The sequence below is a fragment of the Hetaerina americana genome, unplaced genomic scaffold (genome assembly GCF_022747635.1).
Source record: "Hetaerina americana unplaced genomic scaffold, ioHetAmer1.1.p SCAF_12, whole genome shotgun sequence".
NCBI classification, from domain to species: Eukaryota; Metazoa; Arthropoda; class Insecta; order Odonata; family Calopterygidae; genus Hetaerina; species Hetaerina americana.
Genome location: NW_027286292.1, coordinates 15,811,336 through 15,883,424, shown reverse-complemented (window position 1 = coordinate 15,883,424; position 72,089 = coordinate 15,811,336). Strand labels below are relative to the sequence as shown.

The window sequence follows — 72,089 nt, the reverse complement described above, 5'->3', positions numbered from 1 at the left end:
ATGCTTGATTTGAGGGATAGGTAGTAGAGAAGTGAATGCCATTACTTGTGTGGTGTTATTCGACATCAAAGAATCGAGCAAGTATTCTGAGATCATATCTAGTTTTAAGAGGTTGCTCTTTCAAAATGCAGCTCAAGGATGTTCTGAAAACAGACCATGGTCAGAATGACCAAAATAGTTTGTGATTTCATTATCCACCTGATGCCATTATCAACAAAAGAAAAGTGTTTATCTTAAACAAAATGCAATAGTTGCTTCGAGCATGCACAAAAAGGAATCTGCTGCTTATAATGGAGACATCCAAAGGCCTGATCTCCTCCATTTACCAATTTCATCGAAGTTACTAAGTTAATTGGAGCATATTGGTTTTATTGCTCTTGTTGAAATTATCTATCTAAACCATCACTGCATATTTTGATACCCAATTCGAAACAAATTATTTTCTAAATTGGAAAAAATGTTCAACAATAAGTCATTTCATAGTTAATACTGAATTATTAAAATAAATTGATGATTATTATTGAAAATATAACATTCGTGAAAATGGCCATCCACCCAATGTGAGAACTCATTTAGTCAAACAAATAACAATATGTTTGCAATTTTATTCTGGTAGATCTGTAGTCATATATACATTGGAACCTTGCTAATGAGCATAATTTGATCCAGAATTTTACTCATAATGCAAAACTCTAATTATACAAAACAATTTTTCTCATATAAATTAATGTAAAATACAAAAATGCATTCCATGCCGAAAAATAAATTATATGCATGGTATTCAAAGAGGAGTATGTACAATTGTTAAGGATCATTTTCTTCTTTCATTGAAGATACCAACCAACCTGGAATGAGAATTTGATTTGCAGAAAACAAATCACATTTACCCTGTTTTCCTGGACTATACACTCCATTGAATGCTAGTTGTAAATTAAGTCTGAATGGTAAACATGTAGCAGTTTAATTTTCAAATCGCTGCTTGCATTAACACAAAATAGCAGAGCGAAGAGGTCTTGTCTGGGCAATGAATTCTCTTCTAGGGGAGATTCACTTTGGCATCTCTTTCCAGTAGAGACCCATTCCACAACAATTAAAAATGTTGCGGCGGGTAACCCTCAGAATCTACGATCTTCTTGAAGTTCCCAATGAAGTTATATGCTGCCTTTGAGCCAGAACTTGCAGCTTCAGTAGTCCTCACAACACTGTATATGGAAGTTTTCTTTAACTTCTCTAATCACCCACTGCTTCCCTTAAATTCGTCTTCAGATGTAGATGATCCTAGCATCTTCTTCATGAGGTTGGCCATAAGTACTTTTGCCTTTCCACAAATGATTTTATAACCAACAATGTTGCATTTCAATTGCTTTTCATTTATCCGTATGTAAATCAACCTTTCAAAATCACTGATAATACAACTGTTGTGTAGATATTCTTGTCACTCCCTTTAAGGATTTACCTCCTTAACCTTGTTCTTGAGTAAAGTGAAAATTGCTGATGTAGACAGATTGTATGTGTGCTAGATCAGCCAAGTTCACATCATTTCATTGACTTTCATCATTTCTATACTTTTCATTCCCATAGTTATTTTTATTTTCCCATGGCTTTTCAGGATTTTCTCAGATCACATTTTTGCAAGGTTTAACAATGTTTGCACATAAAAATCACAAATAATTTGTCTGAACACAAATTTGGAAAAATTTGCAATCACAAGCGACACTTCAATGCTAGCCGAACAAGTGCTAAACCTACACTGATGCAGCAGGCACAGAATCTGGGGTTTCCCCTTTCCTTGTCACCTGGTATCTTAAACATCGCTTGCTAAGCAAGCCATTTTTTACAAATTTTTTGTTCCTTATGTAAGGGTCCACAGTAGGTTAATTAGATTTTGTACTGTACATTCAAACAGAAATTTCAAACAAAAATAGCCACAGGAGAACTGTACTGCCGGAAAAATCATCATTCCTTCTTACAGTATTCAACTTAAGAAAAGCGCAGGTACTTCTTCATTGAGAACATCTTCCAGTTAATTTATTGTAATTCAAGATAACTGTAAAGAGAAGACTCAATGTATTCTGGTACATGAAAAATACTGTGGAGATTATTCCGCATATGCTCGTCATGATGGAGATTTAAATATAAATATTAAGAACATGATAATTCAAATGATAGAAAGTTTTCACGGAACATGTTTTACAAGGGAAGCAAAAGCCTGGTTATTTGTGGAATAATATCCTCCTCCACCACACATACCTAAAATTCCCTTGAAATCTAGTATTTATTGCAAAAAATACCTCACAAAATACACACCTAGCCTAATTTTGTTGGCACACAAGTGGATGATAAATAGCCCCTTCTTCAATGAGGAAATCATAGAGCTTGCGAGTTTTGTTTACATCAATCTTTATCAAAGCACGGGCTTGAAGAAGCCGAAGACCATCTTCTTTAATACATGCTGCAACTAAAATGTTCTTAAATTCTATGAAACTATCAGGCACAAAACGTGCAACTGAGCACAATTCACGTTCTTTTGCACTAAGTTTATCACACCCAGGAAGCTTGGATATATTGAGAGGAGGAGCAGGACGCCTTGGCTGGTTGACCAAACGTGGAAACTTACCTGCTCTGCCATCACATGCATTTTTCCAACTGGAAAATGGGTTAAGCAAATATTTCCTTCTTTCCTTTAAAAATTCTTCTTGGCGGTGACAGTACCTCTTGTACACAGATGACATATGATAGTTTGTTACACCATTCCTACGTAGCTCGTAGAGCTCATTTAGACTTGCTCTGAGATCTGCTTCCAACTTCAGGCCCTCTAATAACTTGTCCATCTCCTGTCCACTTAAAAACTGAGTAAACTTGGTCAGAGTCTTCACCAGTTGGGAACTAACTCCAAGACATGATGAAAATTGCCTGTCTCCACCACGATTACCCCACTGAAGATTTGAATCATCATAGCGACGCAACCATAAAACATTTTTTTGGGGGTGGATGAGGCCATGCTCTCTGATAGTTTCATGGCGACGTTTTCTTTCAATCAGGTGTTTATTGTAGTTATCCACAACTGCAAAAATCAATTCACTCCCCAGTCTCCTTTCTTCATCACTCCATCCCTGAACTGGTTCATATATGAAAGCCGGATCTAGGCTGGAAAGTATGTGTTCTGCATCATTATCATAATCTGTCTGAAAGTCTCCCCGAGCAGCATTATAACCAGAGAAAGCACCATGAAGAATGGATGTTGATGTGAATCTAGGAGGATCATGTAAATTAGCACGATGTGCAATATATGCTGGATTAATCCTAAAGTGGTGATCATTTTGATATGCTCGCAGATAATGCTCCTTGATTTCCTTTGCACTGTGCATTGAGTCCATAGATTTTGAGACATTAACCCAATCATTTGGGCCATGATGAACAAGGGCATCCAAGAGATTTAGCTCTTCAGCAGCTGTCCACCCTACTTCCAACACTGGCATGTCAACTCTCATCATGATGGTTTCATGATTATTATGATGGCATCGAAATTCAACACCCTTTGCAATGCAGTGCTGACATAATATAGTATTTTCTGGGCAATTTATACAATAGCTGTACACATCCTGTAAATGTCCCAAACAATAACAGCATAAAACCCTGGGTAGATTATTATCAGCCATCTTTCCAAGGGATGGATATAACCTGAAAAAATAATTTCAATGAACAATTCCTCATCTAATTCAACCAAACGTAAAACTTCTAACATTAAATTACATAGAAATACAAACAGTAAAGTGGGAGCTAAAAATTACATTATATAATGATTTCTCATAAATAAGGATGGCTGTTTGGAAAATAAATGCAAGGTTCTAAACTTTTGAGCATATTCTTAAAATTTGGAAAATAATAAATTTTAGTCACATGCATGAAGTGAATGAAAATTGCATTTTATAAAATTCATTAAAACATCTTTCATTCAAATCAATTTCAAATTAGTGCTTGGAAATAATATGAATTAACCACGGTGTTCAGCCTGAAAGCTTGATAGGTGAGGGAAGAACTCAACTGGTACTAAGTGCAATGATGTGAGAAATTCACACACCAGGGTAGGTGGGCCAGTTCCTTTCTCTGAATCGCCTAAGGTTTCCCAAGAAGATTAGGTATCTGAAAAATTACAGAACTTAATTGAAGTTAGGGGTTCCTAAAGGCATGCTCAGGGTTCAATTTATTTTAAATAAACATTATTTTTCTGGTTGTTGAAAAATTACCATTTTACTAGTTAAGATACCACACTAGAAAGTGTCACTCTAAGCTATCTTCCTTAACACAATAGCTAATTTACCACAATAGGTCAATAAGCTGTTTTTAGGGTAAAATGGAAAGCATATTAAACTTGGGGCATGAATGGGAATTTTATGACAATACCTAAAAAGTGATGACAAAAGGTGGTACCAATATAACGACAAAATTACCTAAAATTTCCAGTTTTGACCTAAACACTCCCTGAATACCTAGGACCACGGTCATTGATGCAGCTTTAAACACAATAGTACCTGCCCCACCATTGCCTTAACAGCATTGAAATGGCACGGAAAATATCACAGTAAAAACATGAGATAAGTGTATGATGGGAAATGGGCCCAGCATTGGGATCAGGATACCACTGAAAAATATCTGCCGCCTCCGGGATTTGAACCCAGGCCCTCTCGGTGGGAAGCCTGTACATTAGCCACCGCACCATCCTGATCCCTTTATGCAGTTGCTTTGGAAATTTTCTGCAAGTTACAAGTTATTAAGTTTCCATTGTGGCTGACGTGTTGGATTGGTTTATTATCCATGGATCACATAAGGTTAACAGGTCAACACCCTGTTGATTGATAATAATAAATAAGTTAAAATATAGAAAAAAATTAAAAGAGTATAGATTTAAAAAACATGGAACTCAATTTTGTACAAATAAGGGCATGAGAAAAAGCTTAATGTAGAGTCCTATCAAATGTGGACTTTTCAAATTAATATTTTATGAAATGTCTAAGTCCTATGGATATTGTGGAAGGAAATGAGACATTGCAAAGTCAGGATTCTAATGAAGCCAACATGAAATAGATCTACATTATATTGCATCATCACTAAAAAACAAGAGTTACTACACACACTACTTGTACAACTTCCTAAGAAATATACGTCACTTTTTAGAATTATTGCCAATGAGAAACCAGACAGCAAAAATTGTTCCTGCCGTAAGAATTCTTCAGCTACCATATGGATGAAACAAGACATAGTGGACAATATCCAAAACATCTCCAAAACACAGCTTTACAGCTGAATCATATGGCACAGTCATTCAGGTGACATCACGATCATCACCAAAATTACATTGATTGTATAGTTTTAGATTCATAAGCAGCAGGGAAATCTTTTATTGCTGTGTCAAACCTAATTCAAGGCCCCCCCTTGCAACAAAATATCTACCAGACAAAAACAAAACAAGTCCTCATTACACTCGAGGAACAATTAGTAAACTTAAAATACAATAGATCATAAAATCCATCATTACTATACATCATTAGGTAATCTACCATTTAAGGTAGGTTTTAGATGGACACAGACTGGAAAACAATGCAATTCTTTGCCCATCCTAACAAAACACAACCTAATACCTGACATTAGAATAAACCCTTCCTCAATTCTACATAATTCCTTCTTCACTTCATACCACCCAGCATTCCTATCATTTTCCTAGCCCTTCTCTACAAGGCAAACATTCTGCCCTCTATCAGCCTTCCAGTGTCTAAAGTTTCAATTAATATAAACCAACCACTTTGTATCTACTGCAGACAACCTCTTAAAATGTATCCCTGACCACCTCTTTGACCCTTACAGATCCAAGTTCATCCACAAATCTGACAGTATAAATTCAGACCTGGATCCCATTGTCTCCCCGTCTTCCAATTGTCCTCAATAATTTAACCTTCTTCCTCCTCATCTAACTCCTATTTCTCCTCCCTTCCATTTGATTTCCCTGCAATCTATTAGGTAGCCATTCAGTAGACATTCTATACCTGATGAAGATGGCCTTCCAGTGTCTTGAGATGCATTGCATCTCCCTCTTTTCCTTCTCTCCTTTCCATCTGATTCTTCATTTAATACCTTTTGTCCCTCAATAGCAACCATCAATGTCCACCCCACCACATTCCTACCTTGGAGACCACCAGAGATATCTGATGCTGCTCTGACACAATGCAACATCCAGCTGGTTCAGCAGGTGTCAATTATCGAAGGATTCTTCAGCAAGTAATTCAGCTCCACGAATTATTTTCCTCTTAAATCCTCACCCATCCCTCATCCTATCCCTCTTCTTCCCCACTTCACTATCATTGGCCATTGAAAACCTTCCAAGAAATAAAGAATCAGATATTAAATCATTCCTTTTGCATTGGCAACTAGAAGAGGTTATCATGAAAATACCACAAGTATTTGAATAGCAGAAAAATTTACCTCTTGAAAGGCTCTCTAAGGATTTAAAAATGTTAACAACCTTTATCAAGGAAGAAGGATTAACTAAGATGGAAGAGTTTCTTCTAAAAAGAAAGAGAAATTTGATATGACAACTGTGAACATCTAAAACATTTGGCAATGGGTAACAAAAGAATACAAGATGCTTGTTTATACCACAAGAGAGCTCTAAGAAGCAGGGGCTCAATAATGACAACATGATGGATAACAGACAATCAATTACGTGAATACTACATACTGAAGATGAGGATGCAAAGGTTAAGTAACTTTTCCAAAGGGAGTAGCAGTAGGAAGAAGCCTGTTGCACTTAACCTGTAAGACTAGACAAGATTAACTCGAGTGGGAATTTTGAGAGAATATCATAGGAAAACATCACCAAACTGGACATTTAGACTGTAAAACATACACTCGGATACTAGCAAGTAATTACAAAACTAGGTATTCAGTAGTAAAAAAATATGAATAAAAATCTGGAAGCATTCTGCGACTCCAACTTTGAAAAACATAATAAGTTTCAAACTTGACTTTGTGGAATTCCTTCATGATGAGGGTAGAGAAAGAAACTTTGCACTTCCACATCAGATTTATTACTTCACACAACCATGGTTTCAATGCTGCACATCATCATCAGGTGACATACATGAAACCTTTTTCAACTTATATAGCCAGGCTCCAAAGGGGGGAGGAAGGTGGGGGAAGTTAGGGAGAGGAGGTAAGTTGAGTTCTGGCACGGCAACCTATTAGGGGACTAGGGAAGACCACAATGGTTTGACCATCATTAAGGGACGGTTGATGGTCTTCACTGCCTTGGTGGGGGGTGGGGAAAGATTTTGGAGTCTTTATGGAAATTAAGGAGGGGGGAATGGGAGAGGTATATTATTTATTTGTTTTCTGTCCAATGTAGATTCTACTATGCTATATACCATACATCTACACCTGACTAGCACCGATGGTGGAGAATTCCATTTCTTGGCCACATTTCTCTCAAGATACAACAAATGCTCTCCAAGAACAAAATCAAGACAGTATTTTACAACACACACACTTTAAAAAACATAATGGGTTCACCCAAAGACAAAATTGACATAATTCAACTTAGCAGGGTATATGAACTGAATTGCACAGAATGAAATGCCATCTATACGGGACAGACAAGGAGGACATTTGATATTAGGATTAAAGAACGCCATTCAGGCTTCACAAAGAAAGGCAACAGATCTCAATTTGCCAAACACCTCTTGGAAAAGAATCATACCAGTAACTTCACACCAGACATTCTTCACACAGAAAAGAGGGATGCAGGTTGAATGCTTTGGAGGAGCTAGAAATTTGGCAATCCCTTCAATCTGACAGATTTGAGGGGGTCAACGAAACAATATACCTCTCCCATTCCCCTCCTAAAATTCCTAAAAGACTCCAATATCTCTCCGCACCAACCCCACCCAGGCAATGATACCATGGAACGTACCTTAATGAAGGTCAAGCTATGGCAAAAAAAACACCTCCCCCTCCCCTAGATCCCTTATAGGTTTCTGCGCCAGTACTCAATTTACCCCCTCTCCCTTACTCCCCATACCTTCCTCCCCTCTTGGAGCCAGGCTATATAAGTTGAAACAGTTTTCCGATGTCACCTGATGATGATGCAGCATCGAAACCATGGCTGTGTGAAGTAATATATCTTTATATGGAAGTTCAGAGTTTTTTTCTCTACCCTCATCCAACTTTGAAGACGCTACATGAGATACAAAAAGTACTATGAATTATGCAATGATATTTGCTGGAGCTTCAACTTTATGATGTTCTCACAACCATAGAACAGTTGCTTCATCCTCCACAGAGGCAGAATGGCTGCAGTTGAGTGTTAAAAGAGATTCAGTTTCCAAGCCATGATTGTGAAATTGATTGGTGAAAAAGTACTAGTAATTCTAGAAATGGATAAAATAAGTGCACTTCAGATGTTAATTCATGCCAAATGACCAAAAGAGTTAAGACATTAAGTTATACTATCATTCCTTGATTGAGCAATATAGACGGGCTTGCTTTCTTTTGAAATATTGCCCCTCTGAAGAGCAGCTGGATATATTCACTAGTCTACAAAATTTAAGAGGATAAGAGACAGAACCAGAAATGAAATGAATTATGCTATTCAATTATATTGTGTGATCGTGGTAGTTAAGTATTATTGTCGTCGAAAAAGGTGCTAAGTTTTTGCATTTACAGAGCGTAGGATATTTTTATTTTTAAATCTTAATGGGATAAATTATCATACCCCAAATTTGGCAATAACATTTTTATTATTTTCGGTTAGTAGTTTTGCCCGAGTCTTTTACTATGCTTTTGTGATGGAAATATATTAAAATTTACATGCAATTAATTTTGAAGTGTGGTTTACGAATGTGGACCATTTTATTCCTAATTATTGACATCAAAACATCTAAAAAGTTCTCTCCACCACTATTAATATTATTTTATTTCTATTTCACTTTTTTCATCCTCTCCAAATCTCAAAACCCTCCAATCTATCATTATCCACTTGTCTCGATGAACAAGTTGCTGATCAGCACAAAACTGCATTTCATATCAATATTTTAACAAATATTTTTTTACTTTAGTTCCTAGTTATAACCACCTCGTTTTAGGATCTTCTTTAATAATAATGCTTATTATAAGTAATATACTGGTTATGGTAGGTTTAGGATGGACACAAATACCAAATACATATATTGTCTCTACTAACAAAACACAATCCAACACCCTACTCTACAACAAGCCCCTCTTCATCTCCGAATACTTCCTTCCTCCCTTCATTCAATCCAACATTCCTATCATATTCCTCCTCCTTCCTCATTTGCCTAATATTCTCCCCTCAATCATAGTCATCAACATCCCACTGCCATTCATTATGCTTTTCATCCATTTTTCCTGCCTCCTTATGATTTCTCACAACAATCCTATCTCCTCCGTCACCATGCCTAGCACTTTCTCATTTGTTTTTTTTCTGTCCACATTACCTTCTCCACAGTCGCATTTAAAAAGCCTCCAAACTAGGACTTGTACCCTGGTTCAATTACCATGTTTCCATGTCATGTGTAACTACGAGCAAAGTTTGAAAGAGAAGTTTCTCAACATCTCAACTCAGCATCACTGCCATCAATTCTCTCCTCTTGTGTGAAAGCTTCATTACCTGGCACAATTCTTCTCCTAACATCCCTGCTACTTGGACCATTTCGGTCCAAAATACTTACTAGTTAAGTAAACTGTTCCACCTCCTCTCATTTTGCCCTTTTATTTTAATGTTTAGCTTAGGATTTTTCTTTCCAGAGAATCGCATAACTTTTGTTTATTTATATCTATTCTCATCCCATATCTATCACATTGAATTTTCAAATCACTAAGCAATGCTTGAAACCCATGGGACAGCTGGCAAACTAAAGCTTGGCCATTAGAGAACCTGTTTTTATGAATTCCCCGCCGACTTTCCTTTCATCTTCAGTTCTTCCCATGCCTCTTTAATCATTTCTTCCATATATACCGTAAACAGCGCGGTGATAATGGACAATCCTACCCAAATCTTATTCCTTACACTGCCCATTCTGACGCTCCATCCCCCACTTCCACCTGACATGTACAATTTGTAGATTATCCTCCCATCACGCTAATCAATTCCTATTTTCTGCAATATATTTGCTAGTTTTTCCTAATTCACTCTGTCAAATACCTTTTTGAAATAAAAATAATTTTTGTCCAAGGGCCAGATAGTACAAAAATGCAATTCCACTAGTTTCTTTACTACTTGGTAATTTTTTACCTGAATCCTAAATTTGAGAACTTATAAGTATGCTAATTATAACCTCCAAATTTGAGGATTAACTGATCCTTCATATTTTTTTGCTCATTACTGACTTAATTTCCTTATACTGATTCCATCCCAATCCTATCACTCTGGTCCAATTATGTACCTTTCAATGACTGCAATCCCATGGCTGACTGGTCAACTAGAGCTTAATCATCCGTAAATCTAACTCTTTCAATAAGTTCCCCAACTGCTTTAATTCCTATTTACCTTTCATATACTTTCCTTACCATTTCCTTGGCATATATGTTGAAAAGCGCCATTGATCATGCTCATCCTGTACTGTCTTTTACCCCATGCCTATCACAGCCTCACCTGATTCTCCATATGTTACTTGCACTTGTGCAGTCCAAGAAATCTATCGATTTTAGATTAGTGGCCTATTCCCCCAGCAATATACTCATTGCACCCAACTTAATCTGTCAAATGCCTTAATCAAGAAGAAACTAATACACTAAGGTAAGGAAACTTTGTACAATAAACATTAGTTTGATTAAGTAGAGTGAACTTCCATCTTGATGTAGACAGAAGTAAAAATACTAAGCCAATATTTCACAATTTAAGAAGTCAATGTTTCAACATCATTATCCAGTGTATCATATTTTCGAACACATAGCCTAACAATAAAAATATAGAGAGGATAAATACGGAGGAAAGGATGAACAGGGAGCAGGGAGACAATTGTTACAAGGTAGGTGCTAGCAGGGGGTGATGCAATCAACACAGGAGTAGTAATCAATAAGGTGTATAGTGCTCAACTTGTAGGAATTGTGAGAGCTGCATGGTACCCATAGATGGAGGGTGGTTACAATATGAAATGGGCAGGGGAGGGGATACCCTTCCCTACCTACAATACCTCTCTTATATTTCTAAATTCCATCCATCCTGCCCAAAAATAACCCATGTCTGTCTTGTACCTCCGCCCATCTCTCACTTAACCCACCCACCGTCTCCACACATCATTTTACCTTCATATTACCTACAACCTGAGCATTATGCAACCGCCATTACCTACTAAATAACCTCTCCCCCTCCTGTCTTCCTTTTATCACCACCATTTAAAACCTACCTTGTTACTGTTTTCTCCTAACAACCCCTGGCTCTGCATCTCCTCTCCATACTTCCCCAATATTTTCATTTCGGCTACTTGCTAGAAATGACCACACTGGATGATGACGTTGAGGCTTAGAAATGAAAGTGGTAATAAAAAATGTTCCTGTCAACATTTAGATATAATAGTACTTAAATCAGGTTACATCTAAGAACAAAATTTTCTGATAACCCTAATTCTAATTTAACATTTGCATAAATGACTTCATTATTACCTTGTACTCAGATGTACCCACCCTTTTCTAAATCCAACCGATTCTCCCCTAGGTCATTAGCTCGTCTCCATCCTATTGTTTAAGATCGTAAGTATTTGTGCCGTGAGAAGTCATCCTTGTTTTTCTACAGCCTTAACATACATCTGCCTTTCTCTTTTAGAGAATGGTTGCTAATACTGGGATGTAATGGAAGGAGCTCCTTCTATTTCATTCTGTGTGTAACTTTAACAGTTCTTATCACAACACTCCGCCAGAGTTTTCACGCCCCATTCTTTCTCTCCTTGATTTATCATTCAACTAATAGTAGTTTCTTCACTTCACTAAATTCTACAGTTATTTTTTCCGCTAAACATATTATTCACTAATATTTTTTAAAATAATTTTTAAAATATTTATTTGGCGTGCGATTTACATACCGTGAGCACAAAGATCCAGTTGACAGTTAAAATTATATGTAAATCAATCTCCGTCTAAGATAACACAAGGAATTATAATGTTGCATTTTTGAAAAATATCTTTAGCTTGCATGTGCACTAGCCTGTTTTGTAGGCTCAACCAATATGAAGATATAACCCCTAGGCCTATCTCACATTCAAACCGGTAATACCCTTCACCGATTCAAATCTGAGTTCGTACTGATAAGGCATTAGCGGGCATACTTTTCTCCACCTAAATAACGACAGCCTCTTTAAATTAGATTGAACACTCAACTCGTTAAAATCCCACACAGTAGTACTGACATCTATGTTGCTGAGAATAAGGAATTAACAGATGATGTTCGAATATAAATATTTTAACAGATTTAAATCGATTAGAAAATAGTTTTACAAAAATTTTGTGAATATGCTGAGGTTTTTGACCACTTAATAACTCATTCAATTTGTTAGGTTTCATCAAAATATTCCATATTTTTCATTTTATTAAGTAACTTCGGCGATTTTAAGACTATTTTCGTATTTATTTTCTTCAAACGGAATCTATCTACTCGAGGATATCGGTTATTTTAGATTTTGCTATTATATATTAATTTGGTACTGTTTTAAATAATTCAGTTACGTCTTAAGGCGAAAATGTAATTTGCGTAGAACCCTTGGATGAGCGACGCAAGGTTTTGCCGGACATCTTAAATCTATTTACATTTATTATTTTTCTTTTTAATGTTGTGATGAGCGCCATAAGTAGAAAAGTGTTAACTGCATCTGAAGATTTACCTGCCTTCAGGGCGCTGCGCTAAAACATAGGAAATAAAGTGAAAATGCATTTCACCTTCACATATGTGCGTACACACATGGAATAAGGGATTTTGTGGCATAAGAAACCTTTTGAAAAAATGCGCGAGATAATGATTTCATTTCAGGATAATATTACGGTGAAATTGTAATGAAAGATATAAATTTATATTAAATTTCTATAAATGAGAAAGAATACTGGAGAGAAACGTCGAAGATTTGGTAAATTACAATCAAGATTATTATTATTATTTTCACTGTGAGGCATATCTTTCTCCAAAAACTGTTTTAATTATGCAGAAGAAATAACACATTATTATAAGTGTTTGGCATAAGACAAATATTACTTTTTATTTATAGCAGTAGGCAAAACGTAAATGAGGTAGTTCCTATTTTTGCTCTCGGTTTAATAATGTAACCTTATGAAATGTCAACAAAAGTTCATAAATAAATGGTAATTACTTGATTCAATTCTTGATATTTCACTTAAATAGTTCATTTACTGATAGCTATTTCACCCTCCTGTATAGTGCACCTTTCTTAGTTAACCTTGTGACTACAAACTTTCCATATCCTCATAGTTATTTTTCCATCATGCTACATTTTCTCTGTTAGTTTTTACCTCAGCTGATTGCATAAATCTTGGTGCTTTTTTCTCATATTTTATTGAGAATAGAGATAAATATGATATTTTAATATGATTAATGACTAATTAATTGAGTTAAATACATTTTAAGCTAGACACTTGATTATTTTGAGGCATATTTAACCATTTCAGAGAATAAAGAGGTATGGAAACAATCTCTATAGGAGGTTATTTAAACTACTCATTTATGAGAATGCTGATGATTCCAAGTAGTTGGTCTGGAATTATTGGTATGATACAAGGTCTGTAAATGTAAAATGAACATACCTACAGCATGAAACAATGGAAATATGAAATAGCCAAGGCAATAAGCTGAGGCAAGTTTATGGCTTTGCCTATTTCATTTTTCCAATACAAGTACTGTTCAAAAAAAGATGAGACTGTTATAATAAATACTTGATTTTGTTAGTTTACCCTTTAATCACACCTATCATTTTCTAAACACAACCTTTGGCTGCCAATACAATACTCCCAACGATTTTTCAAGATTTGAATGCTACCTGGAGTGCTTCTTTTCGGGTACAATTAATGTACAATTTCGTTGGATGAGTTCAATAGTTTCAAATCAGCGTCCTTTCAAGGTGGATTTGAACTCAGAAAATTGGAAAAAGTCTCCTGGAGCACGATTCAGAGATTAGGGTGACTGAGGGATTAATAGTGCACTATTTATGGCCAAAAACTGGGTAACAAATCAATGATGTATGCACCAGTGGATTGTCGTGATCGAAAAATCAAGATTTGTATTTCCACATTTGTGGTCTCTTCTGACCAAAATCTCTGTCAAAAGGGTAAAACATGATCATACACTAATGTCAACTTCATTGGAGATCTCCCTCGCTGTTAATCTATGGTTTGCATGCATTAAATCATTCACAATGTCGACATTGATGGTTGTCCACTTCTTGGATCTTCATCAATCGAGGTTTGCCCTAGACTGAAAGCAATTTTGCCAATGAAAACTCTGTGCTTGACTCATGGATTCATTGCTGAATGCCTCTTGAATCACTTCATCAGTTTCAGTTGTACTTTTCTTGAGGTTAAAAAGAAATTCAATGCACATGTGATGCTACTTTAATACCTTCATTCTAACCCACACAAGAATTTGCACAGCAAGCGTATGCAAGCTCAGACAAGAGTCGCTTTTGTGTGGAGACAAGGCAAGATAGGGCCACAAGGAAGGCAGTGTTTTACCTCTGAAAGATGCCATTATAAGGCATCACCTCACTAATTTTGATCTCTCCCGCAGTTCATGCATAGAGATACCCATATTTTTTTGCAAAGACCTTGTATGCAGTAAAGTGAATACTTGATTTAGCTTTTGGGTGCATGGTGAAATCTAAATAATTCTATCTATGGTAATTTTCAAGTTCATGAGCAAAGGAAAAGCAGAGGTCCAATAAATTTTGTTAGGCAAGGAATGCATTTCTCAGACTTGATGTGAGTTTCCAAAACACACTATTGGCATAACATAGCCAAAATATAATATTTTAGAGGTCATCATCATGGCTCATTTATTCATGAAAATATCTCCTACTACTCGTTAAGTATTCCCAATTGGACTGAAACCATGAGGATGGATGGGGTTGCATGTGGTGATGAGTCCTAGATCTGTGCCATCAGGAGCAACGATATACATTCCTGGGAGGATCACCCATGCAAGAATAATGGAAGGGTAGATGCTAGCTATGCTAATCATAATGGATATTACATAAACATCAGTGATTTACCCCAATTTCAGATTATACAATCCTCACACATTTATTCAAATAACTAGAGAAAAGGGAACACTATGCAGAAATTGTATGCATTAGTCACCATGTAGTTCCTTATTAAAAGTATATTGGCAATTGATATATAGATATACTGTATATGAATCCTCGATATAGATAAAGGTTTCCGCACCTGATTAGGGTATTTTTCATATCCCAGTTCAGACTGAATATAGATTTTGAAAGAAATTTTCTTTTTGCTTTTGATAATTTCATTTTTGTAAAAGAATTTTGTATAATTACATGGAACATAAAAAACTAGACAAATGACCAAAGATTTCATTGTAACATCTTTTAATATGGGGTGACTCAGTAAAATAGGATGTATTTCTTCGATTTACCACTACAGGAAAGGTTTTTACAGAATATACAGTGTGATTCACAAAGAGAGTGTATAACTTAAGGATGTGGCAGGGAATGTGAATTTAAGCATCATTTGTCTTACGAAAATATAGCCTTAGTTAAGGACCCATGGCAATGCAAACATTCCATTAAGAAAATCCTGCAGTTTATATGAACACACTTAATTGTAATGGGATCAATTAATTGAACTGAGTAGGCCTTTTTTAAAAAGGTTCACTAAAAACATATCTTTGTAAATGCCTTGCATTGTTAGTTGACAGATGAAAAGTTACAAGATGTCACCAAACATCACTGAAAAATTTTTACTGTAAAAGGTTTTTTTAGCATTGCATAAATTCAAGAGATAAAAACAGTAATTCAAAGCAAATTAAATTTTATATTTAATTGGGTAAAATAATTATCTTTGTTTTAGGCCAAGATTGTCAGTTTCATGATTGCCTGAGAATTCAACACTGCGATATAATATCAATTATTGATATTCAATAATTAATGAGGGAATTACATACAAAATCTAAATATAAAGGAACTTTACCAAATAAAGTTCCCATCATTTATCGCTTAAGCTTCAATTGAGTTGGAAGTTTGACTAGCTTTTCCAACATCATTAGTGATTGTAAATCACCAGGAAAATGGCACACAAAAATAATGTAAGGGCACAATATATCACACCACTAAAATAACACCTTGGTCCCCAAAACACAGATGATAGTAGCGGCCGTCTCTCTCTCCTGCACGTACAACCTCGTAACTGATTTATAAGTGGGCCGCCATCCGCTCTTAATGAACACGGAGATTTGCTAGTTGGCGCGGGGAACGTCCGGGCGTCCGACAGCAGCGGCGGCGGCCCCCCCGTCTCGGCCGGCGACCGCGGCAGCGACCCTAGGCTCTCTTTGAATGGTTATTAACTCCCGGTAAATTTGGTGTGGCAATCCTCCGCCGATGGCCCTGGGAGCTTGGTGGGTGAGTTGAGCGCCAACGGGGAGGCGGGTGAGTTGAGCACCAGCGGGGAGGCGGGTGAGTTGAGCACCAGCGGGGAGGCGGGTGAGTTGAGCGCCAACGGGGAAGCGGGTGAGTTGAGCACCAGCGGGGAGGCGCGTGAGTTGAGCACCAGCGGGGAGGCGGGTGAGTTGAGCGCCAACGGGGAAGCGGGTGAGTTGAGCGCCAGCGGGGAGGCGGGTTTGGAGGCTGCCCCGGCGGCCGCCGCGACGGCGCCGAGGGCGTGGCAATGGACGGCAGGTGGGCTGAGTGGCCGGGATCCCGGCAGCTTCGGGGGCGGGCTCATCGCTTTGTTCGGCGACCCTTGGCCCTTGATTCCCTGGTTGATGGACTGGCAGGAAGCGGCGAGGGCCACGCAATCGAGGGTTGGTGGGGTGAGCGGCTGGGAGCCTTACAGCTTCGGAGGTAGGCTCTTCGCTTCGGCCGGCAACCCTAAGCCCTTGCTGTCCAGGTTGATGGCCTGGCAAGAGGGCGAGGAGCTCCCCGCGTCCGAGGCTACGCATTTTCTCGCCGGCAGCCACGGGAGTTTTTTCCAGCAGCCTGGGGGTTTGGTCGGGAGGAGGCCGACTGAATAGCGAATGTTCGCTCCACCTGCGGGAGGGAAGGGGTTTGACAATTAAGAAGGATTTTGATGATTTACACACAGTATCTGTAATGTAGTCTCTACTAGCATTCCACTCTCTAGAATTGGTAATCATTTGGGTATTCATGCAATTATTCATTGTATTTTGGTAGCATTCATTCACTGATAAGTTGCTTGAAGGATTTTATATAGCAATTTCTAAATATTCTCCATGAAAAAGTGATCAATGTGCATAATTACCCTTTCTAACTTTCACCATTCTCTTCCTCTTTTTCCGACCCTACTTCCCCCACTTTCACCCCACTGGACTTCCTACGTAAATTTCGGCGGGAAATCCCTGGTCCTCTGCCTTTTCTGTATCCTTCTCCTCTCCCCTCTCCCAACCCCCTCATACTCATGGTATCTTACAACTAACTTTTCTAGTCGGTCAGTCTCACACCTAAGGCCTGGGGGAATCTCTCCCGGAGATTTACTTTGTAAGTTGCTTTTGTTTTTCTGTGATATTGTTGATGAAATCTGATGACATAAAACATTAGGTTTCAAGACCAATATTGCAATTCCACTGTCAAAGAAGATCATAATTAACTCATCCATTCCAAGGAATCAAATTCAATTCTTTTCACCGAAAAAAATGCAGTTATATTCCCTTTGCACATCTGCTCATAAACGATGGAATACCTGCATGCTCGAAAATAACAAATTTACTAAACGGGCAATAAACGAAACATTTCTGTGAAGATGCTTCAACGCACAAAGCCCAGCTATTACCCGTACCTTACTAAGTAAACGTTTATTTGAAAATGTATATAATACTATTCATTTCAGCGGCACTACCCCGATAATTACATTGTGGCTGTTGGTCCGTTTGGAATTGAAACGGCGACGATAGAGAATATGCCAATTGGGTTTCTATATACATATTTCTACTTTTTCAATTGTGGTGGAGCTTGGAAGGGCAATCCGGGTCCTATGCCTTTTAAACATGCCTGGGCCTCTGTTTTGTAACTTTTTGATTGCCATCGATAGCTATTTGACATCGTGCTAAAAATTGTATAACGTTCTTAGATTAACGTCCGAACAACTGACTTCAACTTCATCTCGATACGGCTTTGAATGTTAATAGTATGGTTTTCTTTGGTTTGTAATTTAATTTATGATTAAAAAGCCACTGTCTAGGTACAATTAATGTCAGTATAGATGTTAGGATTTCGCTCGATTATATAAATATTGATAGATTATTAATGGAGGGTCCGTTAATAAACAAGCCCACGATAGTGAACTGTATGTAAGGAGAGACAGAAAAACGGCAATGGACGTTTTTATTGAGCTCTATTGGGTCCTTTCTAGGCATGCTACCTTGATCAAAAAGTTCCCGGAATAACCACCGTGTGGCGCTCCCATCGTTCCGATTTGAGTTCTGTTTTTTTTTGTTAAATTGGTACATCTGTTGTTGATATTCCCTTTAAATCTTAGTGTCATAACTTGACATTTGCAAAAGTTACGTAGCCAAGAGTACATCTATCTCTGTGTGTGTTGGCGATTTTTTACAATTTCAGAAATGGATTTAAATTTGCAACAACGAACTTGTATTAAATTTTGCGTAAAAAACGGATTTAGTGGCGCACGGACGTTGGAAATGTTGGAAAAGTGTTTCGGCAACGATTCTCTAAAAAAAACGGTCGTTTACCAGTGGCACGAGCGGTTCAGAAGTGGTCGTGAGTCAATCGAAGATGATGAACGCAGTGGCAGACCATCGACATCGAAAGTCGGTGAAAAAATTGATAAAGTAAAAGAAATGTTGGTCAATAACCGCAAATTAACCATCAGAGAAATAGCGGAGGACTTGAACATTGCCTATGGATCCGCCCAAGACATTGTGGTTAATGATTTGGGTTTCCGTCGTGTAGCAGCAAAAAGACCTCAATTTCATGCAAAAAAGAGACCGTGTTGACGTCGCAAAAGACATGATTTGCGAGGCTGAATCCGATCCCACATTCATCATTCATCAAAAGGATCATTACTGGAGACGAGACGTGGGTTTATGAGTACGACACGTAATCCAGACATCAGGCAAGTGAATGGCGTTCACCAAATGAGCCGAGACCAAAAAAACCACGTCGTTTTCAGTCAAAAAAGAAGGCAATGCTGACGGTTTTCATGGATTACAACGGTGTAGTGCATCATGAATTTTTGCCAGAAGGCCAGACAGTAAACAAAGAGTATTATTTGGGCGTTATGAGACGTTTGCGTGAAGCAATTCGCCGAAAGAGACCAGAAATGTGGGCAGAAAACTCGTGGATTTTGCACCATGATAACGCACCGTCGCACAGTGCTATCATTATTCGTAATTTTTTGACGAAAAATGCAACAAATACCATCCAACAGCCACCGAATTCACCTGATTTGGCTCCCTGTGACTTCTTTCTGTTCAATCGAGTTAAAAAACCATTACGGGGAACGCGTTTTAGCAGCCGAGAGGAAGTAATGGAAAAATCGCAGGAAGCACTGATGGACATACCGAAAACCGAATATAAAAAATGTTTCGAGGATTGGATCAAGCGCTGGCATAAGTGTGTTGCAGTCGATGGGGATTACTTTGAAGGGGACAATATAGATTTAGATGAATAAACTTGTATTTTTAATTTTCTGAATAAATTCCGGGAAATTTTTGATCAAGGTAGTATATACCAATTTGTTTCCTCAGAAACTCCCACTTTCTATACTATTATCTTTCAAAGCTGGAGATTTTTGAGCATTTTACCAAGTTTAGTTGATGGCTTTTCTCGGTTACGATGGGCTTTCGAAAGATGTATTGCCACGAGTTTCACATCTTGTACCTCTGCCTTGTACCTCTGCCTCTTGCCTTATACTGAGGGAATGGAGCTCTGGGTTGTAAAAGCTGGGCCGAAATGGGATAGAAAGTTATGCTAAAATCGAATCAATACATATTTATTCTAGAATGAATACAAAAGAGGTTTTTTCGGTGGAGAAATAATGTATTTATATCTGTATGCAATTTTATAAGCCAGTAACCATATCCGGTGGATTTTATATTAATTCACATTTAGTCACTGAAGTTTCCATTTTAGCCTTTTAACATTTCAGAGAGAATTTTACGAATGAAATAAACTTCATCATGGAGCACTCTTATTTTGCTTATTAATCCCACCACTTTAGCTATTGGTGTATTTTTAAATACTCTAGGTGGAGTTGATTGAAGCCAGAACATACAGAATGTCACAAGAGGCCGGCTTGGGTTAGTCCTGATGCCGTAGCCCAACGGTCCCCGAAAGAAGCCTAAGGATAACATGCTGTAATAGGCGTTTACGCACGTCAGAATACTAGCGCAATGGAAGAACTCTGGTACTACGATTATAAGGGGTTTCTTATGGGCTTCAACTACTTTGTTTTTAAGTTTTTCCCATTATCAAGCTCTTCAGCTTCTCAATATAAGCCCTTACGATACTTTTACAGTATTGCAATGTTTTGTGTTTGTATTTGCGTTTTTCGCTTTATTTTCTTTAACAACCCTCTCTAAAGCACCTGGTTTATCCTATTCCTAACACCAGGATTGTTGCTGGAAAAATAGAAAATCTGTATTTTTATTGCAGCCCAACTCCTCATTCTTCCAAATTAATCTCCTTACCCTGCATTTAAAGTACACCCCACTACTTTTAGTAGCTAACCTGGTTTCTTGAACATCCTAACGTTTATTGAAGCTACTATACTCTAACCTTATTAATCAGGTTCAGTTCACCTTTGGTGCTCTACTATAATTAATCGGATTAAGTAAAGCTACTGCCATCAACCATATTCAACAACGGCACTGACCTCTTCTAATCAACCGCATTTAGCAGTAAACCGACTTTTTTATAAACATCACGATCTCAATACTTATTTTGGTAGACGATTATCAAATGGTATTAGAAAGCTCGCGATGGAAGAGAAAACAAATTGATAACTTCGTTGGAAGCTGATTCCATATGAAATTGTCAGCATAAGAAGACTACCCGCAGATGCAAAATCGTGTTGTACCATTGTCTTTAGCACTTGTTGCTCACAAATTGCTTTTTCTCCTTGCTCAAAAGTACACATAGATCTTTTGGTACAGAAAGTGTCATTATGGCGGACGCTAATGCTTGATGCACACGGGTTTCATCGTAGTCAAAAGAAAAATAAAAAGATAGAACAAAACAAAAACCACTCACTTTAATATTTCGCTGGTCCCAGCCACCTTCATCAAGGTAGGAGAAGTCACTATAATAATGAAATGCGTGTGCATCAAGCCTCAGCAGCCACAAGCGTGACGATGGAATATAACACTAAGACACACAAAATAAAGAGAAAGGCACACTATCCTTTTTAATACTACCTTGATCAAAAAGTTCCCGGAATAACCACCGTGTGGCGCTCCCATCGTTCCGATTTGAGTTCTGTTTTTTTTGTTAAATTGGTACATCTGTTGTTGATATTCCCTTTAAATCTTAGTGTCATAACTTGACATTTGCAAAAGTTACGGTCGGTTTTCGGTAAGTCCATCAGTGCTTCCTGCGATTTTTCCATTACTTCCTCTCGGCTGCTAAAACGCGTTCCCCGTAATGGTTTTTTAACTCGATTGAACAGAAAGAAGTCACAGGGAGCCAAATCAGGTGAATTCGGTGGCTGTTGGATGGTATTTGTTGCATTTTTCGTCAAAAAATTACGAATAATGATAGCACTGTGCGACGGTGCGTTATCATGGTGCAAAATCCACGAGTTTTCTGCCCACATTTCTGGTCTCTTTCGGCGAATTGCTTCACGCAAACGTCTCATAACGCCCAAATAATACTCTTTGTTTACTGTCTGGCCTTCTGGCAAAAATTCATGATGCACTACACCGTTGTAATCCATGAAAACCGTCAGCATTGCCTTCTTTTTTGACTGAAAACGACGTGGTTTTTTTGGTCTCGGCTCATTTGGTGAACGCCATTCACTTGCCTGATGTCTGGATTACGTGTCGTACTCATAAACCCACGTCTCGTCTCCAGTAATGATCCTTTTGATGAATGATGAATGTGGGATCGGATTCAGCCTCGCAAATCATGTCTTTTGCGACGTCAACACGGTCTCTTTTTTGCATGAAATTGAGGTCTTTTTGCTGCTACACGACGGAAACCCAAATCATTAACCACAATGTCTTGGGCGGATCCATAGGGAATGTTCAAGTCCTCCGCTATTTCTCTGATGGTTAATTTGCGGTTATTGACCAACATTTCTTTTACTTTATCAATTTTTTCACCGACTTTCGATGTCGATGGTCTGCCACTGCGTTCATCATCTTCGATTGACTCACGACCACTTCTGAACCGCTCGTGCCACTGGTAAACGACCGTTTTTTTTAGAGAATCGTTGCCGAAACACTTTTCCAACATTTCCAACGTCCGTGCGCCACTAAATCCGTTTTTTACGCAAAATTTAATACAAGTTCGTTGTTGCAAATTTAAATCCATTTCTGCAATTGTAAAAAATCGCCAACACACACAGAGATAGATGTACTCTTGGCTACGTAACTTTTGCAAATGTCAAGTTATGACACTAAGATTTAAAGGGAATATCAACAACAGATGTACCAATTTAACAAAAAAAACAGAACTCAAATCGGAACGATGGGAGCGCCACACGGTGGTTATTCCGGGAACTTTTTGTTCAAGGTAGTATTTCGGTCGCCCGAATACCTTTCTCAACGGAAGGAAGGAAATTGAGGATACGGGCGATTTTTAGGATAGGCACAGGGAGGTTAGGTGAAGGAGAGTGAGAAAGGGGAGGGAGAGTTCAGGGGGTGATCGGAAGGGTCAGGGGTCGAAGGGAAGGATAAGGGTGTATCACCTAGTGCGCACGGTTCTGACCAAATTCTGAGCTGGCGCAAAGGAGCCAACAGATACATGCCAACTCGAGGGTTTTAGTGGTAACGACAAACATTACGCAAATGTCCCAAGGTTACTTATAAACGACCCGCCAATTTATGGGAAATATTCAAATCCAACCAACTTTCAAGGCCCCTCTGAGGGCCTCTTCCTCACTGACATTTCCATCCTCACCCCGCATCACCCACGTACCCTTCACTTTTACACCCTCTCCAAATACATAAACCCGAAATCCTAGACCGACCAATTGTTTCTTCCCATAACTCGCCGACATAGAGAAGTTCTGGAGAAGGGTCTGTGTTTCTAAGTTTTATATAAAGTCTTGTGACTGACTTTATATTCACTTTTGTGAACATTTTTCGTGAATATACTCTAAACGAGTCTAGTCCACTTGTACATAAACTTTGTTCAAAATATTAATACACAGAATCACAAAGAAAGGACACTCACATATCTAGTCTTGACGTTTCAACGGCACCACCGTCACCTTCAGAATCTGATATATATATATATATATATATATATATAAACATATATATATATATATATAAACATATATATAAACATATATATATATATAAACATATATATATAATATATATATATATATATATATATATATATATATATATATATACACACACTCACACACATAGTGGGTCGCGGTAGTCCAGTGGGTAGAGCGTTGGACTACTGACCGGAGGGTCCCGGGTTCGATTTCCGGGCAAGTCTCTGGGCACTTGCAGCTGCACCCAAGCTATGTGATTTTTTGGGTACCAGATCTTCCTGGGTAACCAACGCCGGCACAGGGAACGGAACTGGCCCCCCTTCCCTGATGTGTGAATTTCACACACCGTCGGGCTTAGCACTGGGTGTACTCGGTCATCACCTACCAAACCGACCTTCGGGTTGATTACTGTGTTTATATATATATATATATATATATATATATATATATATATATATATATATATATATATATATATATACAAATATATAAAAACACAGATGTAGATTTTTAGAATATAGAGACACAAAGAAAGGACACTCACAATTTGTTATTTTACGTTTCGACAGCACGGCTGTCGTCTTCAGAATCTGATTCTGAAGACGACAGCCGTGCTGTCGAAACGTAAAATAACAAATTGTGAGTGTCCTTTCTTTGTGTCTCTATATTCTAAAAATCTACATCTGTGTTTTTATATATTTGTGTGTCGCCGATGAGCGTTCCATTTCGAAGATATTATATATATATATATATATATATATATATATATATATATATATATATATATATATATATATATATATATATATATAGTGTGTGTTTGTGTGTGTGTGTATGGTTTATATATTTATATATGTGTGTATGCATACATGTCAATACTTGTACATATATCTCAATCTGTCGCCCTTAACACAAAATACCCTCCTTCAATTCCTTTGTTCCATATTCCGTGAAATATGCCCATCCAATTGATACCCATTCTTACTCCTTGGTTGCATAACCTTCTCCCCTATATCACAGTCTCAAATATGCCATCGCCGATCAACATACTCTGTTTGTATCATTTTACCGTCGCATAATCGGCGCCCATCTAAAATTACGTCTAACGACAGAATACACAGGAATGATGCCGTTTATGCAACGTGGCGAACAGCGAAGCAGCGAGAGTTGCAAACACTCAAGGATACGCCCGCGTCACCAATTTCACCCTTCCATTTTAAACTTTCCATATCCTCGAGCTAGGTCTTCCACCACGCCTCTTTAGACCTATTGATTTCCCATCTTAGTTTAATATTCCACTCTATAAGGTTTTATTTTGCCTATATCTCTGTTTACATGCTTTTATTTCCTTATTTTGTCCATCCTCCTAATTATCTCATCCCTAATCCATGGTTTCCTTGTCCTTTTCCTATTTTTAGGTTCCTATTAGGTTAGTTTCGTTTGAGTCTTTTGATATGTTCCCATTTTTATTTTACTATGCTCGTTTTCATTTCCTAACTTCTAACTTTCTCTACAGCTTTCCAAAATTCCTTTCTTATCTTTTAAGTTAACATTTCTACATTCCATTTCATCAACCGTCTTCCCTGTTTCACCATAACTTTAATCTGAAGTTACACTTCATTACTACTATTATAACCGTATCCTCTCCAAGTAAACTGCGAATTAATTACGAAGCTCCTAAATTAGTGACAAAACATAATGGTCTCTGTAGTATATTTCTGAATCCCTAGGCATTTTCCACTTGTAACTCCGGCCTTGACGGTGTTTTCACAAAATGCCCGTTATGTTAAGACTGCATTCTCTATATCCTTCTCCCAGCGGATTTTTCTTGTTCCTACACCGTAGCCCCGCCCTTCACTACCGTCTCTGTCTTCATTTTCTATCGCGTTTCAATCCACAACACTATCAAATGTTCCCTTCTAGGGACACCCGCAAATATTTGCTCTAATTGTTCGTATAGTCTGTCGGCTTCTTCCTCCTTAGGATTGCTTGATGTAATGTGGTCCTGAGCAATGACATATTAGTTGGTTCAGGTTTTACTCATATAAATAACATTCTATCACTCGCTTACGCTAAGCTTACTACGCCTGTTCCTAATTCTTTTTTCATAATTTCCACCACCCCTTGCTGTCCTTCCTCCCCTCCACTTTATATTACTCTATAACTATAGCTCCCGTAATCGCCCCTAACCTTTCATTCCAACTCGCACTGCCATTAAATTTCTATATTTTCTCTCACCATCTCCCGATCCACATTTTCAAATTTATCTGTCCACATCATCGTAATAAAGTCTCTAATTTAACAGGTTTGGTCCTCTCCCCTATATCATGCGCTACTTCCATCGATTTCGCTTTACCAGGATTATATGAAATGACGACCGCAAAAGCCTCAACCCTCCTGCTACTGGGTATAACACGCAATCAAGTGGGCTAAATCACGTAGTTACCAGCACTCATAGTCAGATCTATGTCTGTTATAGTTTTGTGGGATAATAACTGAGGTTGTTTTCCGCTGCTGTGCTACACAGTGTTTTACAGGGTAACCATAGCTGAAATGGCCGCGCCCAACTAGGGGAGATGCTGCCGTACTATCTTTCATCTGGTTACTACCCTTCAACCTATGTGTAATGTGTTACTCTGCCAAAAGGGATTTATACTGCTCCTCCTACCACCGCTTTAGGGGTATATTTAACGTACAAGCCCTTCCACCACGTGAAGGTACGAGTCGTCGTAGTAGTCAATTGGGAGTGCATACAGGTATATACAGACATATATTTCGAAAACCTTCTTGACAATAAGGCCCAAAATTCAGTAATTATATTGGAAGGCCCAGAAGTATCCGGCCTGACCTAGAGATGGCGGTAGTTGTTTAAAATATCATTCTATTAGAAAGTATTTTATATCTAAAGCATATGCTTCAAGTTAGAAGACACCACGTTGTTTAGTATTTGTTTGGCAGCCATCAATAGTGAACGTTTTCAGTGAATTTGTGAAAATGGAGAAAATTGATCATCGTTATGTGATACAATACTTTTATTTGAAAGGCCTCAGCCCGACCAATATAAAAGCTGAACTGGATTCTACTCTGAGTGAGTTTACTCCTTCGTTTACAACAGTAAAATATTGGGTAGCAAAGTGTTTAAACGAGGCCGTATGAGCTGTCAAGACAAGCACCGCATTGGTCGACCAAATGAGGTGACGACTCCGGAAACGGTGAAGAAAATCCACAAAGTGATACTAGATGATCGTCGACTGAAAGTGCGTGAGCTAGCAGACCTAGAAGGCATTGCAAAAAGTGCGGTACGTCGCATGTTAACTGAAAATTTGGACATGAGAAACCTATGCGCAAGATGGGTACCGCGTTTGCTCACCCTCGAGCAAACCCAGTGTCGTAAAGATGTTTCAATTGAGTGTTCAGCGAAGTTTCACAGCGAAAAAGCAAAATTCTTGCGCCGTTTCATAACCATGGATGAAACATGCGTCCATTACTTCACACCAAAGACAAAAGAACAATCAAAACAATGGATTCAAAAGGGAAAATCGCCTCCAAAGAAGGCTAAGACCGTTTCATCTTCAGGCAAGGTCATGGCGTCGGTTTTTTGGGATGTGCGTGGGATGATTTTCATTGGCTATCTTGAAAAAGGGAAAACTATCAACGGCGAGTATTATGCGTTGCGATAATGCAGCATTTGAGCGAAGAAATCAAGCAAAAGCGGCCGCATTTGCCTAAGAAGAAAGTGTTGTTTCATCAAGACAATGCACCAGCTCACAAATCCGTTTTTGCGACGGCCAACATTCTTGAATTAAAGTTTGAATTGCTACCTCATGCACCATATTCGCCATATTTAGACCCGTAGGATTATTTTCTGTTCGCAAACTTGAAAAAAATGGCTTGATGGTCAAAGATTTTCCAACCATAAGAAAGTAAAGAAGTGATATCGGCAGTGAAAGGCTATTTTGAGGAGCATGACAGTTGTAATTATAAAAAGGGTACCAAACTTATTGAACATTACTGGGAAAAGTGTAGAGAGCTGACAGGAGATTATGTTGAAAAATAATTAATTTTTTTCCAAAATTTGTTTTTTTTCTTTGTTGGGTCGGGTACTTCTGGGACCACCCTCATACATGGAAATTTTCTGAAGTTAAATCGTCATGAAAAATTCAAGTGTAGCTGCATCGCAAAGTCTGATTACTCCATTGCTATGTGATTTCATTGTGCTTGTATATATAAAACTATAAATACACTAAGCAACCCGAAGGTCGGTTTGGTAATTCATGATAGAGTTCACCAAGTACTATGCCCGACGGCGTGTGGAATTCATACATCAGGGAAGGGAGGCTACTTCCTTCCCCTGTGCAGGTTATGGTTTTCGAGGAAGATTTGGTACCCGAAAAATCACTTATATTGTGTGGAGCTGCAAGTGCCCGGGAATGGAACCACGGGCTCTCCGGTTCCGCGCGGTAGTCCAGGGGCAGAGCGAGGTCCCGCGCTCTACCCCTGGACTACCGCGACCCACACCTATGCACATATACATATATATGCATAATATATACACATATATAATAAAAACACAGATGTAGATTTTTAAACCATAGAAACACAAAGAAAGGACACTCACATATGTTGTTTTGACGTTTCGACGGCACTGCCGTCGTCTTCAGAATGGCGTTCTCGGGGAAGAGCGGATAGGACATGTGCGGTGGATAGGTGAGGGAAGGAGAGGTAAGATACCAATAGGAAATGGACAAGTGGTTGGGAGGGGATGTGTAGGCAGCTATATGATGCATTCAGTGGGCTTGGTTCCGCCCGGGCGGTTTAAATGACTGTGTCACCCAGATATGCGCCATTTCGCGAGTTCTCACCTCTATTATACTAGCAGATTTGGGAAGGGTTAAAATCACCGAAACGGAGAAGCAGCCATCAAAAGATTGGTTGTGGGAAGCAGTGTAAGTAGGGATGTGATAATTAAAGCAGGTGGGAGATTTGGTGGAATATCGGTCGTTATTCATGCGGAGGGAAAGTGTGGTCGTGCATTCGGCCACGTAGAAGGCAGGGCAGAAGTTACAGGAGGGGCGATATATACATTTTTTGAGGTGCAGGTGGCGACCGGCTGGGAGTTGGTACTAAGCGAGGGGGAGGGTCTTAGAAGATGGCAACATTTGCACCGTGGGCGGTTGCATGGTGCGGATGCTCTATATATATATGGATGATTTCGTCGACGTAACACGGAAGTGTTGAATAATAAATTGGGCAACAAACAAAATAGAAACACATAAAGAGATCACTCACACGTTATTTCTTGATAATTTCGACGGAATTCTGCTCCGTCTTCATCGGAAGATAGAGAAGTAATGGTAAAGTAAAATTTATATATATATATATATATATATATATATATATATATATATATATAACCGGCACAGGGAAAGGGACTCCCCCCCTACCCTGATGTGATTTTCACACGCCGTCGGGCTTGGCACTGGGTGTACTCTACCATCACCTACCAAACCGACCTTCGGGTTGATTAATGTGCGACAGCACAAATATATGAAGAATATCTGGTTCATAATTTACGTAAACATAAAAAAGGACACAAATGTTTGACGTTTTGATGCGCAGGCCGTCATTTTCAGAATACCGTTCTCGAGAGATTTTTCATAACTATCAGAACATTTTCATAAAAAGTTATTTCTGGAAAAAAGAAGGCAATTTTATGATTTTTTAGCTGTCTTGTAGCCGTTGAAATAATGCACTAACCGTACCTAAATCTATGCGTTGCCCACTACTTTTTTAGACTCCTGTCTACTTGATAAAATGTCTACAAAATAATGCCAATGGTTCCGTGCACTTATGCAAACTATCAGGGGATGACTAAGGGTAATGGTTACATACAAAAATTGTAAAGGGAGCAATTTTAAATGCTCACTTGAAATCTCATTAGATATTCTTTGATAATATTCATTTAAAATATGAGCTACAGGAAAGATGTTAGATATAAATTACAATTTTACATTTAAAAGCTTGCATTTAGTGTTTTATGATTATTTCTTTCTGTGGTAACGGGTGAGAGCATAAATATTTTTCACAAAGAGAAGAAAAACCTAAAAATTTCACGAAGTAAGAATTTGGTGGACGTTACATTCACACGTATTATGATATTATTTCATCAAAGGATAATACAATAGCTGTATTTCAGGAATGTTATGAATTCACGCGAAGAATCCACATTACAAATTTGAAGAATGACAGCCGTGGCCCGAAGAATTTCCTTAAGTTGCGAAATATTTTTCCGTCAACAAGAACTTAACACACACGCAATTAGTTGAGAAAACAACACTTATAATTTTTTGGAGTTTTACAGCTTCGCATTCAACAGTCATTTGTCTTATTCACCAGGTAAGGGAAAGAAAGAAAACAAAAGAGAGAGGTCGTGAAAACTTGGCAACTCGACGAGAGAATCCGATATGATCGTTCTCTCAACGTAGAAATCGAGTGCATTGGTTTGGGAACGAATCGATGACGGCATTGTAAGCGAAAACCAACTTTGTAGAACACATATTTCCTCCCAAATTTGCTGAACTATATTCTAATTTTCACTTTGGAAGAGATGTCATCAGTTCTCAACCTAACTCATTCACTCTCCACCTATAGCGGGGTGGCTCAACTTCACTGTACAAGAATATCCTCAACAAATGACTCTGGTAAGCGCATATAGAGCTCCATTGTGCTTTTAACTAAATTTTCTTTGAAGTTACTCTTCTAATATTGCAGGTACTTCGTCACACTAAATTTTGATTACTTAAAAGACGTTTTAAGAACGACGGATTTGTTTTTCTGGGGGAAATTGTAAATAGGTCACCGTAAATGAAACATTAAATATAATACCTTTGTATAACACATTCAAACAAATACTTATTCAAATGTTAATATTAGCACGCAATATCTTGATGTAATTATTTTTTCGTAGGATGTGTGGTGCGGCTCATGGTATCATCCTTTCTCCTTCGTTACATAATAAACAATCTTTGAATAGATGGATGGGACCCCGGAATTACGGAAATAGAGCAATACTGTATTCATCGTGACTTCGTTTACATGTACTATTTTTTTAGTATTGGACAACTGGGATGTACCCTCTTGAAATATGCCACTGGGCGTTTTTCTTTTTATATGATCGTTCCGATATGATCGTTCTCTCAACGTAGAAATCGAGTGCATTGGTTTGGGAACGAATCGATGACGGCATTGTAAGCGAAAACCAACTTTGTAGAACACATATTTCCTCCCAAATTTGCTGAACTATATTCTAATTTTCACTTTGGAAGAGATGTCATCAGTTCTCAACCTAACTCATTCACTCTCCACCTATAGCGGGGTGGCTCAACTTCACTGTACAAGAATATCCTCAACAAATGACTCTGGTAAGCGCATATAGAGCTCCATTGTGCTTTTAACTAAATTTTCTTTGAAGTTACTCTTCTAATATTGCAGGTACTTCGTCACACTAAATTTTGATTACTTAAAAGACGTTTTAAGAACGACGGATTTGTTTTTCTGGGGGAAATTGTAAATAGGTCACCGTAAATGAAACATTAAATATAATACCTTTGTATAACACATTCAAACAAATACTTATTCAAATGTTAATATTAGCACGCAATATCTTGATGTAATTATTTTTTCGTAGGATGTGTGGTGCGGCTCATGGTATCATCCTTTCTCCTTCGTTACATAATAAACAATCTTTGAATAGATGGATGGGACCCCGGAATTACGGAAATAGAGCAATACTGTATTCATCGTGACTTCGTTTACATGTACTATTTTTTTAGTATTGGACAACTGGGATGTACCCTCTTGAAATATGCCACTGGGCGTTTTTCTTTTTAAAATTTAATGCAATAAAATATCCGAATTTCACGTCAGGATTTCCTGGGTTAAATATTGATAAGAACGGTATAATTTTGTCATAGCTTAGTCCGATAGTTGAATATGAAATAAAGTATTAAATTACCCGTCGAATTCACGCATCAAATTTGAAGAATGAAAGCGAGAACCTGACATCAAAGTAATGTCTTAGTCCTGAGCTAAAAACATAAAACACATATTTTCATATCAACACTCAATGGGTTTCATAAAAAAAACCCCGGTCTACGTTATAATATTAATACTATTACGTTGTAACTTGACGACAGATAAATCGGCGAACAATTTGTTTTAAAAAGTGTCGAGGACGACCAAGCGATAACACAATTGCCAACATATTAACGCACAGCGTGGCCACAAATATGAATCCAAACAAGCGCCTTTATTTTTTTATTATCAATATCCTGTAAACAGGTACATTATGCAAACAAAATATGTTGAAAAATAGCTTTGATAATTCTTGGAATGAGATGTTGAAGTTTCGCATTTCACAGTCACCTGTTTTTACCCATATGGCCATAGGAAATTTCCTTAAGGGCTGGGACCTTAGGGAGATATTCGTGTGACGTCATATAATTGTATATAGGAGAATTTGGTAGGGACGTCTTCCCAGAATTGCCAGGTTATACGGATTTCATATTTTCTTGCCAGAAACAAATGAGTGTATTTCTGCGATCGATCTTACAATACGAACTATCGAAGGAACGTAATTATTAGCAAATAAAGCGGGCTTGTGGCAATTTAAACTCGAGTTAGCCGTGACTAAGGTGTCAACTTTACTATCATGTATGAAGTTAATGATAACAAGCTTTTATATCGGTCAACGTTGTCTGTCTCTATTCTGGTTATTTTATGAATATATTTCAATTGTCTTACCAATATTTTATTTGCAAGTAAAAATTGAGCAATATCCCATTGCTTTAAATGTAAGAACACTCACAATATCAGTTCATACCAGTAACAATAGGATTACAATACGATACTAAAAGAATCCTAATGAAGCTACCATTCCCATGTGGGTGCCTGCCTACAATCGGACATGGGTTTTTTTGAGTGGACTCAAGAAATTGGTTCCCCTTTTTTACGAGAAACTCATGTATCGCGGACATTTTTCGCTACCCGCTCGTCAGTTCGCACGCTTCATCAGAGTAATCAATAAGATCAGGAGTACAAAACACTACTTCACCAGCTCATATACAAATGAGTAGAATTGGAACTACTTTTTATACACTACATCGAATTGAAGGTGATACAATTTTAGTTCTTAAAGTGACGAAGAGTAATTATTTCGTTATGAAGATATTATTGCCGATTGAACGTAAGAGTTTCTCTGGGTTCAAGAGACCGACCTATCACAGGAGCTGCCATCATGTTAAAACGTCTGGCGCGAATTGTATTTAGAGGACGGTTATATTTTGCCCGCCTCATCTAACAATAATAGAAAAATTAATTTGAGCAAACTGTTAACCATTGGAAGTTTAGAAATAACGAAAACGACAAACTTACGAAATAAGGCACCAAATTCAAAGCTATCTCTGAGAATAAAACTTGAAAAATAAAAAAAACCTAACAACTCAAAACACGTGGAAATATTTCAAGAAAAACGACGAACTAAACATTTAAAGAACTAATTTTAATAATTTATGGATATCCACGTACAAAATACAGAAACCATCACTTGGTCACTTAACTTAAAAGATAACCCTACAGGTAGGCAGATAACAAATAATTTCCGCGATTGCCTTAATATTCAGAGAAACGAATGCTCTGGTCAGATGGCAAGAGCTCCTGCAATGCACCTTTAATTTTAAAACCTTAATCGGTACCGTTAGCAGAGGATATGCGTGTTTTTGTTTCCAACGCGCAACTAATGTACGAAAATCCCAGAACTGCATTCTCCAAAGTTTACCAACGCCAAGCGTTGCACACAATGTAGGCGGATTGATAGTACGGCGTCATAGCAGCGAAGTCCAGCGATCGCCTGGTTGCCGCAGATGCCTGGCAATTTTGGCCGCGGCGTATGCACGTTTTCCACCCATTTTAATTGTTCACGAGAAAATATGATTACCTTGGAAATAATTAATCTTTTATAATCATATGTGCAACGGTAAAAGCCATCACGAACATTTACGTTAATGAAAGAATTCATTTCTGCTTCTATTGTTCAGTAGCTAAGTTAAAGCTTGGAAGGTAATGAACCAAACGGTAGGTTAAAGATGTAGCAAGAACAATGACTAAAAACACTAAAATAGAGCAATCGTCAACACAATGCTGGTTATTTACTCTTTTCCAATTAGGAAAATTCTTTCCTTCAGCAGGACCTTCAGTTTCAAAAGCATTTTCCGCAACAAACTGCCTCCATGGCAGAAGTGCAATTATAGTGGTTAATCTCCATTGAAATTGCTGAAATCCACAGCACAGTTTAAATCTTTGTTTATAAAAATGGGTTCAATAGCTGTAGCGCATAATGCTAATTGTAGAGGTCCTGATCTTACTGAAACACCTGAATGACATTTTTTCAATATAGCATGCATGTACTTCAGACCAGCTCCCAATAAGTATGCACTCACCCCAGGTTCAGATCTATGGTGAATTTGTATCATAACAATATGGCCCTCGCATACAATAAGAAAATTTTAACCTCGTCACCATGGCCAGTCATCATTGACCATTCAATTTTTCAAAAGGAACAATATTGGCGAATTAATAATAACCAGCCATAAATATCATGAACTATCATCAAGTATCAACCATTCATTGCATTTGATACCATATCCTTTTTATAGAAAACTATGGCGAAATAAACTCATTAACCTACCTAACTTACAGAAAAAAATGAGCAGGTTTCTGGTTAAGATAACACAAGGTATAACTGGTAATAGTTATTGAGAATTATACATTCTTGGAGAAATCACAAAGAATAATGATATGAAGTTTATAAAATATTGTATCATATAAGTATTGATTCTCTTACTAGTATTGTAATTATAAACCCCTCAACATTGCATTTAGCAGTAACAATACTAACAGCACCCCCATCAACCTAAGTAATCCATAAGTAAAAATTATAAGTGGCTCTTCCACAAGCACAAATGTTAAAATTTCCCTTGAAAACAGAGATAGATGAGAAATATAACTAAAGAGTGCAAAGGATTCATTGAGATAGTGAAGATATCAGAAGACAAACCGAGAGACATCAGAATGCAAGAACAATTTCCGAATCAATTTTTCCAGGTCGAAAACAGGGTCAATGTATAAAAAAAATACTCAAAAAGAATACTAATATAGACAAAATATGGATGGTTTTATAAATTTGGGGAATTCTTCATTTCTACTTCCAGGGTCTCCTATGACCTTTGACGCATCTGTATATAATATTAAGTTTTCATATTTTTGTAAATATACTGATCACTTAAGATTTTTACAGACACTGAAGATTTTTAGGCACTTATTACCTACACTGAAGATAATTCAATTTACACAAAACATAACTGCATTACCTTACACAGTGAAGTTGCAGGAGATACACTAGAGCTTTGTTTTCATCTGATATGTTTACTACCCTTAATCAATCAGGATACTAATGAGGTGACTAAAATGAAATTTATTTGCAGTTTAAAATCTATTTTCAAAATGGCCCCAACTATAGTCACTAAACTACAAATATATTAGTCCATTAATTTCTTAGCATCAGCATTTCATTTACACCTACAAAGTCATCACTTTATTCCACACTTAAATAAATAGGGTGAAAAATATATCAATTAAAAACTGGAGATATAACATTGACTCATTGATGAATGAGTAATACATTCATTGCAATATGTTTAAAAACCATCACTGTCACAGTAAATATGAGACAATAAAAATAGAAATAACTAAATGTTTTTTAAAGCATTGTTTCACTGAACTATGTACAATTTTTGAGTAGCTGACAGTAACAAATCAAAGATACACCAACATTTGTCATTTTTGCAATAGCAAAATAGTTTTCAACAAAATTGAAATATTAAATCTAGTCATCTCTTTAATTCAACCTTATAGAAACACAAAAATATGTGTTTATACTTGTATATATAGCTTGGTCATTAATACCAACTCCAGCCACTCAGAAGTACATATTTATATAATATTTATTTCTCCTGTAGGTAAAAAGGTTTATTAAATCATTACACACAAGCATTAAAGCTACCATGCTAATTGCATTCACAACAGTTTATGGAGTAGTATCATGATTTTAGTAAATTAAAATTATTACAATTACAAGTTTACACAGACCACAATGGATTACAGTAATAATAAGATAATTTCATATGATTTAGAATCAATAATAATAATTCTAGTACTGCACAGATTGTTGCAATTTACTCCATGTTGGATTGATTTCAGTTTTTAATTACCAACTGAAAATTGTAAATAATATATGCAATAAATTCTATTGCTAAATATAAAATACACAGCCCATTCTCTCAATAAAATTAAAACCTGTACTATAATAACCTACACAGAAGAGGAGACATCACTTGCACTGTGTTTCTGTTTATTTGCATTGCTCTTAGAACTACTCCGGTTTGACCTGCAGTTGGATTCGTCCTCTTCACTCTCCTCATCTTCCTCTTCACTCTCGTCATCATCCTCGGCATCCTCATCACTCCGATCTTCAGAGACCTCACCTCGCCTTCTGCTGCCCTCACCACTGTCCACTCTCTCCTCATTGTCATCACCACTGTCACTCTTGTTCATGCCATCATTAGTGTCCTCAAAATTATCATCTTTTCTCCCTCTCTCATCCCCTCGGTGAAACAGGGGACTTCTGTCCTCATCTGTGTCTCCCTTGTTCACGAAATCTCCCTCTTCACTCTCCTCCTCTTCATCCTCCTCGTCCTCCTCCTCTTCCTCATCCTCCTCATCGTCATCATCATCCCCTCCTCTCCTGTGCTCCCCCCCCATACGCTCCCCATCACCTTTTCCCTCACCCCCATTTATGCTCCCCCCTGAGTCCTCATCTAGCACCATCCTACTGCCATGTATGTCCTCTGGGTCTGTTGCATCAAAGCCCTTCTCCTCCTCATCATAATTACGTGGCACCTTTGCTGAATCTTTACGTCTTGCCTCATCATCATCTCTATCCCTGCGTTCACGCCGCTTACGGTCTGCAGACTTCTCCTTCTCACGCTCCTTGTCCCTCCTCTCAAGTTCTCGACTCTTCTCCTTGCCTCGACGTTCTTTGTCTTTCCTATAATAGTAAACCATTAGCTGCTATAACAAGTCCACAGTTCTGTATGCCAAATTGATAACTCTTCAGTGGCTAAATTCTAATCCGAGTCCAAAAAGAAGTCCATGAAAACCCCTTTCAGTGCTGCATACATTTTGATGGATATACTCACAGCTCGGGTATCATTCACATTTTAAATAAATTTACATCTTATTTCTATTGTCTTTCCATAAGTTTTCAGAAATTGAATATCAGAATTTATATTGTCAACGTAATATTTTAAAATAAAATTCGATCTTACGCTATGATTTTATATAATAAAAAAACTATGTTTTATATTGAAAAAGTTGAAAAAACAGCTTATAAAAATGACTAGAAAACATTTGTGCTTCAAAATTCTCATATTATAGGAGAATTATAAAAGACAAACCATTTTATAACTATTTTCACAATTCTCAAAATACATCAATATTGCTGAGTGTAGAAAATTAAAGAGAAAAATAATTACCAATTGGATCATATTGGTGCTGACCAAAAATGAAACCTCCATTTATGCTTATGACAAAATTAATTAAACTCAGATTTTTTTCAAAGGGAGGAGTAAAAATTTTGCAGCAGCTGAGCATCCAAGTTTATCACTCCTTAAATATTTCTTCTCTTCAACAATATATTTAAAACCTACAGATTTACAGAACTCCTATTCTCTGTATCTCCAAGGTGCCCATCACTCTTGTACAAATTATGGGCCAAATCAATTTTTGTGAAAACATTTTCGATAACAAAAGGAAATCCTTTCAATTATGTAACTTCTGACATTCAACAAACTTGTTTATCATATCTGTAGGAGTAAAATGCAAAGCATACCATGGAGTCTTAGATAATCTTGAATTTGACATCATTATAATGGTGTCCATCTGGAAAATGCTCCAATAAATTGTGGCCTCAGTGTAGCATACTTCTTTGTGGCAACTCATTATTCATCAACGCAAGTATTGACGAGCTAACAGCAACAAGCATGGTTATCTTCATTTATAGGAATTAATTTAACACAAGGATGAAATAATTAGCAAACCGATGGGCGAGGTTTTGTTTAATCTAACAAACATGAATTTTGATGTTATTTAGAACCTATTTCTGGCAAACTTTTCCTAAACCATGGGATCCAGGAAGAATTAGTTGACCAATTAGAGCCAATATCCTCTTGCTGATTCCATTTGCAGTATAATTAAATGCAACATTTCACATTCTTTGAGCTGACTGGACACCATTTCATTGAACTTAACTGAGTTAATAATTTCTGATCAAATGACCAAAACGTATCAATGTACCAGTAGATTTCCTTCGCATATATAATCCAGATCTTGCTGATAAAAATAGTAATGCAACTGGTGTAGAGTTTGGTGAATATTCATGCCTGGGATCAGGAGTTACCAAACATCAAATTTAGTAAAGTATAGTAAAGTTAACATATTTCGTTGTAGCCAGAGTAAATATTATTGCATCTAACACAGCTTTCTTCACTATATTTGGTTATTTTTGATTTTTTCTTGGGATGATATTTTTCTTCTTCATTAGAATTAGAAAACATTTCCCTGTTACTTCAATGTGCAGGAAAGTAGATGTTATCATCACAACCCAAAAACTTGTAATTTTCACTAAAATAATTGCTCATTAAGAACACTTAGTGCAATACAAAATATAACCAAACATGCAACATACAGTTTCAAAAATGACAATAAAATGATGAGAGCTTTTAACCTCTGGCTAATATATAAAATGTAATTTTCATGCAGAGATTCAGAATCTAAATTGCAGCATTCTGTCAATGAAGAATGTCTCTAGTATTCAGATAACCACAGTAATCAACAACATGCACGATGGCTTAATGTGAGAGGGTAGAGCTTACCTAATAATTAACTCAATGCTGTATGAAATTCATTCATGTGTTTTCAAAAATATCATGCAGCTTCAGTGAAGCTAAGGGTGCCCAGAGGCATCTCATGAAATTTAATTTAGGACCCTAGCTGCAGTAGCACAGCGCTCTACCAGCTTGACTACCAGGAAACCTTATCAGAATATTCATATTACCGTACAATTATAGAATATTAAGCTCTCGATTACATGGATGCATGATAAATAAACAAAAAGATGAATAACCTAAATACACGGAAAATATTAAAAAATTTATTTAACAACTTATATGAGGCGTGATTGAGACTTTGTAGATATTTCTTTCACTTCATCCCTGTAAATTACATTGGAGCCAATTACATACACCTAACCTCTAGGTAGACGAAAACCGAAGATGGAATCGATCCTGCAACCTCTGGGTTGGCAGGCGAGGACATTACCCAACCACCACCAGAGCCAGAAAAATATGGTGATGATATAAACAGATCCAATTTGTATGAATCAAAACAGTTGACTGTGATTAGAAAAAAAAGGAACTCTTCTTTTTCATTACTTAATTCAATCGAGTTTTATAGCAAAGCACTGCACAATTTTTTCAGTTTTTCAACCATTGTCAAGAGGGTGGAATTATAGTTTTATAAGAACTATCAAAGAACCATGATCAAGTGAATAGCAGAATATGTTATCAGAAAGCTATAGATCATGTAGCCAGGAAAAATGAACGATTGACAAATGATGGAAATTGACTAAGGATTGCCGACACAAATTCAAATTTATCATAAAACAACATTTAAAATAATGCATTGTTGAAATTAAAGGACTTATTTCAGGCATATTAAAACTATATGTATAACCGCCATAAAGAAGTATAAGGAATTTTATGACTATTGATTATGAGAATGAGAAAAAAAATGAGAAACGATGATGTTTACGTAAGGCTAATACAAATATGGTTGAACGAAAATAAAAATTCTAATGACTAGTTATGTCTTTCCTTGGTTGCATAAAACCTCACCAGATTTCATTGGAAATTATGTTTCCACGATAGCTCAAGCGGTTAGAGCATTGGCAAGTCGAAAGACTTAACCGCATTCAATGGTCGGCTGGATAGGTTTAACAATGGGTACAATCTTGCATACAAGCCTGAGTGTCGAGAAAGTACAAGATTTTGACGTTGACAATGCAACTTGATGAGAGGTGTCAGAATTGAACAAACTTACTGAAGGCTATAGCCAAAAAGATGTTGTTATTGCAGATAGGACAGGATTATATTTTCATTTACTGCCAGAAAAATTTATCCCAGAGGGCAACAATGTCAGGGATGGTTGCTTAGCAAACAACAACTAACTGTCCTATTAACCATCTTAGTGTAGCGGGCTGATATATCGGCTTTTGTATCTTGAGCAAAAGGTGCAGCAGGCCGATATATATCAGGCGAAACCTAAGATATTGTTTAAATCGCTAAAACTTAATGAATTTCTATTGCATCTTGAGTAAAATTTCTTTTCCTATAAATATTACATCTCTGCTTTATATAACATGTTTTTTTAATATTAATTTTGAATACTTCTCGTGAAATACAAATGTTACTGTGAACTACTTTACATTGAACTATTTACATGCAGGTGAACTCATTCTAATAGAATACGTTTCTTTAGCTGAGTGACCTTTTCACTATGAAATCCTGCTGAAAAACGAATGTTTAATTCTGCCCACTCTTGAATGCTTTACAATGAATGTTTCGATACAAATTGCTACAACTTGGGGGATACAACGATAGTGAAAGCATTACTATGGAAACATATAGCTTTCCCATGCCTTTTGTCTTAAGTAATCATTTGGGCTCTATATAATTTGATGACATTGTATGCGTTTCTCTTTCTGATAGGGCCTGTTTCCTTTACAGCCTTGAGATGGGAAGTACATTGTAGATAGTTCGCGACGAATACTGTTCTCTTTTGGCTTTAAATGTCATTGCTGATTTTCCGCTGCGGGCATACGGTTTGAATCAAGTGCGATTACAAGAATATACGAATGATTTTATTTCATCATATATAAAGAATATAGTCCAATGACAATGATGACAAGGCGTCAACACTCGAAAAGCACCATTGAGTCTCTTAAGACGGAATACCTTGGAAAGACGGAGCGTTACACATTTCCTTGTATAGGTAGATCAAATGCTGGACTGGAGCAACTTCCACGTAAAAAAGAAAAGCATTGTATAGTTTGTCACGGAATAAATGGCCAAGAAAGAAAAAGGTCCCAAACAGTGTGCATAAAAAAGAGGTGGGCATTGGATTTGTTAGGTTAGCCATAGATGCTAAATGAATGACCCAACAACACTTGCAAGAAGAGACTTTTCTACAAAATGTAACTTAGCCGAGGCAAACTAATTTATGTAACTCAAAAGTAATTCTTTATTTTTTAATAATTTTCCTATGTCTTTATGGTAATTTTGCTAGGTAAAAATAGTTTTTTCATAGGAAAATGTTACAAAAAATGTATTAAAATTGTTTCTTAAATTAACTTTTATTGCTAAAAAAGTTCCTGATTAGTACACTAAAAAATTACAATTATTTTGTGAGACTATGTAAAATTCATTAATAAATGTTACCATTCAGTAACTATGCAAAAAAAATTGCAAATGTATATCATTAAAAATGGCATTTTCCCCATCAGATGATACATTTGATCAAATTACCCTTTGCTATTACTGCTGGATAAACATAACACTAAGAGGGTTAATCACTAATGCAGATAGGAGCTTCAGCCAATATTGGTTGGTAAATCAAAGAGTCCCAGGGGCATCTTAGTTCAAAAATGTAAAAATATTGCCCAATAGATAAACAGCTAATTCCAAAACATGAATGACCTTAGCATTATTTAAGCATGAGCTAAGATAGGGAAAATTCTGCTGTATATCGATCAGTGTCCAGCCTTTCCACCAAATGTACACATGAGGAATGTAGAGCTAAAACATTTTCCGGAAATCGGACTAGTGAGCTCCAAACACTGGATTTAGGTAGAATTCACTCATTAAAGGTGTATTGTGTATGTAAAAACCATAAACACAGCAATCAAACCGAAGGTCGGTTTGGTAGGTGATGGTAGAGTTAACCCAGAACTAAGCCCAACGGCGTGTGGAATGCATACATCAGGGTAGGGGGGCCAGTTCCTTTCTCTGTGCCTGTTATGGTTTCCCAGGAATATCTGGTACCCGAAAAATCACATAGCTCAGGTGGAGCTGCAGGCACCTAGAGAGGCTTGTTTGAGAATCCAACCAAAATTGAAACAGTAGTCAGAAGTCCAATGCTCTACCCCTGGACTACCACAACCCCCACACACATATAAATAATTACCTTTAGAAGATGGGATTTTACTACGAGGGTCATCCGGAAAGTAGTACCCGTTCGTGCCGCATGAAGTGCTGACGACGCGAGTAGCCGCTGGACGAGGTCAGATAGCTTCAGTGGCTTGTCTGCCTTCTCTGAGCCAAGTTGCGTGACGCTAGCATTGCCTGTGTTGTTTCTGTGATTGTTTACAATGCTTAAAAAAATTGAGAACGCCGCCAGTTGTGAAGTGAGGGCAGTGATTAAATTCCTCAATGCAAGAAACGTTCGCCCATGTGATATTCATCGCCAATTAAAGGAGGTGTATGGAGACAATGTAATGGACGAGTCGTCTGTTCGGCGGTGGTGTCGCAACTTCAACATGGGGAGGGGGAACACACACGACGATGAGCGTTCGGGGAGACCGTCTGTCATTACAGACCAACTGGTGAGCTCAGTTGACGAATTCGTGAGGAACGATCGGCGCGTCACAATTGATGACATCTGTGAGCATTTTCCCAATGTTTCTCGAACAATTGTTCATGAAATTGTTAAACACCATCTGCATTATGCAAAAATTTGTGCAAGATGGGTCCCTCGCGTATCTCAATGAGCTGGCGGCGAAGGACTATGCAGCAGGAATACAGAAACTTGTCACACGTTATGACAAATGCCTTAATTTGCTTGGAGATTATGTTGAGAAGTAGTTTAAAGTATCCTCTTTCAAATAAAATTTTTTATGTTTGTTAATATTTACTTTTGTGTCTTTATTTCACGAACGGGTACTACTTTCCGGATGACCCTCGTAGATGATACAATAGACAATAACTTCAGTAATCACCCATGCAAAAGTGAAAAGTTTCACATTCTTGCTATTTTGTTTTTTTGGCATTTTTAGGAATAATTTGCAGTAACATTTATGAGGAAGGAATTTGGCTGAAAATTTTCAACACAGTAGGGTTACTTACACCTGATAAAAGGAATGTGTGAAAATAAGTGTAAATTTGCATGCAGCCTAAGCATTACAGCAAATCATCACCAATCCATACTTCCATTTAATCTGCCCACACATGTACAGCAATTGGCTAATTAAGAGGTTATAAGAAGAACTGTATACTCAACCAAAATATCATCCTTGAACGTTTCTGTGAATATAGTGGCAAATAATAAGAATATTCCAATCAATTGTTAGGATGGGCAGTTAGGGATAGGGTTAAGGATGTGTTTTCAATTATTACACATACTTTTCAACATAAACTTGGAGAAAATGAGACATGAGAAGAACAGGACATAGAAATAAAGGTTGGCAGAGAACTCATGAAATTGGCTGGTTTTTCGGATAATCAAGCTATTGTTAGCAAGATAAATGACTTGTATTGTATTAGACTTGCATTCAATAATGAGCCCATTACAAAGTCAAAGTGAATTAAGGAATGAAAATCAATGTCAAAATAGAATGGTAAAACTAGAGAAAGAGGAGCTGTTTCCCCATCTTGGAACATAAGAAGAATTGCATTATGCAAAGAAGCTTTCTCAAAGAGGAAATTAATGGCAAGAACAAGAGGAAATTACGAAAATACTATTTAAAACTACACATGACGGAACCAGGCTTTGTACGACGAGGGACATGGTTATGGTTATAGAAACAAGATGATAAGAACAGATTGGAGGATTTTGAAATGTGGGAGAGGAGAAAAGGATGAAAAAGGTGAAATGCACAGAAAGAAAAACAACAGAGAAAGAACTAAGCTAATGTCAGGAAGAGATGGGATTGTCCGCAGATACCCAAAGGAGGCAGGAAAGGTTCATGCAGATTATTTTGATTGATGATGGGATGTCAAAGACTGTGAAAGAGAGGCAACATTTAGGCAAGTGAAGAGGTGGTAAAAAAAAGGATAGGCATGTTTAAGAAATTCACGGAGGCAGGAAGTAAGTGCAATTAAAGAAGTTTATTGTAGCGTCGGGTATCAGTTTGCTCTGTTAGGATAGGTAACAAAATTTGTTGTTCAGTCGTTATCCATCTAAAACCTACCTTCAGTGGTTGCAGGATACCAATAATAATAAATAAATATAGATTCATTAAAGATGCATACACAATGTTTTAGTTAATGATATAAGCTTGGCCAGCTACCATGGATAACTAAGGTAACAATATACTGTCATTGGCACATTGGGCATAAGTAATACATTATGATAAATCATTCTACACCCAGTGCTGCTGCCAAGTTCATCAAGGAAAGAGATTCCAATGCTAACTATCTTAATTACCCTCCTTCAGGTTTTAGAAATATCCTTACCAGAACTAAAGAAGTAAAGCATGTTACTCTAATAATATTAAGATTTCAAAATATTCAAGCTGTTCACTTATCTCATCTACATTAATACCTGGTTCGAAAAATAATATGCACATTTCCGGTCTAATCCAACAAAATATTCAACTTTTTATATCAAGAAGCATAAACTCAAGTAAACAGGTAACTAGTGTAAATTATTACCTATTTAAATTAACCAAATATTGCAAGCTTCTGCCATCTTAAATAATACAAAAGCTCACAATACAATCTGGACTTTTGTAGTGCCAAATGCCTTTTGTATTTCAATAAAGGCTCAGCACATTTCCAATAACTGCACTGTACTGGTCCTTGGACAGGGAATGCTATGTAGAATTGATTCAATAAATAAAAGTTGCAAAAAGTTAGCATGTCTTCCATAAATCATCAGATGCTAATGTTCGCATTATATAAACTGCAGCCTTTTGGCATTAATCAAGCATATAGCTGAAGTTAATTGATCGAAAGTTCTATATACTCCACACACACATCCAAGGCCACCCATTTTTAAGCAACATGCAACTTTCCCCTCCAATGTACTACAACCTTGACGTGGTGGAATGGCTTGTACGTTCAGATTACCCCTAGAGCTGTGCTGGTGGGAGCAATGATAAGCAGCGTCTGTTCCTCAGTGAGGAAGCTACAAAGGCTTGGAATGATAGAACAATGTTGAGGACAGGAAAATTAAATAATATCAAGGGAGAGATGGAAAGAGGAAATATAGATATTTTAGGTTTCTGCGAGGTGAGATGGAAGGATAGCAGGAATTACTGGAGTGATAGTTAAAGAATAATATACATCGGTGGGGACGAGAACCAATGAGGGGTTTCCATAATGTTGAATAAAGAGGTAGGAGGAAGCGTAGCCAACATAAAAAAAGAGATAGAATATTACTAGTACAGATTAAAGCAGAACCGACGAACTAGGTCATTGTTCAGGTATACATACCACCCAGCAATCATAAGGAGGAAGAAGTTGATAGGATATATGATCAGTTAGAGGAAAATATCTCGTGTGTTCCTGCAGGGAAACATTTGATAGTGATGGGGGATTGGAATGCGATGGTAGTGTGGGAAGTAGGATTGGAATGTGAAGGAAGAGATGCTGATGAGGTGGGGGTTTAGGCACAAGGAATGACTGCGAGGAGTAAGTAATTGAGTTCTGCAGGAGTCAGGGGTTAGTCATCACCAACAAATGGTTTAGACACCACAAAAGGCGTAGGCACACATGGAATAAGCCAAGTGACTCATTAAAGTATCAGTTAGATTATATTATGGTTAGGAACAGATTCAGGAACAGTGTGATCAATTCACACAGCTTCCTAGGAGTGGATGCAGACTTTGACCAAAATTAAGTTTTTATGAAGTGTAGCTTCCAATTCAAAGAGATATGGCAGGGGCGATAGATTAGGAAATGGAATAGAGAAGCATTAAAATGATTGACAAGAAAGAAGTATCAGCAGGAGGTAGAGAAAATCATGGATGACAGTAAAGAGCTGAGTACTATCGATGAAAAATAGGAATGTATCAAGAAAGGGATATTGAAAGCCGCAAAGACACTACAGGAACCATTCCTGGGAAAAGGGCAAGGAAACCATGGATCACGGATGAAATGATTACAAAGATAAATGAGAAAAGAAAATGGAATAATAGAAGCACCTAGTTAGGCAAAAGGAAGTACAAAGAGTTAATTGTTAAATTGAGACAGGCAACAAATAAAGCAAACGAAGCAAGGTGGAGGATGCTGCACGAGGATAGGAAGGGTGAAATCAGTGCACTATACATCAAGGTTAAATCACTATCCGTAAGTAAGTAGGGAAGATCTGTGCTAACATTTACAGATAAGTTAGGAAACATAATAGTTGACACAAAAAAGATCCAAGAGAGATGGAAGGAATATATAAAAGAATTGTACGTCATAGAACTTAGGCCAACGAGGATAGAAAATAGGGCAAATGATTACTTAGTGGATGATCATTTTGGGTTAAGGAAGAGGAGAGGCATGGGCGATGCCATTTCAGTAATAAGATCACTAATAGAGAGGAATACAGAATACAATCAGGACGTACTTGCCTGTTTCGTAAAATTCAAAAAAAGCATTTGATTAGATTGGGGGAAATTAATGGGTATATTGCAGATAATGGGAATAGATTGGAAGGATAGGAGGCTAATCTGCAACCTTTATATGCCTCAGATTGCTCAGGTGCAATGGGGAATGGAGAGCCTGGATAGGCAGGGTTAGGAAGAGGTGTAAGGTAGGATTTCCCATTATCACCGTAGCTGTTCAACCTGTATGCAGAGGAAATAATCAAAGAGGCATGGGAAGAACTGGAGGTAGGAATGAAAGTGGGCGGGGAATTCGTAAAATCAGTTAGGTTTGCTGATGACCAAGCTCTATGCTGTCAGTGCACCAAGGGGTTACAAGGATTGCTGAGTGAATTGGAAATTCAGTGTGATAGATATGGGATGAGAATCAATATAAATAAAACAAAGGTTATGAGATTTTCAAGAAAGAAAACAGTTAAGCTAAACATTAAAATTTAAGGGGAAAAAATAGAGAAAAATAGAGCAGGTAGAACAGTTTACGTATCTTGGAAGTGTTTTCGACCAACACGGTCAAGAATTGCACTAGGCAAATAAGCTTTCACAAGGAGGATGGAGTTGATGACAGGGACTTGGAGGAAGGATGTTAGGAAGACCCTCGTCAAAACTTTGATATGGAGCGTAGTTATGTACGGTGTGGAAACATGGTCACTGAAGCAGGAGGTTAGACGTAGATAGAAGTAGATTGGAGGTTTTTGAAATTATGGATTGGGAAAGAATGGAGAAGGTGAAATGGACCGAAAGGAAAATAAATGAGGAAGGATGAATAGATGAAAAGCATATTGATCAACAGTGGGATGTTGAAGAATATAATAGGGTGGAAAATGCTAGACAAACGAGGAAATGGCTGGAACAGGATAGGGATGTTGGATGGGATAAAGGGAGGAAGGAAGTACACAGAGATGAAGAGGGACCTGACATAGAGTAGGTAGCTGGATTGTGTTTTGTTAGGAGGTACAAAATATTTATTTGGTAGCTGGGTCCATCCAAAACCTACATTACAGTAGATTACTATAAAAATAAAATGAAACTCCTTTCTTTCAATGATTATCTCATTCGCCTCCTATCATAACTGGTTTGCATATAAATTGATGAGGCATAATAACTACAGGCAATAGACTAGCAGTAATTAAAGTTGCGATTTTGTTTCAGAAGAGAAAAGAAGGAATGTGGATCAAGGATATAATTCAAGTATCTCACTCAAGACAATTGTAAAAGTTAATAAAAGACCTAACACAACATGCAACTGTAAATGCAGAAATAATGGTCTGGACCTCTGATTAAATATCATTTTGAATTGTCCACAAAAATTTTCCTTCAATTAGCTTGGATAGTTGAAGCCCTATTGCGATACACAATTCTTCAGCCTCATAACCATGATTCCATGATAATGATTTCTATCCAATGAGAAAGATACTCTTAAAAGATATTTGAAATAGATAACTCTTTAAATATTAATTTACTTCTGAATAAATAATGAGTTCCAAGAACTTTGCATTGCACTAAAAATAAATGCTTTACCACTTTGAACAGCTAATGACTTTTAAATAAATTTTAGAAAAAAATGGCTCCGTATCTTTTTAATGATCACATACTGATCCTTAAGTTCTCAAAGAATACTTATTGATGAGCAAGGACCTAGCTACATTGACACACTAGTTCCAATTACACCGAAGATAAGCAATATTAGACTGGGACGAAGGCTGGATGAGTAATTTTTATACCTTTACCTTAGTCCTCTTGTACTGTCTGCATGTGGTAGGCAGGATAAAAATTGGTTGACACATTGGACCAAGAGGGGTAGGTGCACAGGGCTACTGCCCAAGGCCCCGCCCAACAACAAGCAATTAATCAGAGGCAATGTAATTGAAGTTACCTTGTTTTAGAGTGGCTCCTTGATCTTTTGTGAGACCTGGAACGACGTGAACGTCCACTTCGGCTCGGTGACTTACTCTTCCTGCGTGATACACTTCTTCGGGTGGATGTGGCACGACAATCTTGATGGCCTGACCTACTTCCATGATGGGATGGAGACCGCCTCGTAGACCTTGATAAGCTTTTGTGCCTTGATCGGCTGCGACTGTGGCGCCGGGGTGAGCGGCTCTTGCGGCGTGGTGGGGGCAGTGGAGAGCGGCTTCCACGGCGACGTGGCGGTGGTGTCCGTGACCTTGACTTTCGGTGACGGCGTGGTGGCGGCGGTGGAGAGAGCGATGGCCTGCGACGGGAGCGTGAACGGGAGCGCGGCCGAGGTGGTGACCGGCCCTTCTCCCGTGGTGCCTTCCCACTCCCAGACTTCCCCTTGCCCCGGCTGCCCCCGCCACTTCCCCGCTCCTTTCGTGATCTCTCTCCCTCTCGCCTCTCCTTCCCCTTCGACTCCCGAAGCCTATCCTCCCTCTCACTTCCTCTTTCCTTGCACATCTCCCGGTCGGCACCCTTTGCTGCCCCTAGCTTCCTATCCATGTCCAACTCACACTCCTCGTTCTGTGAAGGAGAAAACCACATGTCAAAAAGATACACAGCATGCATGATTAGCTCAGCTATTAACAGTTCACTTTTGCATACCCTAAGTTTCATCTAGCACCTACTCGCCCGAATTGACAAATATTTAATATTAAAGTAAATGACAGGACAGGGCACCTTGGAAATTAACATGCACAACCCAGCATGCAACTGTATGTGCATGCCCAGATGGCGGCAGGATGCTGCAAAATGTGGCATACCAGAAGGTGCATCAATAATTAAAATTTTTATATTTTTATTGTACTCTTTGCTAATTTGTTGTTTACACACTGATATTAAAGTTGTGAATCATGTATTCATGGTATAGTCACTAAGTCTGATCATCGAAATTTCACTGTCTGGCGGTGTGACCTACCCATAGGTACATCCATGTAATATTTTTTCCAGGTCAGTAAAATTGTAGATTGGGATTAGATGGTACCAATACAAGAATTCCTAACGTAAGAATTTGAAAATGCTAGTTTTCAGGCTTCTAAGCATTCATATTAGTACTTTGTATTCTAAAGCCTATGGCACCCAATGCTATTTTAGCCATCTCTCAAATCTGCACAAATGGACCATCTTTAGATATTGTTCTCATTGACTTAGAAACAGTGAATCACTGAAGTTAAGACTTTTTCTTGCATTCTGATTACTACGTAAGTACCAAGTTTCAAAGTCAGAGATCAATCCTTATTGTTCTGCGCAGTCGTAACCACTGGTTTTATTTGCATCAGATTAGTCTATACATCAGCCAGCAGTTGTGTTTCACATCAATCTTATCAGCATCAGGGGATAATAATCTTGTAAGTAGGATGATTCCACCAAAAAAGGGATGTTCACCTGACATGGAAATGAGGCCTATGAATGGACTCGCTGAAGAAGGTTGCAGATGATACACACAGTTTCCAACCTAGGTTAAGAGCTATTAGAGAAAAATATACACCTGTGTGGTCCCGAACATGACAACAGGAAATATTTACCCAGGGCTGCAAAGATCAAACTAAAATAGGGAGATATATAAGGCACACAAAATTCATATGGAATTACATTAGTTGAGTAAAGAGACAAGAGGTTTGTACTGAAGTTGACAACATGCAAAACTCACATTGTACTTCAGTTGACATCAGCTTGTCTCTTAAAAAAACATACACCATTTTATAAGTCTTTATAGAACATATCTTTGAGAAAGACTAAATAGTGTGAACAAATATAATTTGAGCTTACTTTTGGTACCATGTTGGTAAATACCAGGGGTGTAAACAAGAAGTTAGGTCATCAGAAAATGCTGAAGATTTTACAATTTCATGAAAACACAATTTCCGCTTTACATGATCAACCAACAATTGCTGCTACACCAAAAGCATCAGAGGAAAAACAACATTATTCTAAAAAATATGAAGGTACGACAAGAGTAACGTGAATAAGATATAAAGAGTGCTCTTCTAGTGGAATACAATTCAATTTAAGTTACCATCCTACAGCTGCTGTAAATTTTTCATTGAATTTTTATCAATTGGATTGAAAAATACGTTTTCCTAACAATGCATTAAAATCACTAGAAGTACAGTATCCTAGTACATAGAGAGAGAGCCCTTTCATCTAGCCTTCTGACAGGAAAGGAAGATTGTTTCTTGGTGAATTTTGACACAAGCAGCCTAACCCATATAGTGATTTTTCAGGTCCTCTCTTCCTAGGAAATAATAGGTAGCATAGGAAAAGAACTGCCCTCACATGTGAATTCCACATATTACACAGCTTAGTATGAGGAGGCCTCTACCCTCAGCTATCAAACCAAAATTTGTGATGCACCTGTAGTTGGTGGTTGAGATTTTAATAACAGTCACCAAAACTTGCTTGGAACAGCACTTTCCAGCTAATGAAATAATTTTAATACATAAATAAATACTAACCTTCATTAAGTCAGTTGGATTTTCACTTTCATAGGGAATGAAGAGTTTTGCCTCGTCTGCATGAAGGGCATGCTCTTCTCCTTCCTCCACCTCCTTTAGTCCTTCCAACCCAGTATCTATAAGCTCCCCTTTGCAAACTTCCTTCTCAGCCTCCTTGGAATCTCGGCCCTTTTTTACGAGATCTCGCTTAAGTTCTTCCTCCTTACGTTCCTTAGCAATAGAGCTACTCTTTGATCTAGAAGACTTAATCTTGCTCTTTGATCGTGACCTCCTAGACCTATAAAAAAAATCATAACAGTAATAGAAAAATAAAAGTAACATGGTGGATGTGACAGTCAAGTGGGTAGTACATAGAACTAATAATAGAGCACAGGTGTGATTCCCAGGGTTGCCCTCAGCTTCACCTAAGCTTTGTGATTTTTTAGGAATCAGATCCTCCAGGGAAACTTAACTTCCTATAAATAGCACCATAAAAAACTATCACCCTAAGTTATTTATTTATTTATCGACTTAATTGGGCGTGGTTGAGACTAATAGTCCCTTCTTCCACCTAACCCTTACACTACAGACGTTATATTGAAGGCAATCACATACAACCAAGCCGTAGATGGAGGAAATAAACCTGAAGATCTGATGCAGAGGTGAGATCTACATCAAAACTTAAACACAGTAATAAAATAAAAATGAATAGTCACTGAAAAAAATTGGCTGCATAATATACAAATGAACATTCCTTAGAATGTCTAAAGGCAGCTCACCAGATTCCAAATATACATGGTTTGTAACGAAAGTATCTGAAAAAGTACCCTTGTCTATTAAGCATCGACTTGTTTTATCCCGGGAGCTGAAAAACATGATTCTCCCCAGGAGAAAGTCTCTCAGCCCAAGTAAGGTCACTCGCAAAGCAAGAGAAATTAACTGGAAAATCACTGGTCCAGAGAGAGGGCCCTAAAAGTTTTTTCTTCGGAGAAAATACATATTTCAACAGTGACTTGTCAATTATTTCTGACGTTGTGAGCCAAGACAAAGACAAGAATATTAATTTCCGTCCGGAGTTTTTGCACTTAAGGGCCTGTCCCAAAAGTAATGACTTAATTTTTTCCCGGACGGATGGAGACTGGAGGCCATTAGCAGATGGCTCCCAGCCTCTGCGAAGTGCAGATTGTTTGTTTGTGAAACCTCCATAATGTGACCTCTTTACACACCCTCATGAAGCATTAATAGGTCAGGACTAATCCATCAAATTATGCATGAAACTGGACAAAACTGGGAAGGAGACTCATGACATGCTCAAGGCAGCTTATGGTGATGACGGCAAGGGTAGATGGGTGTTTTTGAGGGGCACAAGTTATTTTGGGAGGGTAAAGCAGATGTTGAAGACACCAAATGGCCAGGATGCCCTTTAACTTCAATAAGAGACAAAAATCTTGAAAGAGTGAAAGCTTTGTTGGACAGGGATCATAGATTAAATGTTCGCATGGTTTCAGATGAACTTGGCATCCCTAAAAGTGATGTGCATGAGCATGATGTGACCAAAAACATGGGTATTAAAGTGTACGTGAAGTTGGTGCTGCAAGTGCTCTCTGAGTAACGGATAACCTGTTCTGGCACAGCGTGGCAACCGTGCATCAGCCACCCTACAGCCTGGATGTTGCTTCACCATACTCCTTCCTTTTCCTGGGCTATAATCTCTGCTGAAAGGACTTTTCCATGCCACAGTGGAAGTGTTGTTACAAAAGGCCGTGAAGTGGGAGCTTAGCAGCATTTCAGGCACCACCTTCCACATGGTGTAGGAGTGTAAAACCCACTGGCAGTGGTTGTAGACATGCAAGGGTGCTACTTCGAAAACTTTTGAGGGAATGTATCAATTCTGGCAATAAATTTTTTTTATCGATTGATTACTTTTGTGACAACTCATGAATGCATATGAAAAGACATCTTTTATTCAAAGAGAGAGGAAAGTATGAGTAATTTTTCAAGAGCCAGTTTATTAAGTTTTTTAATTGCACAGCAGTGCAATGTAGCTTTTCCTTAGAATTGTAATGATATGTGCCAATATGGCATGATAATGACATGGACCTTTCATTTACAATTGACTCATACCATATTGACTCAAATTCTATAATTGCTTGCATTTATAACATTTGCAACAATTTTAGGTAGTCGTCTAATTATGATTTAATTAAATACTTTCAATGGTTTATTTCATTGAAGCACTTCATCTGGCAGATGGGCTCTTCACAATGGCAAATGAAATTGAAGGAATGGCATTATCTCTCTCTAGTAACTTTCAAACCCTGCAATGCTTTTAAAATTACCATTTCACAGATAAAATCAAAAGCACATAGGTTTTAAAAAATAAATTTTACCGTCTACTATCAAATCACGTAATTTGTGCTGATTAACCATCAACAACATACAATATGGCAAATGTCTTTCTTGATGATGAACAAATCATGAAATGCCTACTTTTCTTTGACAGTAAACTCATGGAATATAGTATTGTTTCTAGTGAGTAAATTATGTACTTATATATTTATGGAGGATTGAAATTTGATGAGTGTTTCCTTCATTCTAGACGACGACAGCTGATGGAATGAGCTCAATGCGGTTCCAAATATATAATTTTTGATCCACAAGTTTTCCTTCTCTCTCCATTGGTTTCTATGATTACCATCATTTACTTTTTGCTGAACAGCTAATGCTAAGTATGCATTCAAATTCTGGGTAAAAATTAATTTGAATGCTTAAATATCAAATTTACCTATTATCCAATCATGAAATGAACTATGCAGATACTAATCTATAAATGATATTTTTATAGGAATTCACCTTCCTACTAATGCCAATGTCATGGTAGAATGTTGCAGTAACATCCTTAACCAATTTATTTATCAAATATGAAACATACCAATTCTTCTATACTCGGCACAATCATCCACACAATATAGAATTGGGTAATGTGACACGTAAATAAATAGTAAAAAAAATTTCTTTGGCTTGCAAAGCACTTCCCGCAAGAAATTGTCATCTTCCATACACTTCTCCAAGATGTTTCTCCCTTCCACTCGGTAGAAAGTTACTATTACTCTCATCTCTCAGAGAGAAAAGTTACCGATTTGGGCCTCAGGGCTACTCAAGGGATACAGCACTATCATTTAGAGAACTTAAGTTGGGTCCCACCTCAATCTGCCCTCCTAACCTATGCACTTTCGGCAGCCCTGCCACCCTACTACCCATCACCAAAATATATAAATGACAGGAGAGCCAACTGATGGTGAGTAGCTAGCTTCTGGCCACCTGTTTATGTTAAATCAAGGGCCAAAGTGGGGTATTGCTTCCTGGTCAATGATGAGCATCCAACACGCCCAGCTGGCTGCCAGGGAACTCATCCAATATCCTCTCCCTTTAATGAATCTCCAGGCATGGAAAACATCTTGGTGGATTGTAAACCCACTGGTATGGCCACCCACAAGCAAATATCCACAGACTGCTCGCATGCTGCCCTAGCTGAACTGGGGGTTTGTTTTTGGGAATTTCTCCCTGTCCTGTTAGGACAGGGAGAAATTCCCAAAAATTTTTTACAGGGAGAAATTCCCTGCAGTTTTAGACAGGACTCCCTGTCCTTTTAGGACAGACTCTCAGTCCTTTAAATCAGCCTGCATCTTATGGGCAGGCAGTAGATGGGTATAATTTCGACCTATATGTGCAAGCTGATTCACCAGAAAAATACCATTTTAGTATTCTTCCCACAATGGGCATTGAAAATGGTTGCTGTTATTACAAATGTCAATAACATCACTGTTTAAGTCAGTAATTAGCAATAGGTTTAAAATTTCGTTTTAAGTACTTTAGAAACTGCCAAATAAATCAAAAATGTATACCCTGAAGTGCATTTAAGTATATTTCACACATGGGCAGCCACCAAACATAATATAGTAGTAAAGCATAGTAGTAAAGAAATATACCCCTATTTAATACCTCAAATGTCAAGCAGGATTACTTACTTACGAGTGTTCTACAACCCCATACCTAGAAGGATGTACTAACTTCACACAATACATATTTTTTCAATGTAGAAGGTGAATAATTATTAGCATTCATTTCATCATAATAGCACTTGAAACACTCTCCAATGGAGCATACTTATTTGCTATCATTTTTCTGCCTGCCTAAGTATCAGGTCCAAACAAGTATATTTAAAACCAAGCAAGGATTCAACTTCTACTGAAAAATACAATACCTCGATATAGACCTCTTCCTACTCCTTGATCTAGATCTTGAGCGGCTTTTCTTTCGGCAAGGAGAGCGCGATTTCCTTTTCCTCTCTCTGCAAGAAAAGTAAAAATATTGAACAAAACAGAAAAATAAATGCCATGACACAACACAAATTTGACACAATTTTTTATATTTTTTGAATTATGAAATGGCTATCACAGATTCAGATTCGCATGCCCTTTTGCATTACAATATGAGCAAGGCCATTGTAAATTAGAGTACAGTCAGTGACATTTGTCGGTGTAGTTATCAATAAAACTGATTTACAAAGACCTCTTATCTGTTTTTCATACCATGGATGATCAATACAGAAGTTTTTGTGTTTCTGCTTATCACCTACATTGAGCTACTTAACAGATGCATGCCACCATGCCAAATAATAATTTCATTGGTCTAAATGTGTATCAGTTGACTACTCCCTGAGCATCTCAGACTTTGCGTTAGATGCAAAAATAATGCGAGATCACTGATGTGCTCATGTTAAGTTAACATTTTGGAATTCTCACGGCTCATGGAAACTCATCCCAGAGATGAGCAGATTTTATAGCACATATCACACATATAAACATAAACATTCTTTTAAGGAATACATCAATTTTCTACCCCAGTTTTATCCAAATTTGGGGCTAATAGGTACTGCACAATTTAGAGTCCATAATTTTTGTTCCCATTTTTAAATTACATTTTTCGAAGGAAGTACTTGAAATAATGATTAAGATTTGTTTAGTAAATTGCCAAACTAATTGGTGCTTATTAAAATTAGATTTCTAATTACTGCATATCCCACCCCATAAGATGCACTTTTTTAATCAAGAATTCACCCTTAAATCAGCCTGCATCTCATGGGCAAAGGGTAAATGGGTATACTTTTGGCCTATAGGAACCCGTGTATGTGAAAGCTGACTCACCAGAAAAATACTCTTTTAGTACTTTTCCCCCACTAGGCAAAGAAAATGGTAGCCTTATTATAAATTCCAATAATATCACTGTTTAGGTCAGTAGTTAACAATCATTTTAAAATTTTGCTGAAAGTACTTTAAAAAATTGTGGAAGAGAATTTCAGTCGGCCAGGAAAAGATTTGTGCTATGAAATTAAAACATTCCAGCAACACCTGACGGAGTATATTCATATTGCAGATAAGTTGAGGATAAGAGAAGTGGACCCAAAAATTGAAGCATGGAAAACGAAAGAACTAATAACTGACAACTGGGATCATTTACAGTGATGGGATCCTGAATAAAAATAAGCATTGAAACTTGCTTTAACACATTGATTGAATTGAATAACAAATAATTTTATTTTCCTAAAAAATTATGAATTTGGGCTACTGTTAGCACTAGTCAAAGAGCAAGGTAGCTTAGATTATCATGAGTTAAGTTTTCCTGAATTAATCAGCAATGTAAATCTTAAACTGCTAGAAAGTGGAAAGACGAAACAAAAACGCACATTTTCAATTGATGGCAAAATAAAAATTTTAGAATGAGTATTTTCATATAAGAACCCGTACAGATTGAAATTTTTCCCGTTGATTGAAAAATCTTGATTTGATTCAGAAACCAGTGCAGACATTTGCCTAAGACGGGGAAATAAGTCAAGAATTCCAATATTAAAATTATGATTACTGAAAGAGTAAATAAAAAAAACTAAGAACATTTAATATTGAAAATCCTCCTTATACTGCCATTAGCATTTTCACCCATTTCACACTTTTTCCTTATAAGAATGCATATAAGGAGTTTCACTGTCATTTCGTAGGAGGCAACGGAGCTGATAAAATTAGACAGACGGTAGTCACAAGAATAACAGGTACAGATCCCATCAAAGCTTACTTTGTATTTCCATAATGCAATGATTTCACACCACATGTAGGCTTGAATTTGATGCGAGCTGCATGAGAAAATATATTTTATCCAAGAAAGCCCAATTCATGGTCATACTATTAGATCAGAACCTCTTTTTTATTTTCATGAAACAATATTTTTCCATAACTTGGTGGAGACAATGCACCACTAAATGCGAGAAAAACTATTCTCAAAAAAGAAAACATTACTCAGACAATCTGCGAAGCCCAAGTCACCAATATGCAGAACAACAAAAAAAGTTTTGTCACAGCTGAGAAAAGATAACAATCATTGTCCAAATATTCGCAGCCAGAATAAAAAACAAAATGTTTCTACAACACAAAATTGGTAGATAAGGGGGAAAATTGACAACTTGGATACATGGTGGCACTTAAGTGATGTTTCAAGCCTCGGTATTCCCACAATCCTCAAGGGTCAGGTCCTCGTCGTTGCACCACAACCCACCTACATGGGGTGAAATACCAATATCTGCTCTAACATGAGGCCAAGCAGTGCCTCACCAACTAAAAACGTTGAGTCAGCAAGGTAAATTGGTTGGCATGGTAATATGCCCCTAATTAAATTTTAAGATGCCAACAGACAAGATAACTTCCCTAAAAACACATAATTAATGGTGGCTAATTGAGAAAATACCTACCTAGAGCGAGACCGTGAGCGCTTTGATCTTGAACGAGACCTCCGTGTCCTAGAATGAGACCTCACACGCCCTCTGGATCTTGACCTCCTCCTGGACCTTGATCTTGACCTCCTGCTCCTTGAATGCGAGCTATGCCTTCCCCTGGATCTTGAACGAGATCTACGGGATCTAGAACGACTCCTGCTACGTTTGTCCTTGCCCAGGAGACCTATCACTGTAACAATTTGAACAGAGGAAAAAATTCAATGATTAATTGATGAAAAATTCAAAAAAACAGCAGGAGATGTGGTGACTGTAACTTTTAAGGGAGCCATCCACCTATGCACATTACAATGCAACAACTTATCATTACCTGTGAAACCTCTTACTTTACAAGCCTCAAGTTCATTACCATAAATTACTAACCATTTTATGAACTCTGCCTTTCAATACGGAAAAAAATATATAAAATAACTCAAGTAACTCTGAAGCTTCATTTTCATCGTATCATGACTAACTGATCACAAGGCATGCTTTGTCATAGTCAATATGTCAACATAGTCACTATGGGGTGGCTCACCATGAAAGCCATTTATCTGACAGCTCATACATGAAGCTGCCAGATGATTTTCTCACTCCAGTAGTGTAAGGAAAAGGAAATGTGCAGAATGCTGACAACTACAAATGATTGAAACTAATGTCATACACCATGACAATATGGGAAAGGATTATTGAAGACTTCAATAAATGCCCTCATTTAAAATTTCAATAAGGACAAACAGCTTTGTTTCATACCTAAAAGATGGACAGTGCATGAAATTTTTGCTTTAGTTCTAGAGTGGGTAAGGCTAGTGAGCCTTAGAGGGTCTTCACTTTACACTTGACTTCTGTAAATCTACTAGGGTATGGATGCTGCAATTTTACAAATTCTTCTACAATGTAAATAATTAACATTAGAAGAAAATATGTTTTCATAACTAAATTTAAATACAACAAATATATTTTAGGATGTGCTACAAAATTAGGTAGTAGGAGCTTGAAAAGGTTCACAAAACTTTTATTTACGGAATGACAGATTTAGACTTTTGAAAGTAATAGTCAATCCCTAATTCCACTCTATTACTTCGTAATTCTCCTGTAATTCTAATGTGTAATCTGTATTTCTATATCAATATAAGCCCCTTGCATAAGTTGTTGAATCTTCCCAAGCATGACTGCTACTCATCAATTCTAGTGTATCCAGATGGAGAATCGCACCTGAAGTGCTTCAGTGCTTTTAGTTCACCTAGTTTTATTGCTAATCCATAAGTTTAAAAACTTCTTAAATTGTCAAAAAACTCAAACAATCATTGGGAATACATAACTACCATAAACCACAATTATATAACCGTGCAGAAATTCTTCATTATGACAAAAAGGGGGAGTGTGTATCACCAATTTCTCCTAAGCTGCTACTTCCTGAAAATAGACGAGGACATTTTATCAAAAAGCAGTTTTAATTATCATGGAAACTTATCTTTTGCAGCAACTTTGTTTTATAGAATGCCATCCATTAGAGAACGTGATACATGAAATTTTTTGAAAGATTCAAAAATTTTCTTAAAGCTACTTTGGTGTCATTTTGTTCCAAAAATGTGGTCTCAGAAAACAGTGACATTGTCACGACATCCGACCATCCTGATGAAGGTTCAATTACAGTGGGATATAGAGGAAAAAGACAGAGTTCATCAGCTACTCCTCTAGATGGACAAACTCGCAACTGCAACATCATACAATGTCCCATGAGCATTGCTATCCTTTCACCTGTCATATGATTGAAGGAGTCATCTGGTTAATTCCTACTTTTAGTGATGACATTATGGTTGATTCATTTGCAAATTTCACAGGAGTGTTGTGCTTCACATTTCAAACTTCACAAACAAGATCTATGTATGGCTGGTGAAGGTTAGAATAATTTTTGGTTAATTTCCATTTAGTAGTAGGCTGTACCAGGGCACACCAAACAAATTTCAAGATCCTTATGGTTACACTTGTAAGAGGAATCAATTTTGAAGAACAATGGAAGATAATGTTTCCCTATAATATTGTTTTGTATGAAAACAGTTGAAACAGACAAGAGCCAAAACTGGAAGAATGGAGGCAAGTGTTGGAAGAAATAGGCGTCAAAATCAGCACCAACAGGGTTAAGAAAAAATACTTCAGAAAATATAAAGTAAAGCTAAGTATTGGTTTGAACACCTGGAATTAAGGCGTAAAGACTATGCACAAAAGAAAATTGTAGGTACCTAGATGGGAGAGGGTTGGAATATCCATGCTAAGATCGGGATAGAAGGTAGCTGAAAATCTAGGAGAGAAAGGCTGGTTGAGAAAGTAATCCTTAGGAATGGCATAAATGGGCAGAAGTAGAAAATTCAGAGTCTAAACATGTGTCGGATAAGGCTTAGCAAAAAAGACATACTGGAGACAGAATAATGTGTATGATCATGTGATTTTTTTGGGAATAATGCAGCAATGTATTTTTTAGACTTCATCCACATACCCACTAATATACAGATATTCATTTCATCGAAGAAGCAATTCTCTATGCGCAAAATAAGGCATGAAATTACCTGGGTCTATGGCAGCAGATATTAAGTTCTGGGCTTCCTTTACTCGAGACATTGCCTCCTCTATCTCCCTTTGAGCAGCTTCATTGCTCTTTGTTTGAGGCTTCATTATCGCTTGCACGGAATGGTATACCCTGCAATGGAAGAGAGAACATAAATATAAATACCCATGCATTGTTTTTCTTCCCCTTTTTCGTGCATATCAGGCAACTAATAACTAAGTCACAATATTTAATGAATATTAGAGGCTACACTTTCAAGATTTCAGCCATTTAACAACTGTTTTCATACACAAATTATTGGAAAATCAACATTCATTAGAATGCGACAAAGAGTCAATGATAAATTTGAAATTCTTCGCTATCTCCTGAATGATATATCTCAAAATGTGACCCAAAAACAGGATGTCTATTAATAGAATTTACCATTTATAATCAATAGCGAGGCATATGCAAATATATTAATGCTAAAACAGCAGCTGCCTACTTTCTATCACAGGGCCTCATCCAAAGAGGCTACCTTCAAGGTCATTGATACCTGCCAATGGTCGACTCAACCTCACAGGGTAAGGTAGGTCAACCTCAAGAACAGACAGCTATAAGGGAAATTATGAGGTAATTCTTGAATTAAGTTAAAGGAGACCCATTCATTGGAGATCCATGAAAAAGAGATCCAGATGACCAGTACTCCCAAGACAGGGGTTAATTATTCACTTCCATGGGGTTAAACTGACCTAATGCAGAGCTGAAAGAACGTGCAGATGAAGCAAGCGAGGGTCTCATTATTAGATTCATCAGGCTCTAATGAAAGCAAATGGGTGAACACATTCAAGTATTGCCAGCACTCAGGTAAAGAATAAAAATTATGCTTGCTCATGCCTGCTATGAGCAAGTTGAAAGTCGGTAAACCAAAGTTGACCCAAGGGTTACATCTGTAACAAGTGCTAGCAGAGAAAAAAAAGCCCAGAAATTAAGCACCTTAGTGTCAACTTAACCACTTGGGTATACCACGTGAAAACAATAGCGCTGCATTGAAATCAATTGGTAAGAGGAGAAACAAAGGGGGCACTAATATTCTAAATAAAGAAAAAACAATTTAAAAATTTCATGATACCTGACAATTGTATCAATTACAATAAGTATCAAGTAATAATAATAATATGAAGTGTACAAAAAATAATACTCACTTCACTTTCCTACCATTCAGCTCTTCATCGTTTAATTTCAGGCCAGAAATCACAGAAGCTTGATCTGTGAATTCAACAAGTGCATAGTGCTTCTTATCGTCGGTTTTGATGCAAAACCTGACATATTTCACTTCACCGGCTTTAGAAGCAAATTCTAGTACATGCTGGGCGGAAGACTGAAATGAAATGAGATAATTAAAGAAAAGGCAAAACCAGATGGATGACAGACTTGAATGTTGATTAGCTTACAGAATTTTCGATGGGACCAACAACTAGTGTCCGTCTTATTTCCTCTATTTTTCTACTGTCCAGATTTGCCGGAAGCGGTGGGTAGGGCGGGAGGCCATTAGCTTCCAAACGAGGGTCATTTGTTTGAATAAATTGATTAGGAGGCACACCTTCAATCTGAAAAAAAGTAAACTGCTGATGTACACAGAAAAAATTGCCCCTAAGCATTGTTCTCTGGAATTCTTGGTGGCTAACTCAGTCACCTCTTAAATTAAGCTTGACTCAGGAATTTAAAACATCTCTAACGAAAAATATAAGAGAAGGGATGTTACCAAGAATTCCATCCAGATTGGCAAGCTGTGATTGGATTTTTCTCAGTTACTTTGAAAACAACAAATAATGGATTTTATTTTATAATACTGAAATTTAGTTAGAAGTTGATATTATGAGCTAGTTATTAAATATGCTTTTGTGCTTTATCAGGCTTCTAAATAATATTCAACTTGTGTATTTTTTTGATTAAATTGGTACATATTTTATTGTATTTTTGGCTAAGCAATTCAGTTATAAATAAAAAACTGAAAAACTAAAGATATGAATTACACTGGATTCAAAGTGTTGTGGTATCTGAAGGTATGTAGAATAAGTTAGGTTACAAGGAGTAATTTACTCCAATTCATTTTTTTTATGGCGAAAGTTGGAAAAGGTCTAAAGAGAATATAGATGAATGAGAAGTTAATAATGTCATAAAAGCATTGCATGAAAATAGATATGCAAGTGTAAATATGAAAGGGGTTGAGTGACTAGTTTGAAATACAATATGGATTTAAATTAAGAATGCTGTTAACATGTCTGATTAATTTGTTTTGTGGCAAAATGCATTCGATATGGATTCAAAAATAATGCAGGTTTAGGACTTAAGGATGTGACAGTTTCCATTCTTCTGTATACTGATCATGCAGTATTGCTATCAGAGGGCTGACAAGATTGTAATGGGGCCTTAAGACTGTGTTAGTGAAGTAGGAGTGAGATTGAACAAAAATGGTGATATAATGGATGACTCTGTTCATCTAGGCAGATGATTGTAAAAGATGGTAGGATAGATAAGACATTAGGATTGATAAAAATACCAGCAAAAAGCTAGAAGTTTTCCTGAAGAGTGAATAGAAAAATGTTTGTCTAGCAAGAGCTAAAACCCTGAGAAGAATGGCATACAACAATATTTTGCACATATTATGATCGAAAACAAACTCATGACACCCATATTTACAGAAAACAACTATTGATTTAAGAGTTTTCACATTTTATTTAATAATTGAAGAAAAGAAGCTAACTACTACTAAATTAAGTATTTCACGACCATATTCTTATTATAACTGCCAACATAATCATCAGAAGTCAATCACAAAATTAAACATGGTCACAATAGTTAGTAAAATAAGGGTAATGTGCCTCTTCCAGGTAAGAACACTAGCACCAGCAGAGCTGAAATGGTTACAGATAGCTGTTTATGAAGTGCTTCATGCTTACCTGAAATTCTTTGTTTAGAAAGCCTACACACAAATTTCATAGTCCACCAGACACTAGCACTAATTGGCATATAAACTAGACAAGCAAACCAAAAGTTTATCCGCTTCATATAAAAAATAGCATTTTAAATTCATTGGAGATTTAATCACTCCCTCTATTGTTCTGAGCAATTACATTTTTAAAACAGTTAAGTCAATGATTAGTGTATTTTTCCAGTTTTACATTATTAATCTCACCAATTAGGCACGCTGCCAACAAGCAAGAAATTTCCAAAATTAAGGTATTTCTTCTTCTCTTCCAAAAATATACTACGATGGAAATATAACGTAAGTGGTTTAGATGTACGTTAAAAGCCATTATTCATAATATCCTCTGGAGCCACTTTTAAGCCCAGCTCATAACATCAAGAAATAGCACCAGAAAGGCTCTTCATTAGGTGACTATGTTCATGAAGCCGTTTTACTCAGCCTAATGCCCAAACTTGAATGGTGCTAGTAAAACATTGTCATGTAAAATTGTCCATTGTTGAAAACGGAATAGCAAGCGCACCTTCATGTTTGCGGCAATCAACAGTTAAAACCTAGCACTAAATTCTTACCTGGTTCGACAAATTAGGCGGCAATTTGGATTCAGACGGGAACAGACCGGGGATGTTAGTTCCCTGACTAGTTAGCTCAAGAGCCTTCTGTTCGTCCGGTATCTCTCCCGGATGGAATTCAGCTGGGGAAGAATACAATTCCTCAATTAGAGCACACTCATTAAAGTTAATTTAAACCAAATTCTTTTCTTCCGTTAATTAAAACAATGAAGAACACTATGAATTCAATTGGCATTAGTGAGTATGAAAAGAAAGAGTAAAATCAACACAATTTAGAGTGAAATACATAATTAAACATCAGTATCGTCTTAATATTTCTTAAGTAACACGCTATATTTTCAGACCACCTTGGAGATCAGCATATTTGATTCAAATTAATATTGCTTTCCAACCCGAAACTCAGTAAAATATTATTATGTACTTACAGCTTTGAAATGGGACGACAATTAACGCTCTGTCGATAAATACTGTATTAGTTAGGTGCTGGGCCACGCCAACGCATACGGTCTCATGAAACTTCACGTAACATATCCTGGACTGCACAGGAACAGCTACGTCTCGGCTAATTAAAGATAAGTAAACAGGTATGGTTAATTCAACAATATTCATGACTAAGAAAGAAAAACATTATGCAAAATCTAGACAACTTACATCGTGGGATATAATCTGATATCCTCTATTTTCCCCAAGTACCCGAACAGGGTCTGCATTTGGTCTTTAGTGGCCTGCGGAGCTATGTTGGTGACCTGGATCACCTTGGATCCCGTCATGTTTGGTGTTCTACAGACAATGGAAGTGAAAAATGAAGAATTGAATGTTAACGGGAAAATATCGCCACAGAAATAAATGACCTGTTTTAAATTTTACCGTCCCAGTCGAAGAATTAAACAAGATTGGCAAATAACTGCTATTGTTGATTATTTCACTTAAACATGCATGAAAATGTCAATTATAAGTTACTCAGGAATGAATGAAAGACCATTTTTTCATTATGAACCACGCTTATGAAAACATAAAACACTACACTGGGTTGGAGATGGGTGGGCAACAATGATGATCTCTACCGAATAACAAAATATTTCCGCAGATTCCAGTCCTTGTAAATTAACTCACTACGACACTAACACATATGCATACCTTTGACCTGGTAGTTCTTTACGTTAGGATATTCAAAAAAAACTTCTCTTCCACAGCTAAGATGTACACAAAATGTTCGACCTATGGCTATTGGGCATGTTGCATGATCATCGGGTGATGCTATCATGTAAATATTACATGAAAATAAAATTAAAAAAAAACTAAACCCGAAAATTAAAGTTGTATACACATACAATAAGAATTCTAGGGAACTATTTTACGGTCGCAAATTATTAACTCTGTGCCGGCATGTGCTTCGTTTCCGGAAGCTTGGATCTTAACATACGGGTTCCGGACTCCTTGTTTTTTTAAGGGAGAACCCCCACGCGTCACTAGGTAAGGACTTCCCAATGTTGGCCACCACGCGGCGTGCGAGACATCTTAACAGCTGGTTCCAATCATATAATACTGTGCATAATATATTACAATGCACAAGCATATTAAGTTCATGGTAACAAAATCGCCACAGGCGTCCTTCACCTAGTTAGTAAACCGGAAGAAATTTTTGCTAACATTTATAAATGTTATTTTTCCCTTATATCAATTGATTAAATACCAGAGTACCCTTTAGAGTATAAAAGGGTAAAAATTAACACACATACTTCACTTAAAAACCTTTTGAACCTAGAGCTCAATTTCTTTTATTATCATGCAATTTGTTGAATAATTTTCCCACCATTATAGGCGTATGACTTATATTGCAAATATGGATCGAGGAAAAAAATTAGTTTTTTATATACACAATTAAAATTTACTCAAGTATACAAATGAGTTGACTACCTTAACCTTCTTTGTGATACGGCACCGTTATTCCTCCACGACGAAGAAAATCAGGAGATAGGAAATAACCCAATTTCCTACAAAAGTCTGAGATGGCCGTGTCTATTTTCACATTTAACGGCTTCTTTACTAAAGGTGTGCGAAAAATGATAAAACAAAAGTTCACATGGTAAATAATAGAGTAGAAATTTACGCGTCGCAGTTAGCTATGTCGATGGTTATTACTCGTTTCATGATTCGCACTAACCATTACAATTTAGGAGTGAAAAAGAAAAGGGGATTAAAGAAAGGAAGTAGGAAAAACTCAAAGCAAGTATCGGAACCCTAAAAATTGGTATCGTAAAATAATTACCAACATCTATGTAATCTATTATTTCTCTGCGTGTGGTAAATTTCAAGAGATAAATTCATGAATATTCTCACATCTAAACTTAACGTTCACTAAAACGTAAATTTTACCTTGTATTTGCATGACGACTTACTAAGCCTTTTATTGTTTTTCACTATAATTTCGTACTTTACTGTACCATTTATTTGAATTCTCAGACCTCTCTCACTTATGATTTTTCTATAACGCATATTTATATATAAAATATATATATATATATATATAACTATATATTATATATATATATTATAATTATATTTTTTTACAATTTATTTTATTTACAATTTAATTTATTTTTTTGCAATTATTAATATTATATTTTGTATATATAATATATATATATATATACATGCCATATATATTTTAATAACTATATTGATTATGTAGAAACACTCACAAGAGAAATATGACACTGTGAACAAACCGAGTCTGACCTGGAGAAGGTCGACAGCTCAACTATTCAATGTGAGGGTTCTTTTACGTGTTTTACGTTTATATTTTCGTTTTATATTGTGCCGTCCAATTGTTATACATGTATCTTTATTTATTTCATATTTCGCAAATAACCATTTCTAGCAATCACTAATTTCATCAATTTTTTCTTGTTTTACAATGTTGTTTTTCCATCCGGTATTTAAATTTTATTAGGTTTCTGGATTGATTGAAAATATTTCAAAGTGTTTAGGGAGGAAATGTATAGACCAAATGAATTAAAAGCTTATAGTTCGTATTTGATCACAAAACTATCAGCTAATTCTTAGCATTAAATTAAATACTCATAAGGCTCACGTACACAATGATATTGAAAAAGGAATAGGTACTTCAGACCATTTCTAACTAACAAGTTCCAACGTTTGCCAAGCATTATCAAAGTACAGATAAATTATGTTCAGGAAACATAGGAACTTATGGATTATATAAGCATATTGCAATGCAGCTGGGACGTTAATTATCGGTGAACTGCGGTGGAATCTTCTGCTTTTCCATTCAATAATTTTTCATTTCAGGGTTTTTGTAAAATTAATTTTTGAAAGTTGATTGTAGACAACAAAAAGTTGTTAAAGAGCTTCGTGCATTCCTATAGGGGACCCCGGTGTCTACTGCCGACTCAGGCTGCAAGGGTTATGTAAAGATTACCATCGCGCCGCTTATGGCGAAACTTTAAAGTAGCTATGGTACTGAAGAATTTTGCTCTGCTTACGAAAGGGGACTTCGGATATATTTTTTTGGATCCATGTCCGGATGAGTCAAATGAGTGGCTGGATGAAAGAAATTATTATAGCTTTAAATATCATTCAGCAGAGAAATTGTATTAGTTATATTATTCATGCATCCTGAAATTAACCAGCTTAAGGAAATTGAACTGTATCGGTGAGAATTAAATTGGTTTATCCGGTATAACACAGAGATTAATTCTTAATCGAGAATATAGAAGAATACGCAGTAAACAACAAGCCAGGACAATGGAAAATTCATCAATGAGTATTCTGCGATCGTTTCTTTATCCGATCCAGGTTCGTTGATGATCGAAATGTCACTCAACATTAATTTGAACATCTTTCAGATTAGCCGCGCATAGCGTAAAAGGAGTTTCATTGATTGATAAACGCGATGAGGAGCACTTGGCGCAATTCATCGTTCCGCGAATTCGAAACATTCCACAATAGTTCCCAATAAGAGTATGCAAAAATGGCTCAAATAAATTCCTTATGTTTCACGAGTCCATAAGACAACCGACTTTGTTATCTCAGCGTCGGCATCAATGAAGATAATAAACTGGTGGAGAAGATTTCACTGAACAGATGCGCCGGGAAAGCGCTAGAATTATGCAAGAAGGTTGAAGATTATTATCTAACAGTGTTTTATTGAACTCTTGACCAGTCTATCTTCCGTTTTAATTTTTAAACTAATTTATCTGACCATTTATTATTCGAGAATTACAGTTATTACCTGTGGACAAGTTTGAAAACAATTATTTTACCTGTATCCAATTAAACGCTGGCTAAGCATGAGAAGTGGGTCACGGTAGAGCGTTGGGCCGCTAACCGGAGGGCCCGGGTTCGATTCCCAGGCATCTACAGCTCCACCCTAGCTATCTGACTTTTCGGGTACCATATCTTCCTAGAAAACCATGACCGACAAAAGGAAAAGAACGGGGCCTCCTGATATGTGAATTTCACGTGTCATTGGGCATAGCACTGGGTGAACTCTTTCATCACCTACCAAATTGACAGGGTTGATCACCGTCATTATGGTTTTAGCATTTGACTAATTTCCAGAACACGGAGCACTCATTACTGTTCATTCATCAAATTTGGGAAACGATAGCATTGCAGCCAGGTTTACAAGGCTCCAGTAACCCTATTATCTGAATATTTTCGCCAAATAGGATTTTTAAAAAATCCTTAAAATAATGTAATGGGGAATTTAGCAAAAATTACTCTTAGGTTTTTAAAAATAGATTAGGATTAATAGGACGAAACTTCATTATAATGCTTATGCATTTCCAAAGTCCATAAATTTACTTGTATACCATCTATTAATGCAAACCATTGGTGGTAATAAATGACTTCCACCTGAACTTAGTAAAATTCACTCGTTAAAGAATTAAAAATATAGATCAATTCTTAAATTAGTATAAAAATGATTTTAAATTCTTTACTTCAAGTCTTAGACTTTGACTGATGGAAAAAAATACTTATCATAGTATGAATGTGTAAGCAAATTTTAACGAATTGCATCGCAAGAATAATGACGCTAATAACCAAAGATTTAGGCAAGTCAATGTAAAGGGTAGTTTATGAGAAATAACTATTTAAGTTTTCCAAAAAAATTGGACGAATAAATTTCCTTCAATGCTATTCATTTCGTCCATTTGTAAAGAAAACCCAGAATCAAGAGTACACACTTAAATCTTCTTCAAAATTATTACTCCCCTGCAGAGATGATTGACAATAGAGTAATGAGTGGATCACACACAAGACAACAGAAACAAAAAGTTTTATATGGGATGCGAAAAGGAGATTGTGAATTGTCGAATCACTCGAATGTCCCAACCCTCCACATGAGATACTACCTTGATGTGATGGAAGGCCTTGCATGTTCTGATAACATCTAGAGCTGAACTGGTTTAAGCAAAGGTAATTTCTCTGGGTGGTGTCACCCATGTCAGAGGGGTCAAAGGGTAGGAACCAAGGTTTTCGGTGCAGCATCTGTCTTTCGGTGAGGCGGTGATAGAAGGTATCTTGTCCCAGTGTGGGCAGATGTCATGTTAATAACAGTATGGAGGAAGGCAATAGAATATCACCTCAATTTTAACCCCCAAAAAATTAATAAACACAATAATTAGAATGATTCTAGGAATTTATGGGACACTTCCCTGGGATTGTGTGTTGTGCCTGGCAGCGTGAGATTCTTCCATGGTCATCATCATATGAAGATCTTGCGAAAAGGACTTGGAATATTATGGCCCGTTGAGGACATGGAAATTAGAAATATGAAACAGGTAATGGTAGGAAAAACTATACAATTTAGGACTCAGCAAAGTTAAATGGACAGATAGAGGAGATTACTGGAGTGATATTTAGGTAACAGGTATTGCCATCCCTCCCTGTCCTCCTTATCCTCCATACAGTGGAGGATAAGGAGGACAGGGAGGGATTTTCAATATTATTGAAAAACAAGATAGGAAGGATTGTAAACAGCAGATAGGGGGGACAGAATATTATCTATTCAAGTAAAGCCTGAACCAACAATCATGGTCATTGTTTATGTCTACATGCCACGAAGCAATCATAGGGAGAAAGAAGTTACGGCACTAGGAATGACTGAAGGGAGAAAACAATAATAGGGTCCCATGGGAGAGAGGGTTTATTCATTATGAAAATTTGGTTTTAACACCACAATAGGCATACATGATTTGTATTATAAGTATCAGAATTTTTTTTTGGAAAAATAGATTTATTACAGATAAAACTGCAATGCCTCAAAATTCTTTCAAGTACTATTGCCCCTTGAGCGTCGACACACTTTTGGCAGTCGCTTATCCATGACTTGAAGATTCCCTGGTAGATGGATTCAGGAAGGTCCTTAAGGTACACATGCATGCTTCTTTGCTGGCACTTAGGGTCCCATGGGGTGTCATTTGAGGGAGGATTTCACTTCTGGGAATAGGACATGGTCTGCTGGTGCTAAGTTGGGACTATATGGGGGTTGGGGAATTGTGGCAATGCCATTGCAGAAGGCCTTCACAAGCAGACACTTGACTCTGCTTTTGGTCATCTGGCAAGACATTTGGGACAAGTTTAGCACATATCTTTCGCATTGGCAAATCTTCCATGATAATGGTGTGGACTAATGATACCTTGGCATTGGTTAGATGAAACCACACCACGATAGTGGTAAGGTTTCATCTAATCAATGCCAATAGATCTGCGATCATAGGCACACTTAACCGACTGTGAGATTTCAGCACCATGCACACTTCAGGAAAAAAATTGTTACCAATACTTTTTGTACTAACCTGGCATATACACAAAGAATACATGTGGGGATTTAAAAGATATGCAGATTATACTATAGATAGCCACAGATTTACTAAAATTGTGAATAATCTGCCCAGTCTCCTGGCAGCATACATGGATTCAAATCATAATGTAATACTAATATAGTGTATCCTCTGATTCAAGAGGATAAATACTAGGAGTATGGCAGGGGAAATAGAAGATAGAAGAATAAACTGGAATGACAAAAAAGGAGTAACAGTGGGCTTTAGAGAAAAAAATTAATGTGGAAAGGGAGATGGGTGCAATAGAAGAAAAAGAGAAACATCAAAAAAGGGCATATAAAAGCAATAAATGAAACTATTGGAAGAATATTCACAAACAGGTAAGGAAACCATGGATTATGGAAAAGACAATTAGAAAATTAGATGTGAGAAAGAAATGGAAGAATGAAAACAAAGAGTTAGGTATAGAAACATAGAGGTTTCAATAATAAATTGACATAGAAAACTAACAGGGTGAGAGAAGCATTGTGGAAGTGTAGGGCGAGGATATAGTAGATAGTTTACAAAGGAAAGGTGAAATTGGTGCTCTGTATAGGATAGTGAAAACACTATCAGGGAGTAAAAAGGGAAAATTGACATGAAAAATTAATGAGGAGGAGTCACTTAAGTCAGGAAAATTATTAATTGAACCAGAAAAGATTCAGCAGAGACGGAAAGATTACGAGCATATGGTAAAGACATTTGGCCAGTAATTTTAGAAATAGAAAATAACATAGATCAGGGCAGCTTAGTTTAAGAGGATAGATAGCATTCGTATTTAATGGACTAATTCTTAGCATTAAAGAGGAGGATTTTGTCACAAATTTAGTCAGTTCAGTGTTAGTTCTATCTCTAAAATGGAAAGGCAGCCATATGTGAGGACTATAAAACAATAAGTTTAAATTCACTCTGGTGAAGTGGTACTCAGGATCATCTTTAGATGAATGGATACAAGGGCTAATGATTACTTAGGGGATGATCAGTATGGTTGCAGATGATCAGTCTAGTTGTGATACCACAGCAGTAATGAGGCTACTATTAGAAAGGAACATAGGATACAGTCAAGATATACTCGTATTTGACTATTTTGTACATTATCTGTTTACATTTAAATGCCCACCTATAATTTTTACTCTATGAAATTTTATGAATGTTGCATGCTTATTTCATGACATTGTTTTTTACAATGCCATTACAATCTTGATAAAACTTGCAACTGTAAAATTCATGGAAAAACAGTTAGAAGGAAATTTATTTTGTTGCCAATTGAGCAAGCATTAATATCGATTAGGACAAATATAATGTACATGCACTATCTTAGAAAGCACTAAAAGGAAATATGCAAGGTCAAGCACATTGATGACTCTTCTGATAATGAAAGAGAAACTTGCAGCTTAAGAAGCACTCCCTTACTTCAATACAATTCATTGCAGCA

At 37.1% G+C, this 72,089-nt stretch overlaps 3 protein-coding genes across 9 annotated transcripts; all 3 read right to left on the bottom strand.

Annotated features, from left to right (window-relative positions):
* Nucleotides 1-590: 590 nt before the first annotated feature.
* Nucleotides 591-12,388, bottom strand: LOC139685710 (transcriptional adapter 2-alpha-like). 6 transcript variants are annotated; one of them, XM_071582727.1, is made up of 5 exons: nucleotides 12,090-12,388; nucleotides 6,478-6,560; nucleotides 6,180-6,371; nucleotides 4,082-4,143; nucleotides 591-3,681 (listed from the first exon to the last, which is right to left on the bottom strand). In XM_071582727.1, exon 5 carries the CDS (start codon nucleotides 3,657-3,659, stop codon nucleotides 2,313-2,315), a length of 1,347 nt encoding a protein of 448 aa, XP_071438828.1. In that variant the 5' UTR covers nucleotides 3,660-3,681; nucleotides 4,082-4,143; nucleotides 6,180-6,371; nucleotides 6,478-6,560; nucleotides 12,090-12,388; the 3' UTR covers nucleotides 591-2,312. The 6 variants fall into 6 exon arrangements, with proteins under 6 accessions (XP_071438828.1, XP_071438831.1, XP_071438829.1 ...); XM_071582730.1 differs by lacking the exon at nucleotides 6,478-6,560 and having other exon boundaries at nucleotides 4,046-4,143; XM_071582728.1 differs by lacking the exon at nucleotides 6,478-6,560.
* Nucleotides 12,389-16,581: 4,193 nt separating this feature from the next.
* On the bottom strand, nucleotides 16,582-16,962 carry LOC139685817 (uncharacterized). The gene has a single exon (XM_071582935.1). The coding sequence runs from the start codon at nucleotides 16,960-16,962 to the stop codon at nucleotides 16,582-16,584; it is 381 nt and encodes a 126-aa protein (XP_071439036.1).
* Nucleotides 16,963-35,479: 18,517 nt separating this feature from the next.
* On the bottom strand, nucleotides 35,480-65,842 carry LOC139685708 (micronuclear linker histone polyprotein-like). Of its 2 annotated transcripts, none has more exons than XM_071582726.1 (12): nucleotides 65,721-65,842; nucleotides 64,455-64,583; nucleotides 64,229-64,365; nucleotides 63,804-63,925; nucleotides 61,697-61,852; nucleotides 61,448-61,623; nucleotides 60,265-60,395; nucleotides 57,677-57,890; nucleotides 55,142-55,228; nucleotides 50,899-51,175; nucleotides 48,363-48,967; nucleotides 35,480-36,832 (listed from the first exon to the last, which is right to left on the bottom strand). In XM_071582726.1, the coding sequence occupies exons 2-12, from the start codon at nucleotides 64,571-64,573 to the stop codon at nucleotides 36,097-36,099; spliced, it is 2,760 nt and encodes a 919-aa protein (XP_071438827.1). In that variant the 5' UTR covers nucleotides 64,574-64,583; nucleotides 65,721-65,842; the 3' UTR covers nucleotides 35,480-36,096. The 2 variants fall into 2 exon arrangements, with proteins under 2 accessions (XP_071438827.1, XP_071438826.1); XM_071582725.1 differs by lacking the exon at nucleotides 65,721-65,842 and adding an exon at nucleotides 64,941-65,188.
* Between the last annotated feature and the right edge of the window lie 6,247 nt (nucleotides 65,843-72,089).

What these genes read in the sequence shown, in the direction of transcription:
- LOC139685710 (XM_071582727.1), bottom strand. Translation starts at nt 3,659, where the DNA reads ATGGCTGATAATAATCTACCCAGGGTTTTATGCTGTTATTGTTTGGGA.
- LOC139685817 (XM_071582935.1), bottom strand. Translation starts at nt 16,962, where the DNA reads ATGAGCCCGCCCCCGAAGCTGCCGGGATCCCGGCCACTCAGCCCACCT.
- LOC139685708 (XM_071582726.1), bottom strand. Translation starts at nt 64,573, where the DNA reads ATGACGGGATCCAAGGTGATCCAGGTCACCAACATAGCTCCGCAGGCC. An exon ending in TTGGTCCCATCGAAAATTCT is followed by an intron (nt 61,624 to 61,696) that starts GTAAGCTAATCA and finishes ATTTCATTTCAG; the next exon opens with TCTTCCGCCCAGCATGTACT. An exon ending in AGGAAGAGGTCTATATCGAG is followed by an intron (nt 51,176 to 55,141) that starts GTATTGTATTTT and finishes TTTTTTTTATAG; the next exon opens with GTCTAGGAGGTCACGATCAA.